The following is a 68,700-nucleotide window of genomic DNA, read 5'->3' on the forward strand; positions in this document are numbered from 1 at the left end:
AATTCATTCTTTTACATATGGATATCTAGTAGTCCCATCACCATTTAGTTAAAGGACTGTTTCCTCACTGACTGATCTTAGTGCCTATGTAAAAAACCAGTTGACAACAGACCTACGTGCTTATCTCTGGATTCTCAATTACATTCTATTAATCTATATCTCTCTCATGCTCATACCACCCTGTTTTTATTACCATAGCTATTTGGTGGGGTTTGAAATTGGAAGTGTGCGATCTCTAGATTTGTTCTTCTTTTTCTAAATTGTTTTAGCTATTCTGGGTCCCTTGCCTAGTCCACATGAATTTCAGCATCAGCCATTAGAGCTTTAATAGGGATTGATATTGAATCTGTAGATTGTGGAAGCCCTCTTAACAATATTAATCTTTCAGTGCATGAAATGGGATGTTTTCCCACTTATTTAGAAATTCAATTTATTCCAGGAATGTCTTATAGTTTTAAATACGGAAGTCTTAGCTGAACCTAGTGGCATGTTCCTCTGGTTGCAGTTACTCAGGAGGCCAGAGTTTGAGTCCAGCCTGGGCAACATAGTGAGACCCTATCTGAAAACAAAAACAAAGGAGACTCTTGTATGTCCTTGGTTACCGTTTTATCCTTTTTTTTGTTTTTGTTTTTTTCCCGGCATTGGGGATTGAACCCAGGGGCACTTCACCACTGAGCAACACCCCCAGTCCTTTTATTTTTAATTTTGAGACAGGGCCTCACTTAGTTTTTCAGGATCTCACTGAGTTGCTGAGACTGGCCTCAAATTTATGATCACCCTTAGCCTTAGCCTCCCGAGTTGCTGGGATGAGAAATGTACACCTCTATGCCTGGCTGCTCTTTTTTATTGCTAGTGAAGTTGATTTCATTCCTTTTGGGGGTTAGTCATTGCTACATAGAAATACAACTGATTTTCTATGCTGATCTTGTATCGTACCATCTTGCTGAACTCATTTATTAGTTCTAGTAGCTTCATACATCTGTATTCTTTCAGGGTTTTCTATGTATGAGCTAATAGAGGTAATTTTACTTCTTCCTTTCTAAGAAAGAATGCCTTGTATTTCCTTTCTTGCCTAAACTGCCCTGGCCAGAACCTCCAGTATAAATCAGCATAGGAAGGATGAGGGCAATCATCCTTGTTTTATTCTTGATTTTGAGGAGAAAGTTTGTCCTTGACCATTAAGTTACAATGTTAGCTGTGGGGTTTTTATAGGTGGCCTTTATTGGGTTGAGGAAATTCCTTTCTATTCCTAGTTTTTGAGTTTTTTTTTTTTTTTTTATCATGAAAGCACACTGAATTTTGTCAGATGATTTTTCTGTATCTATTGAAATAATCACATGGTTTCTCCTTTATTTTATTAATCAACCAATTTATTTATGTTGGTGGTACTGGAGATTGCACTCAAGAGTACTCTGTCACTGAACTATGTCCCCAGACCCTTTTATGTTTTGAGACAGGTCTCCCTAATTTGCTGAGGCTGGCCTTGAACTTGTGAGTTATTAGGATTGCAGCATGGGGCACTGCGCCCAGCTATTTATTTTATTAATATGATGTATTACATTTTCATATGTTGAACCAATTTTAAAATCCTATGATAAATCCCACCTGATCATGATATATAAGCCTTTTTTTATATGTTGATATTTTTAGGTTTGGCATCTGTATTCATACTGCTATGTAGTTTTCTCATGATGTCCTTTTCTGGTTTTGGTATTGGGGCAATACTGGCCTCATATGATGATTTAGGAAATGTTCCCTTCTATTGTTTTGGAAGTATTTGTGAAGGAATGGGTTAATTATTCTCTAAATGCTGGGTAGAAGCCAAGCACATTGGTGAACTCATAATCCCAACTACTCAGAGCCTCTCCAGTTGCTGGGATTGTAGGCGTGCGCCACGGAGCCGGCCTGCTTTCGTCTCCTTAGCAGTGGAATCGCTGGGCCACCCATTTAATCACTTATCATTTGAGGAACTGCCAGACCATGTTCCACAGCAGCTGCCCCATTTCATATTCCCAGCAGAGTCTAGATGGTTCCAATTTCTCCACATTTTCTCCAACACTTACCTATTAATTCTAGCTACCTTTTTGTGTGCGTGGTGGTATCTCACTGTGGGTTCAATTTGCATTTCCCTGATGGCTGGTGATGTTGAGCATTTCCTCAGTTGAACACTGTCCATTTGCATGGCTTCCCTTGAGGAAGATCTGTTCAGATCCTTTGCCCAGCCCCTGCCTTTTACTTCCCCAATGCTGGGAATTGAACCCAGGGCCTTGTGCTTACAAGGTAGGCACTCCACCAACTGAGCTGTACTCCCAGCCCCTAGAAACATCCACTTAAAAAAAAAAAAAAATTTAATTGTAAATGAACACAGTGGCTTTATTGTATTTTTATGTGGTGCTGAGGATCAAACCCAGGGCCTCACACATGCCAGGCAGGCAGTCTTCCACTAGAGCTACAGCCCCAGCCCTACAGCCATGTTTTGATGCATTCTTCTAGTATGTTTATACTCATTTTTATACATCTTCAATTTTTACATTTTCTAATTTCCCTTACATTTTTGCTTCAATTCATTTGTTATTTGGGAATGTTGTTCAATTTCCACACATTTGTGAATTCCTAAAATTTCTTTCTATCATTGATCTCTAATTTCCTCCAATTGTGGTGAATGAACACATTGGTATGATTTGTCTTCTAAAATATACTGATTCTTATTTTATGATCTAACATATGGTCTGTCGTGGAGAATGTTCCACATGCACTTGAGAAGTTAGTGTATTCTGCTCTTGTTGGGTGGATGTTATGTAGGTGTCTGCTAGGGCGAGTTGATTTAGTGTTGTTAGGTCTTCTCATGCTGAACTTCTAATTCTAGTCATTATTGAAAACAGTGTGGCTTCTAACAATTATTGTGGTTTTTTGGAAGTATTTAAGCTTATTTTAACTGACACATAAAGACATAAAAATTGTACATACTGTGAGATACCACATGATGTTTTGATACATGTATACATTGTGTAACATTTAAATCAGATTAAACATATCTCTTCTAAACATTCAAAATTCTTTCTTCTGGCTCTGTGAGTACACAATACTTTATCATCATCTCTAGTCATAACTACTGTGCAATAGCACACCAGAACTTCTTTTTAAAATTATTTTTGAAAAATTTTTTTAGTTATAGGAGAACACAATACCTTTATTTTATGTATTTATTTTTATTTCCGTGTGGTGCTGAGGATCAAGCGCAGTGCCTCACACATGCTAGGCAAGCGCTCTACGCCTGAGCTGCAGCCCAGCCCCCACCAGAACTTCTTACTCCTTCCTCACAATGACTTAGTACGCACTGACCAACCTCCCCTGTCCTTTCAGCCCCCTTCTCTCCCAGCCCCTGGTACCCACCATTTCACTCTCAACTTCTGTAAGAGCAACGTTTTGTGTTCCACAGATGAGTGAGACTTTGCTTACTTCATTTAACATAAAGGCCTCCAATTCCATGCATGTCACAAATGACAGAATTTCCTGTTTTTTTTCCTTTATCCATTCATTAGTTGATGGACACTTAAGTTTGCTTCTGTTTCTTAGCTGTTCTGAATAGTGTTTCAGTGGCTGTGGGAGAGCTAATGTCTCTTCAACATGTTGATCTTATTTCCTTTGGATAAATACCCAGTAGTGGGATTGATGAATTATATGGTAGCTCTATTTTTAATTTTTCGAGCAACAGCCACCCTGATTTCCCTAATGGCTGGGCTGATTTATATTCCCACCAACAGTGTACACGTTGCCCTTTTCTCCACATTTCTACCAACACTTTATCTTTTGCTTTTTGATAACTGCCGTTCTTACTGGTGATATAGCATTGTGGGTTCAACTTGCAAGTTTCTGATTAGTGACGGTATTTTTTCATATACCTGTTGATTATTTATGTCTTCTTTTGGGAAATCTCTGTTGCCCACTTTTTAATTGGTTCTTGGCTATTGAGTTTTTGAGTTTCTCATGTGTTCTGGATGGACACTGACTCCGGTCAGGTGTACAGTTTGGAAACGTTTCCTGCCATTCTGTAGGTTGTCTCTTCACTTTGTTCCTTTGCTGTGCAGAAGATTTTAGTTTGATGCAATCCCATTTCTCTATTTCCATAAATATGTGTGTGTACATACATTTTTTCTTTTTTATTGCTTTAATTTCTTTGCTTTTGGGGGTTTTCTCAAATAAAATCCTTGTCCATTCCAATGTCTTGAAGGATTTGCCCTATGTTTTTTTCTTGTCATTTCATAATTTCTGGGGTTGTTTTGCTTGTTTGGGTTTTTGGTACCCGGATTGACCCCAGAGGCACTTTACCACTGAGATACATCCCAGCCCTTTTTATTTTTTATTTTGAGACAGGGTCTCACTAAGTTGCATCGGGCCTTGATAAATTACTAAGGCTGGGCTCAGACTTGTGATCCTCCTGTCTCAGCCTCCCAAACTACTGGGATTACAGGTGTGTGGCACCATACCCAGCTTACATATTAGTCTCTAATCCACTTTTATTTTTTGTAACTGGTAGGAGCGAGGGGCTGTTTCATTCTTCTGCATGTGAATATCCAGTTTCCCTAGCATCATTTATTGAAGTTTGTGTTCTTAGCACACTTATCAAAAATCAGTCAGTGGGAGGTATGTGGGTCTGTTCTGTTCCATAATAATTATTGTCGAATTATCCATTTTTCTCTTCAGTTCTCTCAGGTTTTGTTTATATATCTTTGGGTTATTTTGTTAGGGGCATCCATATTTATAATCATTATCTATATTTGATGGATTCACATTTTTAACATTAAAAAAATCTTTGTTTCTAATAATTTTTCTCTTAAAGTCCTTTTCTGACATTAATGTAGACCTTCTAGTTCTCTATATTCATGGTAATTTTCTTTCCATTCTTTAAAGTTTCAACTCTTTCATGTCTTTGGCTCTGTGTCTTTTTAGAAGACTGTATATTTAGGTTTTTAAATAATTTAATTTGTTCTTTTTAGTTACACATGACAGTAGAATGTATTTTGACATTATACATACATGGAATGCCACTTCCTGTTTTTCTGGTCATTCATGATGTGGAATACATTGGTCATGTATTCCTATATGAACATGGAAAGTGGTGTCCCACTCATTCTATCTTTCCTACTCCCATTCCCCCTCCCTTCCCCTTTGTCTAATCCAAAGTAATTCTATCCTTCCTTAAGACCCCCACACACCTGATACTTACTGTGAGTTAGTATCCACATATCAGAATATTTGGCCTTTGCTTTTTGGGGACTGGCTTATTTCACTTAGCATGATAGTCTCCAGTTCCATCCATTTACCTGCAGATGCCATAATTTCATTTCTTTTCTGGCAGAGTAATATTCCATTGTGTATATATATCACATTTTCTTTGCCCAGTCATCTGTCGAAGTACATCTAGGCTTGTTCCATAGTTAGAGCTGCTATAAATATTGATGTGGCAGCTATATGCTAATTTTAAGTCCTTTAAGTATATACCAAGAAGTGGGATAACTGGGTCAAATGGTGATTCTATTCCACGTTTTCTTAGGAAACTCCATTCTGCTTTCCAGAGCAATGTATACTCCCACCAGTAATGTATGAGTGAACCTTTTCCCCCACATCCTTGCCAACATTTACTGTTATTTATATTTTTGATAATTGCCATTCTGACTAGAGTAAAATAAAATCTCAATGTAGTTTTAATTTGCATTTCTCTAATTGCTAGAGATGTTGAACATTTTTTTCATATATTTGTTAACTGTATTTAGAAGACTGTATATTTGGACTGTGTGTGTATGAGAGAAAATCCTTTAAACATATTCTTTTTTTAAAAATATTTTTTAGTTGTAGGGCTGGGAATATGGCTCAGTTGGTAGAGTGCTTGCATACATGCACAAGGTCCTGGGCTCAATACCCAGCACCACACACAAAAAAATTTAGTTATTGATGGTCTTTTATTTATTTTTATGTGGTGCTGAGGATCAAACCCAGTGCCTCACACATACTAGGCAAGCGATCTACCACTGAGCTACAGGCCCAGCCCTAAATACTCTTTTTTAATCTGTTTGCTCTATTTACATGTAATTATAGATAAGGTAGGATTTACCTCTGCCATTTTATTTCCTTTTATTATCTTATTTCCCCCCTTATTTCCTGCATTACTGCCTTCTTTTTAATCTGTCATTTTTTTGAACCCATGGGCACTCTACCACTGAGCTACATCCCCAGCCCTTTTTATTTTTTGAAACAGAGGCTTGCTAAGTTGCTCAGGCTGGCCTTGAACCTAATCCTCCTGCTTCAGCCTCCAGGCAGTTGGGCTGTGGAAGGCACTGCCTCAGCCAGCCCCTCCCTTTCTCTTTTCACGTGTGCACTTGTACACTTGATGGCCTCCCAAAGGACTCTGAGGCTTCCTTCATTGTTCATTAGTATTTCTGTTCCTTGCGTTAATTTCAACATGCCTATTTTCAAATTTGCTGATTCTTTTTCTTTTTAAAAAAATATTTTCAGTTGTTGATGGACCTTTATTTTATTCATTTTTTTGTATGTGGTGCTGAGAATCGAACCCAGTGCTTCACACATGCGAGGCAGGCACTGTACCACCGAGCCACCACCCCAGGCCCTGCTGACTCTTTTCCTGTGCACTCAAATCTGCTATTGAGTCTCAGTAGTGGATTTTTCATCTCAGATATTATACTTGCCAACTTGAAAATTCATACTTGGTTCCTTTGTATAATTTCTGTATCTTCTTTCTTACTATTTGTTGAAGCATTTGCTTTATTCTTTGCTTTAATTCTTCAGACATAGTTTATCTTGGCTTTTGGAACATGTTTAAAGTAACTTAAAATCTAGCACTAAGGAAGGGCTGGGGATATAGCTCAGTTGGTAGAGTGCTTGCCTTAAAAGCACGAGGCCCTGGGTTCAATCGCCAGCACTGAAAAAAAAAAAAAAAAAAAAAAAAACTAGTACTAAGGAAAGAAGGAAAGTTAAAATGCCATAAAGCTTTCTGTTCTTACTGAAACTCAACTGGGTTGCTGCAAGTCTTTGTATAATTTCCAGAATTCTGCAAGCTGATTCTGATAATATGTGGCAGGTTTTCATGACTTTTATGGAGAACACAAACTTTCAGTGGTTCTGACTGGACCATTTTTGCTGACTCTTTTTTTGAATTTTGATTCAAACAAACTAAAAAAAGATATTTTGATACAACTGGTAAAAACCGGACATAGATTACTATTTTAAAATTTTGCTTTCTTAGATAGGAAAATTGTTATTAAAGTCATATATATATTTCAAAGACCCTGTTAGAGTTACACAGTGGTACTTAGGTTTCTGAGATTTGCTTTCAGTATTCCAGTGCACACGCCAGAAAAGTATATATGGGGAGAAATGAAATATTGGCACAAGTTCTTGGAAGTGATGGGTACATTTTTGTGTTTGAAAATTTCTAAAATACAGTTTTTTAAAGAAAAGGGTTACCCTTGGGTCCAAATAAGGCTACCTTAAACTAGGAAAAAGTAACAGTTCCTAACTGACCTTGGGTAGAAGAGAGTAGAGCAAGGTCACATGGGCCGAGAAGGAGGAATAAGGAGAACCACTCAGGCGCCCCCAGGATGAAGGGACACGTTCTAAAGCAAGCACAGACCTGTTACCACGTCTGAGTCTGAAAGCCAAGGGTGCTGATTCGTCAAGTTCAGCTCAACCCTGGTCCAGCCCCCGTCTGTGGTCTCAGTCCCTATATGCTACCACATCCCATCTCCAGCTTCTTTCCTAGAGGTGGCAAGAGATGTCCCACCAACACCTTTTCATTTGTCTTGAACAGCACTTTGGCCATGACCCAAGGATGGAACTATGCACAGAGCAATGGGCCTTCAAGGACGGAGGAGGCCCGGATAGGGTAGGCTCTGTCCTCCTCAGTGACTCCACAGCCTCAAGACATCAACTGGGGACAGGGAACCTTCTCTGGGGACTCAACTATCAGATCTGGTAACTTAATCAGCAACACTCCAGTAATATTAAATCATATAAAATGTGTACTTGTAAATTCTTTATACCATACTCTAGATACAAGGACTTCAAGATCCCGAGGCAGGGAGTATGGAAGACCTACCCAGCAGGGGACCTATAAGGTAGGACAGTGCAGGCCCTGCAGCTCCTGATTTAAGGCCCAAGGAGGACCTTGCCAGCCTGCTCTGCCATTGGCTTTCCAAATGGGAAAGAGAGCCACCAGGGGAGACAGGCACCCTGTGGTCTGAGCATAAGAAGGAGGGTTTGGGCAGGCAGGTGAGAACCTGCCATTCTTTGCTTAGACTACAGAAAACAGATTTTTTGTAAAAAATAGAAATAGCTGAGAAATTTGAACTTCCTCTGTAGCCAGGTTGGGAGAGAAATAATGGAGAGAGAGAAGTCAGGGTGAGGTGTGGTCACCAAAGGAGAGCAGGCTGAGGAGCTGAGCTAAGCAGAACCTACAGGACCTGGGAACAACACTGCTGTGGCTTATTTTATTGCCACGATGGCTACCACAGTGTCATGCAGACCAGAGAGGGAGCCCTGCAGTGAGGAGAGCCTGGCATTTCTAGGAAGTATCTGTAGGTTACTTTGGAAAATGAGGGGCCAGAAGATGCCACAACCTTACACGAGGGGAGACTGAAACCATCCTGTGTATTACCACCCAGCATCCCCAGCTGAAGGTGTCCATGCCCTACCCCAAGTCCACATTACAACCACTTGACTAAAGAAAAGCTTTATTGGTGACTTAAGGGAGCCAAGGTCTCCTCTGACCCCACTTCCAGGCAGTTTTAGCCTGCAAGGCCTTCTTAGGATAGGAAAGCCAGTCATACGATTCATGAGCATTCCCAGCAAGAGGTCAGATCTCTGTTTCTCATGAGAAAAATTCCAAACCCTGATTTCATAGTCAACAACAAGGCCAGAGGCTAGAGTCCTGATGGGCATGAGTGCCCCTGCCCATGGGCTCAGGAGGCTGACTGAATTGTTCAGCAACATCTGTGGGGCTGCAGAGGTGAGATGGAGGCCAGGAAGGCCACAAGAAATTGCCCCAAGAGGAGTTTCCAGCAGGGTCCACACTTGGGTAGGACATGGAACCTGACCCTGCAATTGCACTTTGGGTATGTTGGGGTCAGACTTCTAAGTGGGCCTGGAGAGGAGAGAGCCCCACCTGCTGGCACTTGGCACACCAAGGCTCCATGGTCTAGGCTCAGTGGGGCCACCACAGCCCGTCAGAATTTCCGGATCTTCATCAATGGGACCTGGGACTTCTGTGCAGTTATCTGCATCTTCTGGATGGGATACAGGTACCACATCACCACCCCTGAGGGGTTGATGATCACTGTGAAGCTGGTATCATCCCGGAGGCCACTGATAATATCACCCGAGAAGACATCCTGGGCCTGCAGTGGGGACGGACGTCATCAATGGCCATGTAAGGGTGGCACAGAAAGGCCCTCAGTGTGGACAAGCACCCGGACCTTGGCTTGTGCGTGCAGGCCTCCAGGGTGCCTACGGCAGGGGGAGCCCTAACCTCCCTTCCCTTTTCCACCAGCAAAGCCGACAGATGTCCAAACACGGTAGCAGAGAAAGCGAGCCGGAGAGACACCTCGAGGGCTGTGGCATGGGGCTGACTAGTGAGCAAGAAGCAACCCAAGAGGTTCAGGGGCTCATCTGTACACGTGCTCTGTCTGCACTGCTTGAAACCAGCGCAGAGAACAGCCCCAGCCACAGCCCTCAATGCCCGCAGCAGCTGCACAAGCACCTGCCAGAGGCCTGAAGCCATGGCACAGGGGCGGCCACGGGTGAGTGAGGGTCAGCCCCAGGAGGCTTCCCAGAAGGCCGGCGGGGGCTGCAGGGCAGGGCACTCACCTCATAGATTCTGGAGCTGGAGTAGTTAAGCTTTGCCAGGGAGGAGTGGTAGCGGAAAGGCATGTCTGTCCTGCGGCTGAAGAAGACCAGGACACTGGTGTCCCCCGACAGGGGCCGCTTGAACACCTCAATGAAGGATTTTTCCTGGGCATAAAAAATGGCTACTAGCTGAGGTCTCTGCTCAGGGAGGTTTTGGAATTCCCTTCCTGGCCCTCCTGTAAGCTCTGAGCCCCACAGACCACAGCTCTGTGTCATATAGAGGCTTGGGGGAAAAGCCACAGCCCTCCGGCACCAGAACTTACCTTAGCCCTACCTTCCCTCCCTGACTTAGCAGACGCTCACCAACATCGACTGTGCCAGGCCCCGTGCTTGGGCACAGGCGAACACTGCAAGAGGCCCCACCCCAGAAGCTCACAGGATCACGCATCTTATTTGTACCAATTACATAGCCTGGGATAAAAAGTTGCTTAGAGTATGGAAGCTTCAGTTTTCTCATTTGTAAAATAGGGAAAGAGTATCCACCTTGCCAAGAAAATGTATCTAAAACATATTGAGCCACAGTAGGTGCTCAGTAAATACTAGAAACTAGTAGTAGGTCTTGGCTAAAACAATTTCTTAAACTCCAGACTAGGGAAGCCCTCGCTCTCTGGAGAACATCACTTGTGTGCTGCCGCCCGTGTCTCACTGCCCCTAGGCAGCGAGTTGTCCTCCAGCTTGGCAGCCTTGCTCTCAGGACAGCCCAGTCCTCAGCCCTCCCGGCCCTCCTCCCACACCCTAGTACCTTGAGAATCATGCGTCCCTGGATGCCTAAGGGATCCTGGTTGATCTTAATCATGAGTGGATTCTGCAGAATGTTCACATTCTGGGGGGAAATGGTACGCAGGTCTGTGGACATGAAGAGGGGAGCTGCCAGCACTGTCCACAGGGCCATCTGGGCCCGGGCTTGCTCAAAGCTGAGGCCAAAGTTCCCAATGAGCAGCTGGTAACAGAAGAAAGGAACAGTCAGCTTGTACTCCCCAGGGAGGTGGCACAGACTAGGGCTGGGGAAAGAGTGTCACGTGTGGACCTGGCAGCACAGCTGTGTGGCTGTGGGGTCTTAAGTCACCTTCTATCTGCACATCAGTTTTGGGGCTTTTTTTCTCATAAAGAGAATGAGATGATGATATTCTCTGGCTGTGTCCCAGGGGCCCACGCACAAGCTAGTTAAGCGCTCCACCCCTGAGCCACCCCCAGCCCTGTTTTGTTTTGAGGGCAGTCTAGGTGCTGGGAATGGCAAGACAGCGGGGCACAGCCATCCTCTTCACCCTGCAGAGGAATAACCTCACTGGAGGGCTGGCTGCTGCCCACTGGAGTTCTAGAAACAATGGGCATTCCTGCAACCAGCCCCTGGACGTTCTGATGCAAAGGTGGGGGAGGGCCGTGGGCTGGCACTGTAAACAAGCTTTGAAGGCCAGTTGGACACACTATGTCACACCAGTTCAGGGGCACATTCAGAAAAGCTGCCCTAAAACCTGGCAGTGAGCACCAGGGAAGTAAGAGAGAGCAGGGCAGCAGGGCGCAGGGCCTTCATGGACAGCGGGTCTAAGGACATTCCCCACCATGCTGGTACCATGTCTGGGTCATTCCAGTGCCCAGGGCCGGCCACTGGCTGCAGGATGTCCTGGTGTTTCACAAACCAGTCCAGGATGGAAAGCACACTCCTCCAGGAGTCCTGGATGTCGTCATAGTTGCGCCAGAGGTTGCAGATGCTAGCCAGCAGAGTGTAGTTCACCTGGATGCCGGGGAGACAGAGTCTGCTCGAGCCACGGCCTGCTGCCTGCAGCCATCCGGGGACTGGGGAGGCGCAGCAGGCGGCAGGGTGGAAGGGCAAGAGGACAGGTCCACAAGCTTACTCAGCACCAGGAAGCCCTCTGAAAGGGCTTCCCCCATATAGGTTGGTGCCAGTAGGCTGATGCCAACCCTACCCACCCATGCCCACCACAGCCACGCCCAGGTGGGCCTGGGCTGGTGCACCCATAGCCCTCCCCACTGACGCATTCCCAAACCACACATACACTAGCTCCACTAGCTGCCGCCACCTCCCTCAGGGCTGGAGGTCTGAGCCATCCTTCCTAGTGTCAGATGTCGGTGGGGGTCTAGCAGGGTGCCCATGGGCCCTTGTGAGGCTTGGCTCACAGCCTTCCGGACCTCCTAGCCTACTCAGCCCCACCCAGTACACTGACCACCTGCTGGAGGCCATGTGCTGGCACAGGCCTTGGATACCAACCCCATCAGCCCAGCTGATGAGGGCCTGGCTGTGGCCCCCCTTTAAGATGCCATGGCCCTCTCTCCAGACACCCACAAATAAGCACGTGGGCAACTGTGGTGAGAGCAGCCCTGGCTCTGGTGGACACTTCCCTGTGGCCTGGCACCTAGAGGGCAAGGGAGGTCTAGGCGTGGGAGCCTTGGCAGGTGGGCACATAGAATGGCTTACCTCAGGGGGTAGGCCCCCTTCGTAAGCTGGCCAGCTGCAGGAGAAGGCGATGGGACGGCCTGTGGCATTCAGGGCGGCAGCCATCTTGGGGTACCCTAAAGAAAAGCACCCTCTGGAGGACTGAGCAGGTGCAGACGTGGTCTGGGGCCTCGGCTCAACTTTCTTCCAACCAAACTGAGGAAACCAAGGCTCCAGACAGGAAGTATCTCCCACACACCAACGACTTCAAGCACTTCCTAAAGTCTCTAGGAGGTGGTTACTGTGCTTCCCCATCTTTAGGGAACCTGGGAGAGGGGAACTGGGACTCCACCCCTCGGGGCTGCACGCAGACCGAGCCCCTCTGGCCACTTCGCCCTCTCTACCTGATGGTCCTGGGCAGCTGTGGAACTTACCCTCCTCCCGTTCCTCGCGGGTGGAGAAGCAGCCGTCCAGCTTCAGCATGTCCACCTTCCACTCAGCAAAGGTTTGCGCATCCAGCTCCACCTTGTCGAGCGTGGTGCCAGGGTAGCCCATGCAGGTTAAGTTACCCATGTCCTCGTAGATGCCCAGCTTCAGGCCCAGGGAGTGAGCCTGTGGGGGGTTGAGGACACGGAGGGACCCTCAGGGACCCTCAGGGAGCCTCCTCATTGGCATACCTGACTAGGGCCCATTCAAACCTTCACTGGCTCCTGCTGACCAGAGGAGAGGTGCCAGCTTGCCGGCTGGCCTCTGCCAGCTCTGGTCTTTCCTCCCTCAACACATACTTGTGGCTGTTTCTTGCCTCAAGGCCTCTGTCTGCCTCCAAGGCCATCTCCCCGGCGCTGCTAGAGAACTAACTCGCCTCCTCCAACGGTCTTCCTAGGGTCCCAGGCTGCGTCGGGGGCCCCTTCTGCCTCACCACAGTGGTGATCATACTCCAGCAGGTGGGCTGAGAGGAGTGGAACAGCCCTCAGGCCGGCAAGGTTTGGGGCGGAACTCACGTAGTCAGCCAAGAAAGCGATGCCATGGGGGAAGCGCTTGGAATCGGGCACCAGGCGGCCGGTGTCATCTCGCTCACCAATCCAGCAGTCATCGATGTTGAGGTAGACGTAGCCCAGGTCCCGCCATCCATCCTGTGCCATCAGGTCAGCCATCTCCATGAAGAGCCGCTCACTAGCAAGGCGCATGGGGCTGCTGGATCGCCCAGCCTGACCCTCATCCCACCCCTCCTCAGCTCTGGGTGTGCATCTGGGCAGTAGAGATCATGACTCCACTTTCAGCTGAGTGTATCAGGAGCAGCAAACTAGGTGGGGTGGGATGAGTGATCTGGCTCCCAAGCCAAGGGGCCGGGTTGGGCCCAGGAGCTATGTGGAGGCCTGCCTGGCCTGCCACGTTGTCCCCTTTGAATCATCTCAGGGGCCAATGTCCCGGCCCAGAGAGGCCCCAAGCAGGTCATGAGGCTAAACGTCAGATATCCTCTAGGCCACCTCTACTGCAGTCCTGCTGGGTCAGGCGCTCTGACTTTGCCCTTTTGACTAGCTGGCCCTCCTCTGCCTGCTGCCCTCGGCAGGCCCTGGGCAGGCTTGTCTGGTGACTGTGGACCTCACTCACCTGATGCAGTTCTTCGGGTCCTCATCACAGTCAATGTTGCAGCGGAAGCGCTCCCAGGCCAGCCAGCCCATGGGTGGTGTTCGAAGGAGCCCGTTCTCTAACACCAGCACCTGGGCCACCAGGACCAGCAAAAGCACTGGGGGAGGGGATGAGGAATGGCGACTGTGAATGGCTCCCACAGTCCCGGCCCTCATCCCACCCCATCCACATGCTGCTCAGGCTGCCTGCACACTAGGGGAACCAGACTCCTGGACTTAGGGGAGAACTGGCTCTTCCTGCAAAAGTCAGCTAGGGGAGGTTCTTGGGGCAGGACAACAGGTTTGAAGCCGGGCTCCCCACTTGCTGTTGCCACAGCGGGCAGGACTTGGCAAAACTGACACTTTTAAACCACGTCCTTCCGGTACCCCCCGACCAGCTCTCCCCACCTCATCCACAGTACGTGAGAGCACAGTGTGGCCAGAGGCCGGGTCTCTTAAGTCCCAGCCCAGAACTGCTCTCAGCCACGGGCACTCCAGAGGTTTCCGAGAGGTCGAAGAGCTTGGCTAGGAAGGGCCTGCGCCCAGCCCCTCGCCTCGGCGAGCCCTGTCCTCCCAGGCCCGTCCTCTGTGAAGAGGGCGGCGCGGTCCCACTTCACAGCCCTGTCCCAGCAATGCCCGCACACAGACAGGACCTCTGCACTTGGGAAAGGGCCTCTCTGGAGAGCTCCAGAATGAGAGGAACGCACTCCCCACACACCCCATCAGGAAGAAGGGCAGGGACCAGAGGCGGGCACTCTCCACGGCCCTGCCCGCCCTGCCCGGCTGCCGGCTCGGGTCGGTACCTGTCTTCAGCAGCATGGCTTCGGACTCGGCGTCTCAGGGCCACCGACTCTCGGCTCTTACCAGCGTTATACTTCGGGCTCTGAAAGACGAGGCGGCAGAAAAGCACTGGTTCACGACGACCTCCCCTTCCCCGTCATCTTCTCAACCCCGCTCTCGGTCCCCGCGCCCGTCTCCAGCCTTTACTCCCCGCTCGGACCTCAGCCCTCACCCACCCGCGGTGCTGGGACTCCCGGCGCCTAAGGGCAGCCCTAGGCCAGGCTGGGGCCAGAAAATGGCAGCGACGGGCTCGGGACGCCCAGGAAGAACGGAGGCGCTGAGCCCCGTCCGGGCTCCCGACTCCCGTCCCCGGGTCCCGCCTGCGGCTCGCAAGGTCCCCGCGGCCTCACTCACTGCTCCTGCGCGCTCAGACCCAGGGCCGGCCTCGGCCTCCCCTCCCAAGCCTCTGGCAGCTCCACTCACCTGATTCGCTCGCCGCGTTCCACTGGGGCGGGGCCCTGCGCGGCTACCCTTCCGCGCAACCTATCAGAATCCCCCTAGCAACGCCGTGCCCCGCCCTCCGCGGGCCCCACCCTCCCGACGCCCCGCCCCCGCGAACTCCCCGTTGAGTTCCAGCTCTGCGCGCTTCTGAGGCGGCCAGGGCGGGATCCGGCTTAAGGTCCGAGTGCCTGCGTGATCCAGTTCCCCGCGACGCTAGTTCTGTCACCTCTGCGGGGCCCATGAGGGCGCAGAGTGTCCTCCACACTGTAGGCTCTCAAGGTGCAGCGAATACCCTCTGAGAGCGTCGTGTAGAGGAAATGAGGAAATGTCCCGAAGCATGACTGGTACTAAGCCACTTAAAAATAGTGACAATGAATAGGCTCTACTATGGGGAGGATGGGTGAGAGAGAGCAAAGGAGGTGGAGGACACGGCGCTTGTAATCAGAAGACTCTCAGGGACTGCTCACCAGATACTCTGGATTCCTTGTCTCCAAGTATGTATTGAGCAACTACTTGGTGCCAAACACTATTCTGGACACCTTCACTTGGATGGCCACTGGATCTCAAATATTATGGGCCCCTGTAAGGAGCAAAATTAAATGTGTGACATTCTGTGTGTAACTTGCAAAAAGTAACTTGAGTGCTCTGTGCTGTATGAGGTAATGATGTGGTGTTGCCCCAAGGTAAGATTGACATTGCCCCAAGCTGGATACATGTGCAACTGACCCCGAGTAAGATAACTGACTTCCCCCTGACCAAGACTCGCTGGCAGGGTCTGATAAAAAGGATTTAAAAGGACTCATGTTGAGCCTAGCTCCAGTCCCCGTTTTACACCAATGACGCCAGTGCTGTGCCAAGCCTGGAGGAGACTCATCGACTTGCTCGTTGCTTGCTAGCACATCCATCGTCCTGAGGGTGACCGAGACGTTCCTGTGGAAGTGACAGGGAGCTGCCCGTGTGCATCCTGTCTGAGACATCTCGGCCCAGCCTGCCTGCCGAGACCGCCGCCCTCCTTCGCCTTCCAACCGTCCTCGCCATCAGGACTGCTCAGCCAGAGCGAGCTCCCCAGCACGATCTCCTGAGCCGTCTTCCTGACTGACCTCTGGGAGACGCTGCCCTTCGACTCAAGACACGTCACACAGGAGTGGACCTTAGGAACAGGTCTCAGTAAGGAGTGAGTCTTGTTTATTCGGGGCTTATAATAATTTAGTGATTAAGTTATGTGTGATATTGGTGTGACAAGGTTAGAATAACTATAATAATTGTGTGATCAGCATCAAATAAAAGCTAATTGATTTTGGACCAAATTTACTCTCATAGACTCCTTGCTGCTAGTGACAGCCCCACCCACGCCTGCCACCTTCCCCATCTCAAGTAGGGGCAACTCCACCTCTGGGTACTGGAGCCCAAACCTGGAGCTCTCCTTGCAGCCTTATCTCCTTGCCCCTCATTCAATTTCTTGGCAGTCCAGTCTGCACCCTCTACCTTTAAAATCCATCCCGCACCGGGCCACTCTCACCACATCTCACCTGGAGTATTTCAGCAGCCTCCTGCTTCCACCTGCCAGCAACCAGGGCAATCCTGAAAACCAGTCAGCCTTCCCTCAAACCCCTGTGCGCTACTCACCTCGTGTGGAGGCAGGGTCCTCCCAGGCTTGCAGAGGCCTGCTGCCCCCTTCCTCAAGGCCTCCCAATCACACTGGCCTCCTTGCAGCTCCTCCAGCACTACAGAGGGCAGGGCCCTTGCCCTGGGGGTACTGCTGCCCAGAAAGCTCTCCCGCAGATGTTGGCCTAGCTAGCGTCCTCATTTCCTTCAACGTTTGTCAAATGGCACCTTCTGGGGAGGCCTGCCCTGCCTTCTGTTTAAAAGGAGAACTTCCTCACCCCAGCTCCCACCTCCCTTACTCCGCTCTACCTTTTCCACACAATTATTACCTTCTTACACCTTGATTATAGTTTACACTATCGATTCAATCGAACTTATTAAGGAAGACACTGTAAACAAGAAACAAAAGCACAGCCTAGGGCCGTTCATCCTGGCGGCTGGTGCAATAATGAGGCACCCAGGGCCAACCGCCACCTCCACACCTCCAGGCAGGCTACTGTGTGGTAAGTGGTCAGGGAGGGGCCGTCTGACCTGAGATCTGAGTGCTGTGAAGGGGCCTGAGGCCTGGGCGCGGGTGAGCAGAGAGGGCAGCCTAGGCTGCAGGAACTGCACAGGCTTTGAGGTAGGAACCCGCAAGTTCGTGGTCAGGGGTTTGAGTACACGGGCCTCCCCTCTGGGTGTTCAAGCGGTCTCCACTGCAGGCCTAGGCGCGCCCACTCCGGGTGGAGTTAGGGGCCAGGGACCCTGGAGGGCTGCAGAAGCAGAAATGGATCATCTGCAGAGGCAGAGGGCGCGCAGCCCCCTGGGGCCTGGTTGGGTGCCCGACGGGGCTTGGCAGGCTGTGTAGGAGTTCGCCTTCAGCAGACACCCAGCCGGAGGCCAGGCGGGCTCGGCCCGGGGACAAGAGGACAGAGCGGGACCTTGCGGGAAAGCGGGTTCCGAATTCTCCCAGGGGGCACGGGGCGGGAGGCCCCCGGACAGCCTGAGGAGCAGCCCTGGCTTGGCGGCCACTGTTCCACTGACCAGCTCTATGGTTCCGCGGTCCCCACCCTCGGGGACCTCAGTTTCCCGCCGGAGTGGATCCCGAGGCCACCCGGCGGATCCCGCAGCCGGGTGCGTTGGGGCAGGGAGGGGCGAGGGCGGTAACCCGAGCCGCCCGGGCGGGGTCCCCGGCTCCCGCGGCCACGTTCGCAGCCCGGCGGAGGCGCGGGGCCGGCCGCAGCCCACCGAGCGGGCCGCGCTCCTGGCCGCGCGCGGGAGGTGAGAGCGGGCGCCGCGGGCGCGGGGGTGGCGGCCGGGGAGGGGCGGCCGCGGGACGTGGCGGCAGCGGCGGCGCGTCGGGAAACGCGGGCTGCGGCCGCGCGGGGGCCCCCGGCTCCCGGCTCCCGGGACCGAGAGTCCGGAAGACGCGGCGCGCCCGCGAGAGCCGGCGCGCGGGTCGGTCCCGCCGCCGAGCGAGCGGCGGGGAGCAGGGGACCTGCAGGCGCGCGGCGGGGAGGGTCTGCGTGCGGGTGCTGGGCCTGGACGGGCGCGGAGGCCACTCCTCGGGCGAACATCTGGGATGTCCTCCCGTTTCCTGGGCCACCGGACTGGAACGGCCCCTCCCCGAGCCCGGCCTGCCTTTTTCTCTCCATAGCCCACATCATGCGGCCCTTGATTATTAGTCCATTAATTATGATTTAATTAACTGCTGTTATTTATTTTTGGTGCTGCAGTGTATCTCCCCCTGGAATGTGGCTCCAGGAAGGCGGGGGGCTTGGCTTGCCCACTGCTGTATTCCCCTGAAATTGAACCCAGAGGGCTTTACCACTGAGCTACAGCCCCGACTTTTAAATTTTATTCTTCTATTTTGAGAAAGCGTCTCACTCAGTCGCTGAGGGTCTCACTAAATTGCATTCCTTCCGCTTCAACCTCCCCAGTTGTTGGATGACAGGATCACAGGCGTGTGCTGCCCCGCCTGGAAAAAACCCACGTCTAGAGGGTCTCCAAGCCAGGCATTGGGCTCATGGGTACAGCCAAGCTGATTACAGACCTGGACGCTCTGGGGTTGGGGACAGTGCTGAAAATGCAAATGGGATCTTCATGGGATGAAGGAAACCTTCAGTCAGCCACCTTGGTGATCAGGGCCACCCTGGGTATGGTGATCCAGCAAGGCTTCCCTGATTAGGTGACAGAAATTAAAGCCCACAAACTGTGTGTCAGAAGGGAAAGTAGGAGGCTATGGGGCGCTTTCCTCTGACCTAGCCTCAGAGGGCAGGGGGTTGAGGTCTGAAGAGTGAAGGTCAAGACTGTGGGACCCAGAGCCTGGAGCTGCTCACCAGGGATCACCAAGGGTCAGGGAGGGCTTCCTGGTAGATGTGGCCATGTTGCTTTGCCTCGTTTCAGAGGAGGAATTCTCATCATTTGAGAATTGTTTTGCAGGCTCCCGGGGAACCAGGTGGCTGAGCTGTGTGGCCAGAGGAGAGGCGACTGCCCTCCCCCTGTGAGTTCTTTTGGTAAGTGCATCACCACGGACAGAAGGTGTGAGAGAACAGCAGAGCAAGTGCTGCTTCTCACTGGCCATGTGACCTTGGGCTGTTCCTGCTGCGTGCCACAGTTTTCCATGAATAAGGAGGACACGGGATTGGGTGCCTATATGACCCCTGGGCACTAGCACCAGTGGTTGTGGCGGGCCCTTCTCAGCCACACCCCGAGTTTGGGCCACGCTCTTGCTCACAGAGTAGATCCCTTCTGAGCCTCACTGCGAGGCAGGCCTGCCTCCCCACCCGATGTTCCTAGCTGGCCCTGAAGGCCGAAGATTCTCCATGAAGGACAACTGTGCACACACCACTGAGAGGCCAGTAGGGCCCAGGAGGGTCATGGAAACCCTGGAGGATGATGCACAGAACTGGAGTCAAGAGGCCAGCCAATTAGGGGATGGTTGAAGCAGAGTGGTTTCTATGGGCCTGTTCTGTGGGCGCAGCTGAGGCCTGTTTCTTTGGATTTGAAGAAACCACGTCAATGTCCTGCTGCGCCTCCTAGTCTACAATCCCAACATCCTTTCCCCGAGTCACCCCACATCCAGTTTTTGGCATGACCTTCACAACATCCCTTCGAGAGAGTCAGGGAAGACTGGCCCATGTCTTACGAGGCGCCTCAGGGATGCAGCCAGTGCGGAGGGGCCAGAGGGCAGGACCCAGGTCTCGTCCAGAGCCAGGGCCCTTCCAGCACGGGCTGCCTCCCTCTCTAATCTGCAGCATCTCTCTCTCCTCAGTTTCTGTGGGAGCCATGAAGCTTAACAAGAGGAGTGTGGCCCACTACGCACTGAGCGATTCTCCGGCAGACCACACAGGCTTCTTGCGCATTTGGGGGGGTCCAGGGACCCCAACCACTCCCAGTGGCACCGGCCGAAGATGTTGGTTTGTCCTTAAGGGCAATCTGCTGTTCTCCTTTGAGAGTCCCGAGGGCCGGGCCCCGCTGAGCCTGGTTGTGCTGGAGGGCTGCACCGTGGAACTGGCCGAGGCTCCCATACCGGAGGAGTTTGCCTTCACCATCCGCTTTGATGCACCAGGAGTGCGCCCACACCTGCTGGCGGCAGATGGGCAGGCAGCACAGGAGGCCTGGGTGAAGGCGCTGTCCCGGGCCAGCTTTGGCTACATGCGCTTGGTGGTCCGTGAACTGGAAGGCCAGTTGCAGGAAGCCCGCCAGAGCCTGGCCTCACATCGTTGTGCAACCCGGAAGGCCATTGCCAGCCGCTGTAAGCCACAGGCTCCCAACCACTTGTCTCCAAGTCCAGAGAACGGCCACTTTCTCCCCAGCAACTGTAGCTCCATGGGTTCCACTGAAGAAGGGGGCAGCAGGCCAGCAGGGCGGGATTTGGCTGAGTGGGAGTGGCAGGGCCCTGCCAGCTTCCTCCTAAGCAAGGGGCAGAGCCCTGTGTCCCCTGAGACCTCCTGCTTCTCTACCCTCCATGACTGGTATGGTCAGGAGATTGTGGAGCTGAGGCGTGGGTGGCAGCAGAGAGCCCTGGGGGGCCAACCCGAATGCGAACCATAGGATAGGCCCTTGGCCTGGGCCCTTGAGCTCTGGCCCTGCCCTGCTGGTCAGGACACTGGAGCCAGTGCTTTTCAAGGAGTTAAATGTTTACTCATTTCCAAGGTTGCTTTTGGGTGGGTGGGGGTGGGGAGGAGTCCTTTCCTCCTGATTTTTGAGGCCTTCTCCAGGTTCCATATCCTCCCTTGTGCCTAGAAGGGGTGGAGGAATCATCCTATTTTCTGAGACCCGAGAGGAAAGGTGGTTTGCACTGCACCACAGAGCAAACCTGTCTCCTGACTGCTCAGGACTGCCCCTCTCTCGGGGGATACTTGTGAAATGCAGGAAGAGAAGCTGCCCTACCTTTGACCTACCCGCCAGACTCCAGCCATAATTTCCAACACAGGGAGTCTTGTGTACATTTAAATACCGGAGGCTGGCTGCAGTATTGGCTTGGGGCTCACATTGTCAGTGAAAATGGATTTATTGTTACAGGGATTTCTGGGCCAGGCTTTTGTTGAGACAGGTAAGATGAGTGGGCATGGGACCCCTTCCCCCCACAGTTTGGGTAGGGTCCTTTGGAGAAGACAGCTTTCACCTAACAGAGGAATTTCTTATTCCCTGGCTACCCATCAACAGATAGTGCTGGACATTGCCCTGGGAGGGGCTTTTGTGTCAGCAAAAAACCTTCCTGTGCTTGGTCCTCAGCAGCCAGCTCCTGGTACTGCCAAGCAGAAAGTGAAGAAGAGGCAGGGAGGCAGAGTGGCCCCTTGGGGAAGGTCAGTTGTTTCTTTGGTCCTCAGTCCTGGGCATTAGGATTTGCGGTACCCTGTGATAAATCCTACTCTCCTGGCTGGGTTCCCATTAAGGTATTCCTCCTCAGAAGCCACTGGGGAACTCTGCCAGGTCCCCTGAGTTCACCTTCAAGAACCCTCATTGCTGCTCTCCCTAGCAGTTGTGCAAAATGTTTTTCTATTTGACTGGAAGGCAAAACAGCAGGGCCTACAGAGCCAAAGGCCGGCCTGCCTGTCAATCTAAAAATGCGGCGGCAGTGGCTGTGGCTGGTGGGAAGATGCACAGCCGGTCAGACACCCACTTCCTTGCCTCCCTCTTCCTTATTGGGGCTTTTGGCGGCTGGACTGAGATCCAAATGGGCAAGGCTGAGACTCCAGGAGGCTGCGATGCTGCCCGAGGCCCAGGACCCGCTCCTGCCTTGCTTTGTTCCCAGCTCTGTATGGAAGCCCTACAGCCCCCTGCACTTTATTTTATACCGATACCACAGGCCTTTGTTATCTTTGTTACTGTTTCAGGGTTTTTTATACAATTAAAACACTAAGTTTTTTTTTTAAATGTTATTACTCATTTCCGTTATTACAATTAGTTTTTAGAAATGAAGAATCGGGGCCTGGAGTTGCGAAGCCCGTATCTGATGGCAGCAGCCGAGTTAGGCCCGGGACCCTCAAACTGCTTGCTGGCATAACTCCCCAGGTCCGTTTCTGCCCCGCCTGTTTCCCAGCCCTGTGTCCCAGCCCCTCAGCCCATTCACCAGCTGTTAGTGTTTTTATAAGATTCAATCAGTAAAGCTTTTTCATTATTACTCATTTTGGTTCGTTAAGCTTATTTCAACAGTCTCCCGACGGACCCGTCCGGGAACAAAGAGACAGACACAGAACTGCCTCACCGACCGGGGCCCGCAGGAGGGGCAAGTGGGACGTCCGTATCGTTCTCGTGGCGTCACCACGTCGGGCGGGTGACAAACGCCTCTTTGCACCGCAACAGGAACTGGGGCACTGCGCAAGTGTCAGGGCTGAGCTGCTGGCGAGCTCCCTGAAGTCTCGCGAGGCTTGGGTTCGCATTCTTGGCGAGAGCGGCTTCTAGTCCTGGCGGTGGGGTGCCGGTGCCCGGGCGAGGGGCGGAGCCGGGAAATGGCGTCCGGAGCGGCGCGCTGGCTGGTCTTAGCACCCGTCCGGTGCGGGGCTCTCCGGAGTGGGCCGAGCTTGGGGAAAGGTAGTGATGTCTCCGCCACACGGGGCAGCTCAGGTCGGAACCTGGTACCGTCGAGGTCAGTCATCGTTACCCGCAGCGGCGCCATTTTGCCCAAACCGGTGAAAGTGAGTGTCTGCTTGGAGGCGGGGCGAAGGGGCCGAAGCCAATCATTGTGGGGAGTGCGTGCGGGCCGACGCTGATCGGCAGGAGCGGAGGCCAATCATAGGATGGATATAGACTGGAAGGCGGACCAGCTTCGTTTGGGGCAGGGGCGAGCCGGGGTTTTGGAGACTGAAGTTGAAGGGCAGAGGCTGTCTTTTGCACCAGTTTGCTGTGAGGAGTGCGGTGCCCGTTCCTCTGGGACCAAAAGACGGCTTTGTGCATCGAGTTGAGGCCAGTCAGGCAGCCTCTGCGCGCAGCGATGGGATGAGAACGAATCGTGAAAGGAGCTCGTAAAGCAGGGCGACGCGGGCAGGACCTGATCGTTTAGTCGTGACCTAGTATTTAGTTCCTGTGACTTTAGTCCTGAGAGGTGTGCAGGCAATCACTGCCATCAGTTTTCAGATGAACCACCAGGTGGTGGCCAGTGTCCGCGGCTGACGGCCGAGGGAGGTCCCCGCATGCGGGTGTTTTGCTTAGTACTGCCTCGACTAGGTCCTGCTCTTTTTTCCCCACCGCTGAGTGCTGTAGTTAGTAGTACCCTTGGGTCTTTTTTTTTTTTTTTTTTTAACTTACTATTCCTTTTGTTTTCTTTTTTCTTTTAATTTTTTTAAAAATATTTTTATTAGTGTATTATTGTTATACATAATAGCTGGGTTCATTTTAACATAACCCTTGGGTCTTTCTAAGCGTAATAGAAACAGCCTCTTATACCAAACAGAGGTTTGCTTTTAGACTGCAGGGCTGTGTGAGTTAAAAACCAAGAATTCTTGAAAGCTGGTCTGGCCCATGCCAACTCACGCAATTAACCGTAGGCTGCTTTCACAGGCTGCAGCACCAGGAAGAAAGGTGCTGCTCACTTAACAAAGAGGCACAGTCACCCAGCACCCCACCCCCTTTGAGGATCAAACCCAGGGCCTCTGGCCTACAGGGCAAGCGCTCTACCACTGGGCACACCTCCACCCCGTCACCCCACCCCACCCCAGTACAGGGGATTGATCCCAGGGGGACGTTACCGCGGACCTACATTTTTTATTTTGAGACAGGGTCTGTGTTGCCTGGGCTGGCCTTGAATTTGCCGTCCTCCCGCCTTAGCCTCCTGAGTAGCTGGGTTTACAGGTGCATGCAACAGCTCCCAGCTTCTCAAAGATTGTTTTTAACTCCAGGAAAATAGAGGAAATGTTGGTGAGATTTTTCTGACTTTATTGTAAAGACTGCCCACTTTTCAAACATAGCTGTTTCTAAAATTTTATGTGGTGGAATCAATTTTGTCCGACATCAGGGAGCCTAGCTTGTTACTTGAACTGTGTGGACCATCCCGTGAATTTTCACGTGTGTGGTGTCTTCTTCAAGAAGAGTTGCCCACAGTCCAGCCCTTTCAGTACTTTTTCACCTGATTGTAGAGTATCTACAGATATTTAGCAGGTTGTGCCTAATTTTTAAATGTTGACTGCCTGGTACTTTTCTTCCTATATCTTTTTTTATAGCCATAATAATCACTTTTTTTTTAAAATCTCCTCTTCTAATTATTTTTCTTGCTCTGAATTTTTTCCAAGGACTTAAATCAAATTGCTTAGGATGGGGTTTGGGGTCCACAGGAGCAAATGTTCCTGAGGGCCTGGCCTGTGGTTCTGCCAAAGTGGGCCCTGAGCTCACAGCCTCCATTCTGACCTTCTGCAGATGTCCTTTGGCCTTCTCCGTGTGTTCTCCATTGTGATCCCCTTTCTCTATGTTGGGACACTCATTAGCAAGAACTTTGCTGCTCTACTTGAGGAGCATGACATTTTTGTCCCAGAGGATGATGACGACGATGACTAACAGGTAAGATTTGCTTTTCTCCTAACAGTAACAGGAAGTGGGTGGAGCATCTGATCTGATCTGTGATGCAGTCTGACCTGGTAGCACCTTTTGGACATTCAGGGCAGAAGCACCTATGAATTACTCCACTTGGTGATTAGTGTTTTTATTTTGCCTTTTTCCTGTGTTGGACAGGAGTAACAATTGATTTACAAATTCGCTGGTGTCTCTTCCAACTAGTTCCAGGTATTAGCCATCTATTCAGTTACCCTTAATCAACTCATACATTTTCCTGACAATTTAATATGCCTTACACACCTACCACCAGTAGCTTCATTTCAGCAGCTCCATACTGAAATTTGGAAACTGGCACGTCCTCACCACTGTCAGCTCTGCACCAGTACAATGTGTCCATGGGCGGAACTGCCTGGTCCGTACTCTGTTCACGAACCCTCCCCCAGCTGTGCCAGCCCTCCTTTCATTCAGCATTCTTGTGTGGATTTCCTTGTTGTGATATGTGCTGTCTGATGGCACTGCCATTATAGTTAAGGACACTCCTGACTCAGCCTGGCATTCAAGATTTGCCATCTATCTCGTCACACCTCTTATCCCTCTCTCATCTTCCATATTCCCAACCACAAGAGGAAAAGCCCTGAGGACCGGGCCTTCTGTTGTCTTGCCCTTGTGGGCTCTCCTCAGTGTCCTCATTTCACCAAGTACCTTCTTAGCCCCAAGCATTGGCTTGTCACTCTCAGACTACTCTTTTTCTTAGTTCTACCCATTCTTCAGTGTCTTTGATGAAGTCTCCCTTTATCCCTTCATTTGACAATGACTTCTTTGTCTGAGTGACCCTTACCTCTCATAACATTCAGTATTTCAGTGTGGTGGCACATGCCTGTAATCCCAGAAAACTTGGGAGGCTGAGGCTAGAAGATGGCAAGTTTGAGACCAGCCTCAGCAACTTAGTGAGACACCCTGGGTTGAGAACTCGGGATATACCTCAGTGGTAAAGCACCCTTTGGTTCAGTCCCTAGTATCAAAAAAATAAAAACAAATTTAAAAATTTTTAATATTATGTGCTTAAACATCCACATCTACACCAGAATTCTACCAGAGCCCAAGTTTCTTACTGGAGGGAACATGTTTGTTATACCTGGTGCCTGGCCTGTGGTGAACACCCAATAAATATGTGAACAATTAATCGAAGATCCTAAGGACTGCCTTTCTCCTGCATGCTTGGCGGAGGCATCTGTGGAGTCCTCTTTCAGTGTGTGGAGGACTGGGCCCACCTCCTGTTGCTCTTCTTTCTTACAGGGCACGGAGGAGGTACGGAAAGGACAACTGAAGCTGAAGGAATGGCGATGCGCTCAGCCCTCCTCCCTACCAGCAGAAGGGCTCAGGGGAAGCCCCCAGTTCTGCCTCCTGCATGGTCTGTGACCACAGCCCAGATCCTCACATTCTGGGAGGGTCCCCCAGTTGTGCCATCCACTGAACACTGGAAAAAGGAAGCAGTCAAATTGTGAATAACATTAATAAACATCAGCAGTGTGTGACTGAAAGCAGGCTCTAGTTGTTGCAGTGTTTTGGTCTTTGCTGTTCTTTATCAGAGGAGTATACAGGCCTTTGATTTACAGCCCAGGATAGCCAGGCCTCTGTGGATCCACAAAGGTAATTAAGACCTATTTTTTAAATTTACAGAAGCTCAATAGAAAGAATTTTCCCTAAAAGCTGCATAGGCTAACTGAAGCCTCAAGCTTTCTTCGTCTGTGGTTAGTAATACTTGCTAGTTTCGTGCCTTACTAGGAGCTTTAGTATTTTACAGCTACCTTAGTGTCATAAGAATAATCTTTTAAAACTTGGGTTCCTTAGGCAAAAATAAAGGAATCCTCTGAGTGATTATACCTGTAGATACCGAACCCCTTCCTCCAGGGAATGACTTCTCCAGAGAAGACTACCATCCAAAGCAAATAGGGATCACTTCTTTAACCTCCACTGATGTTTATCCTCCTTGCATTTAGAGCTACACCAGTATACAAAACACTGGCACTACCTGTTCTGTGTATGCATCCAATAGGCAGGTCACTAGCAGCCTTTCTGAAGAGTAGAAAGTGAACTTCACTGTGGGGACGAGTGCTTATGGAAAGGTAAGGGCTCAGCCTCTGCCATTTTCTTCAGAACCAGGCAGGAAAATGGCCCATCTTGTCAGCTCTATTCCCATGCCTGTTAGTGCTGTTCTGATCCCTGTCTGACAGCCGAGATGCCTAATTTTGGATTATCTGGTGCCCCATCACCAAGGCATCCAATGGTGTAGGCTATGGAAACATGACTAAATTTTAACAAAGCCATCTGGCCTCATATCCAGTGTGAGTTTCCGAAGAGATGGTTTCATCTCTGTCTACTAACGTTCAGCTCTGAGGAAGAATCCAGTCTAATTTACAGCACACTAGACACTTCAAGCAAAGGGAATGACAGGTGGTATGTGCACCAACACCCCACTTCAGGCCTGGTAAGAGAGACTGCAGGAAATTGGTTCACCAAGAGAATCCTATCATGAAGCAACCATCATATGGGTTTATTTGTATATAATAAATATCAACATGCACCTTTCCATTGCGTAGCTTCATGGGTCGTGGCCAACATAAAACTTGGACAGGAAATCCTTTGGCCTAGGTGCTTCTGTTTCATGGAAGAACCGCATAACATGTGTCCGCTGCTTCCACACTTTTATTGTTTCTTCCAATTCCATCTTTCCCTGCACAAGTGAGGGGAGAGGTGGTTAAGATGAAGGAGTACAATACTGAAGTCCAGGATTGTGTTCTGTGCTTGGCATTGACCTGCTGAATGACCTTGGATGAATACATACCCTATAGAGCAAGTTTTTGCATCTGGAAAATGAAGTGGGTCTAAATCATCTTGGAGGTCTTTCAGATATTCAGCTCTACAACTGCTTTATGTTTCTGCTTAACATCTCTTGTGTGTTATTTATTGGTCCACACTGACGCTCCCACTGATGCTAATGTAGTTGACCAGGAAGACAGAATCAGGCCCAGAATTTTACTCCATTTACACAGGACTCACACCCAGACTGTCTGCCTTGTCCAGCTGTTAACCTGGCATCCGGGTAAAGCAGTAATTTCCAGGAGTGGTGGTTAAGAAGAGCTCACCTTCTTCCTTATATTGTTTTTTAGTTTTTTTTTTTTTTTGTTGGTTTTTGCAGTCTTGGAGAGTGAACCTAGGGGTGCTCTACCACTAAGCTGCATCCCCAACACTTTAAAAATTTTGAGACAGGGTCTCACTAATTTGCCCAGGCTGGCCTTAAACTTATAAACCTCCTGCTTCAGCCTCCCAAATTGGTGTTTCCTGGTTATAAAATGCAAGCCCCAGTAGGTTTTCCCTTCAACAGTCTTACAGTCCAAGGAGTTCAAGTACCCCTCTGAACACGGCAGTAGTGGCTGAACCTGTAGTTATTTATCACACTTGGAGATAAAATGTTTATCTAGGGAAAATGAAAGGCCTGGGATAAGCTGGCCAGTCCTTTAAGCTGGTCTGGAAGGGTCAAGTTACCTTAATAACCAGAAGATCAACCACCCTGGGGTCTGTGACGTGGGCATTCTTCATAAACAATTCTCGGACTTTATCCCGTCCCTGTTTCACAGTGATGTCTAGCTGGAATAAGTGCACTAAAGAGAAAACAAGATTTGGGATAGAAATTACACAGCTAAAACATGATTTTAAAATGTAAGTCAGTGGATTTCACTGAACATGTACAGACTGCATTCATTCCATGCACCAAATATCAGCCTGACCCTAAGTTGTATGAGACATGGCTGGGTATGGTGGCATGTGCCTCCAGTCCCAACTCAGAAGGCTGAGGAAGTGAGACGTGGCTTATCAAGCTTACGTTTTGTTTCAGAGACAGGACCACAGCATTCAAAGAAACAGGATATAGCCCAGTTGAAGACAGTGATCAACCTGGGTTCAAATCCCAGCTGTTATCATCAGCTATGCGGTTCTGTGTAAGTTAAGAGCTTTGTGCCCAAGTCTGTTCATCAGTGAAGTGAGACAATAAGATGGTGACTCCACAGAGTTGTGACGATGCCGATACAAAATGCTTATAGCAGTGCCTAGCATGGAATAAGCTCTCCATAAATGTTCACATAATTACTAACACAGGGTGTCACTAAATTGTGCAGGCTGGCCTGAAACCCGTGAGCCTCTTGCCTCTGCCTTCTGAGTAGCTGGGACTAGTGGCGTAAGCCACTAAACCTAGCTTTTCCTTTTCTTTTTTGTGGTGCAAGTGCTCTACTACTGAGCCACACCCCGAGAAATAGCATTTTTATATGGAACCATCTGCACAATATGGTGACAGGGTTGAAATTTATATAAAATAATGTGGCATGGGCTGTAGTACCACATGAACGTGGGAGCTGAGAGATTGCTTAAGGGTTTATGCGGGTAGGGAAGGCTTTTTTTTTTTTTTTTTTCCCCTCATTACCGGGGATTGAACTCAGGGGCACTCGACCACTGAGCCACATCTCCAGCCCTATTTTGTATCTTATTTAGAAACAGTCTTGCTGAGTTGCTTAGCACCTCAATTTTGCTGAGGCTGGCTTTGAACTTTTTCTTTTGCCTCAGCCTCCCAAGCCTGGGATTCCAGGCGTGGACCGCTGCGCCCAGCAGGGAAGGCTTTAATCCAACAAGCAGGTTTCCTGGGGGAAGGACAGAGGATATAGTTCCAATTCTCTAGGTATTAAATTCTTATTGGAGAAACAGTCATCCGTGACTGCAAACACAGAATCATAATATTCACCAATCCCTTAAGTTAGCACTTAAAATAGTGACAATGACTTTGAAATTTGTACAGCATACAGGCATGTGGATGTCCTTTGAAAATTAGGTTTCACTTATATTCTCAAGCCCTGGCACTCAGCCATCAGTGGATTTGCTGATGGAATACAGACAGGGTGAGAGGCCCACTAGGCTAGGGGACAACACAACAAGACTTACAGGCTAGAACTAGTACTGTGGTTAAGGAGACCAGTGTACTCACTGGGTGAGGACACCCTGTGTTGAGGCCAATGCTGGGACTTGTCCACTCTGATCTACAGAACTAAAACCACTGGCTCTGAAAGTGATGAGGGCTATTTGAATCTCATCACACTTATAACTTAGTGACAGCCATGGAGTGATAAAGCTTCTGCCAAGGACACAGCATGCCATGTTGTAAAGAAAACAAGGTCTCTGATTTGACCAGGAAATAAACAATAGCAGGTATTTAAGAGAACTGGCCTCCCGACTTGACAGGTAAATAAATGCTGATGACAGAGATGACCACTCGCTAGAAGTATCTGGTGTTGTCCTGGAGCAGGTCCTCAAGGACAGCCAATTATGTAATCACTTCCCAAATCTGCCTTCAGTTTGGTAGCTTATAATCAACCATGGTGGGAATATTTGTACCAAAGGAAATGGCAAACTGTAGTGTGTATAAATTTAGGTTCCCTCCACCAGAAAGCTGGTCATTACTTTATCACATTAGGGATTTCACAAAAAAAGCACAGAAAGGGACGGATGACAGAGATGCAAAAACAAATGAAAACAAATATGGGACCTGGAATTCGGAATCTTCCCTCTTAGGAAAAATCAGGCATGAGCACTGTGCGAATCATATACATTGTTCCTGGCAAATATAGGCCTAGAATTCAAATGGCTCATTGTTTTGTTTTGTATGTTCATTTACAATCTTGTGCTCGTTTAAGAGGAGAAATACGAGGTGTCTTCCTCTGCTATCAGTGCTCGCCTTGCCTACATTTTTATATGGAATTCCTGCCAACCTTAAGAGGCAGTGTGCTTCTAGAGATACTGATGGGAGCTGGTACCCAGCAGCTCCCTTCCTCAGTGCCCATCCTTATCAAAAGATAAGGAGGTGTCCCTTGGGATGAAAGGTGATTTTTTCATCTGCTTTCCTGAGTCGGCAGGGCTCTTGGCGATCAGGAAGGATGACACAGTTGTCACCTTTGCTCCAGTTCATTCTGGTAGCATTCACACCAGGCGGTCCTTTGGTGGGAGGCAGCAAGGCAGTAAAGGAAAAGAACACAGGGCAGGGGTCAAACAAGCTGGGTAAAACACTCACGGGGTAAAGCTTTCTTGCCTATGTTCTCTACAGGAAAGGAAACAACCTCTAACCTAACTGCTGTATAGTAAGATGGTAGAAAATTAAGTAACAACACTTTGTAAAGCATGAAACAAATGTTGGCTGTTAACAATTTCAGCATTCCTCCTGCCACTTCCGTGATATACCAGGTAATTATGAAGCCAGAATTAAGGACAGATAGTTAGTGTAGAAATAGGGGATCGGGTCAATTAGAGGAAATGAAGCCATGAAGCTATCTGCCTCTGGAAGTTGGAGACTGCCCCTGGGAGAATGGAATGTCAAGGATCTCCGGAGCCCATTGATTACCAAACTTACCTGCCTTTATCAAGGACTGCAGGCATGGAGCTGCTAATTAATGCCCCTTGGGCCCTTATCTGCCTGAATCACCTTGGCCCTCCCCCTGCCCAGGGCTTCTCACTTAATGCAAAACCAGGCCTAGTCAGGTAGGCAGAGGGGAGAGAACTGGAGAACAAAAGAGACTTTAACCTATAAAAGATGTAGGTTGCACTCACTTCTTGGGACTTTAGAACATCAGCCATGGCCCCCTTCTTCCTGCCGGGAGAAGTCTCTATTATTACCTTTAAATAAAACCTGCTTAATATGCTTGCCTTGGCGTGCTTCTCTAGTATTCAATCTTCAACATTAGAAGGAGCAGAACTCGTCACCAGTAAACGGCGGTATCTGGTTAGGTGCCTACCTTCTTCACTTGACCACAAGATCCCTGAAGGCCTTGTGGGTGAATAAAAAGTGTTTTATCACTTTTGTATCATTCTAGGAATCTAGTACTGACCATACAGTACAAATGAATGAACTTTCTGTAGAAAGTCTCCTGTTATCTTCTGGCTAACAAGCAGCAGGTAGTTTTTTTTTTTTTTTTTTCCAAGGAGGGATTCAAAGGCAGTTCTGTCCTTTTGCTCCCATGCCAAAGTGGATCCCAGAAGCATTAGAGAAACTACAGTAGGCGTTAAGAGCCAATTTTTTTTTTTTTTTTTTTTTTTTTTTTTTTTTTTGCGGTGCTGGGGATTGAACCCAGGGCCTTGCACTTGTGAGGCAAGCACTCTACCAACTGAGCTATATCCCCAGTCCTAGAGCCAATTTTTGTTTGGTTGCTTTTTTGGTGCTGGGGATTGAACCCAGGGCCTCATACACATTAAGCACACACTTGACCACTGAGCTACACCCCAAGCTCCAAGAGCCAGATATTAGAGTTGAATAATCAGGGTCTGAAATCTGGCTTTTCTACTCATTGAAGTGTGACCTGAGACAAGTCTGTGTGCCTCAGTTTTCTCACCTGTGAGGCAGGAAACAAAGTCCACCTCAAAATAATAAGGCAATGTAAAGTCTTTAGCATAGTTCTGGGCCATTAAACATTTCAATAAATGTTAATCATCATCAATTCTATCACTTATTCTCAATCCTTGATTTGATTCTTTAGCTGGAGTTCCAGTGATGTATATAAGTAACTGACCAGCTACAGATCACTGATCTTCCCTGTAGGTCTGACCTTTGCTCCCTTGACCATCCCTGCCCCCCATTCTTCCCTGCTTTCTAGGCTCCTGTAACCCTCTACCTTCTTTTCCCACTTCTCAGGCTCTTTCTGACTCTGGGATTCTCTCTCCAATCAGTATTTGAAGGAAGGTCCTGGGAAGGGATGATTTAAAAAGAACTGGGTCCTGAGACTTGCAATACATGGGTTCCAGCTTCAACTCAGACACGTAATATCTTCCTTAGTCCTCCCTCTCTAGTATCAGGTGGGTTTAAGTTGAGGTCACTGGCAATCTCTCAAAAAGTCATTTTGAGGACAGGGACTGTGAAGCACAGTTTGCCCATCAAAGAATGGGTTCTGCATGAAAGCTCTTCCTAGGGTAAGCCCTATAAGCAGCCATAATAACAAAAACAATGGCAGTAGCCAATGTTTAATGAGTGTTAACCAAGTGTCCGGTCCTGTTCTCAGCACTTTAGATATATTAACCTCTTTAATACAGTAACTCTCTGAAGAAACTATCAGTATCCCCAGTTTACAGATGAGAAAACTGAGGTGCAGATGAACTGACTTGCCCAAAGTCACATAGCTACTAAAGGGCAGAGCCTGGAGCAGGGTGCAGGCTTATTCTAATACCGCATTCTGCTGCTTCTCAGGGAAGGGGCAGCACCGAGGGGTCTACAGTGCTCCACTCATCAAACACGCCTTGGCCCTCGGACTACGCAGGGAGGGTCCAAGTTAAAACACGCTAAGTCATATCAACAAGACAACAAATCACGGACAGTGTCACATTTGTGACACTGACAGTTTAGGTGGGATTCTCCGCAGTCTTTCTTTTATCCAATACAGAGGCAGCCCTCGGGGATATCAGGAAAACAAGCTCAGCACACAGCTCTAAACACACGCTAAACGCACTGAATCTGCCACCTGGGCGAAGGAAGGGGTTCTGCGGTAGAAGTGGGCAGACCAGCAAGGCTTGGGAGGCTGGAGGGCAGGGAAGCCATCTCGCCCTTCTCTGGTTCAGGTACTGGTTCTGGTGATGGGAACTGGATGACTGCCCGAATCCTGCTGCCGCTTTGGTTATAAAACTCAACGGGTGTCCGGAAATGCCTTCGGGAACTCTAAAGTGGACTCTGGGTTCCAAGTCACGAACGCTTCGCTTCGCCTCTCGGTACCCTCAGGCGCCTCACCTGCATAATGAGTAGGTCCCCAGTCCCTGCGCTCCCTCCCGGGCCTCCGCAAGAACTAGGAGACCAAGGACACCAGGGCGCCCAGTGCGCCAGGAACCCTGTAGGATGCTAGGCACGACCGGTCTGACCTCGGCGCTGCCGTCAGGTCGGGTCCACCTCAGCTCGGGCGACCCTCTTTCCCTGAAGCACCCGCAGTCGCCTCTGCCCAAACTGGTGACCTCGGCTCGGTCGTGAGACCTTGGGCAGCTGCTTCCGGGGCCCCGCCTGCGCCGCTGCCTCTCACCAGTGTTTGGCACCTCCCGGTACCAGGCGCGGTAGAGCTCGCGCACTCTCCGCTTGGCCTCGTTCATGTCCCGACTGAAAATGGGCTTCACAGAGGTGCTGGCCGCAGCAGCAGCCCCGCGTAGGCTGCTCGCCGCCATCTTGCTGAGGCTCCGCCCCTCGCGCGCGCATGCGCCCGGAAGGGAGTCGTCCTAGTTACAAAGGGACGCCACGCCCCCTACTCCTCCGGTAGGCGGGGGGTGGGGAGACGGCTCTGGGGCTCTCCGATTGGCTGGGAGCCTCTGTGAGGAGACTGCGCATGATTATCTGCAGAAACTCGGCTCAGTAGTTGGGCTGCTGAACTGTCGTTCTGAGGTCCGGGCAGGCGCCTGGAAACTGTGCTTCCAGCCCAGTTGCAGCGTCTCTGGGCGCTGTTTCTCTGTCTACCCTTGGGCCAGGGTCTCAGGACCGTGAGGTGACTGCCGAGATAGATAATGTCACCTGGGCTGCAGTGACACTGACCTGGCACATGGTGTCTGCAGCAACAGGTTGTTTGCTGATTTATTTTCCTAAGCTCAGTTCTTCCGGAGCGCGGTATAGACGTTAGAGCGCCTTTTGGCTTTAGCTTCTGGGCACTTCCGAGCACCGGGAGGTAGCTTACAGCATCACCCCATTTCAGACAAGGACTTGACATCCCAAACCGTGGATCTCGCTCAAAAGCAGCCCAGGAGTTTGAACCTGGGCAAAACAACCTGGAAAGAACCTTGGATCATCCTTTTGGAGAAGCTCTCTGCTGGCATTTAATCGCTGACGTTATCTCAGAACATCTAGGAGAACCTTGAATTGTCATGGAAAAAGTAACAGCTAACAACATGGCAGGCGGTGCGCTGACTTTTTTGGGTAGTTTAACCTCATAGGCCAGGTAGGTGCTGTTAGTATCCCCGTTTTACAGGTGAGAAAACAGATGGTGCACATCCCACCTGCCACATTAAGTCACCTCCTTGCCAGACTCCTGGGTAGGGGTCGCGCTGTCTTTCTGAAAATGCAGTTAACGGGCACCTTGGAAATGCTGGGGAAGGAAAAAAGGACAGGGCTGAGTTTAGCTGTGGGACTCCAGCTGGCTCGGGTATCGCCCCGCATCGCCCAATCTTTTTCGTTTATTATTATTATTATTATTATTATTATTATTAATTATTATTATACTGGGAATCGAGGGATACTTTACCCCTGAACTATATCCTCAGCCCTTTTTTATTCTGAGACAGGGTCTTGCCAAGTTGCTGAGAATCTTGCTAAATTGCTGACACTGGTCTTGAACTTGGAATCCGCCTGCCTCAGCCTCCCAAGATGCTGGGGTTACTGGCTGCACCACTGTCCTGGCTTGCAAATATCCTATTTCTTGTTTGTCTTCAGTTTATGGTTTTGTCTTATAGAAATGTGTTTATTTATGAGACAGAATCCCAGGCTGGACTCGAACTTCTGATTCTTCCGTCCCAGCCCTCTCAGTAGCAGGGATTACAGGAGTGAACCACTGCACTTAGCTATACATAGAAATTTATATATTAATATATGTGACTGGGGGTGTAACTCAGTGATAGAGTGCTTACCTAGTGAATGCTAGGTACCAGGTTTGATCCCCAGCCCTGCAAAAGAAAATAATTAATAATAATAATATATTAAGTATTTTACATCTTACTGAAGATCTTTCCTACCTCAAGATTGCAAATATTTTTTAATTAATACTTAAGGTTTTTTAAAAATTACCATTTTATATTAATCACTGAGAATCTTTTTTATCACACAATCAAAATGATATGCGTTTATCACATTCAAGGCGCTGTAAACACAGGGATCAATTTGTTACATTGAGTTGTCTCCTTTAGTTAATACCAACAATTTTAATTGCTCAAGATTTAAGTATGTTTTGATATTCCTACAACAAGTCTTTTTTTTTTTTTTCAAATATTTTTAACAATTTCTTTTATTTTTTGGTGCTAGGGATCAAACCCAGGGCCTTGCACAGGCTAAGCACATGCTCTACCAGGAGCTGTATCTCCAGCCTCCATTCATTATTTATTTATTTATTAATGCAATACTGAGTCTCTCACCAAAGTCCTTGCTCACACCAGGCAGGCGCTCTACCATTGAGCTCCATTCATTCCCAGCCTCTCCATTCTTTTTTTTTTTTTTTTTGTCACTTTTTAAAAAGTAATTTCATAAAGATTTTTATTTGAGATTGCATTGAATAAGAAATGACATCTTTAAGAGAGCCTACAGAATAGGAGAAAATCTTTGCCATCTACTCTTCTGACAGATTACTATCCAGAATATATAAAGAACTCAAAAAACGCCAACCCCCCCCCCAATAACCCAGTCAATAAATGGCAAAACAACTAAATAGACACTTCTCAAAAGAAGAAAAACAAATGGCCAACAAATATATGAAAAATGTTCAGCATCTCTAGCCATCAGGGAAATGCAGATCAAAACTGCACTTAAGATTTCATCTCACTCCAGTCAGAATGGCAATTATCAAAAATACAAATAATAATAAATGCTGGTGAAGATGTGGGGGAAAAGTTACACTCATACATTGTTGGTGGAACTGCAAATGAGTACAACTGCAAATTGGTGGAAAGCAGTATGGGAATTCCTCAAAAGGATTGGAATGGAATCACTGTATGACCCAGCTTCTTGGTATTTATCCAAAGAACTATAATATTGCATACTATAGCTTTACAAGCCACATTAGTGTTTACAGCAACACAATTCACAATAGCCAAATAATGGAACCAACCCAGATCCCATCAATAGGTCATAGATGAACAAATTAAGAAAATGTTATATATATATAGACAGATAAATAGATATGTACATGTATGCACTTATATACATACATACAGTGTCATATACATACATATAATTGAGTTTTACTCAGCTATAAAGAATGAAAAAAAAAAGAATGAAATTATGGCATTTGCTGGTAAGTGGATGGAAATGGATAACATCATGCTAAGTGAAATAAGCCAGACTCAAACAAGGATCAGATGTTTCCTCTCACGTGTGGAAGCTAGAGAAAAATAAGGGGAAAGTTGGGGGGATTAGATATCATAAAGATAAAGGAAAGATCAGTGGAGCAGAAGGAGATGGAGAGAGGGAGAAGGAACTGGAAAGGGGAGGAAATGCAGAATGAATTTAACAAAATCATGTTATGAACATATATGAATATACCACAGGGAATTCCACCTTTATAAGAAGAAAGCACCAATCAAAAATAAATGCACAAAAGAAAGATCAGTAGAGTAGAGGAAGGAGAGTGGGGGAGGGTGGAGGACAGGAAAAGGGGGACACAGACTGAAATGGAATAAATCAAAGTCCAAGCATGTGTGATTTTGTCAAAATGAACCCAACTACTACATATAACTATAATGTGCTAATAAAAAATATAAAGACCCAGCTATCCCACTCCTTGGCCTATACCCAAAGGACTTAAAATCAGCATACTACAGAGATGCAGCCACATCAATGTTCATAGCTGCTCAATTCACAATAGCCAGACTGTGGAACCAACCTAGATGTCCTTCAATTGATGAATGGATAAAGAAACTGTGGTGTATATATACAATGGAATATTACTCAGCTATAAAGAATGATAAAATTATGGCATTTGCAGGCAAATGGATGAAATTGGAGAATATCATGCTAAGAGATAAGCCAATCTCAAAAAAGCTAAGAATGAATGATCTCGCTGATAAGTGGATGGTGACACATAATGGGGGGTGGGAGGGGTGCAAGAATGGAGGAAGGAGGGACTGTATAGAGGGAAAAGAGGGGTGGGAAGGGTGTGGGGGGAAAATAACAGAATGAATCAAACATCATTACCCTATGTAAATGTATGCTTACACAAGTGGTATGCTGTTACTCCATGTACAAACAGAAACAACATGTGTCCCATTTGTTTACAATAAAAATAATATATATATAAAAGAAGTGACATCTTTATTCTTTTGAGTCTTCCAAACGTTCTTCCAAGCTAGTGTATTTCGCGCATGGTGTGTGTCTGTTTGTAAGAATACTAGCAGAATCACAAGAAGACTTGGCTATGAGGGAAAAGTACTCACTATCGCCATAGCATCTTCTACCTGTTCCTCACATTATTTCCCTCTCCTGCTGTGTCCATTCTGCTGTTAAACCCACCTAATGAGTTCACATCAGATATTGTACCTTGTGTCCTGGAATGTCTATATTACCCATGTCTTTAAATAAATAACCTCAGAATTGGGTTAAAAACATTATGGGGGCTGGGTTGTGGCTCAGTGGTGGACGCTCGCCTACCACGTGTGAGGCACTGGGTTTGATCCCCAGCACCACATAGAAATAATAAAATACAGCTATTGCGTCCATCTACAACTAAAGCATAAATGTCAAAAACAAATGTCTCACTGTTTCTGTCCAGAAACCCAGGTGAGGCTTAACTGGGTTCCCCTGGCCCAAGGTCCCTCATGAGGTTGCAGCCAGCTGGTACCGTGGTTTCACTGAAGGATCCACCATGGTGGGGATGGAAAATGTGTGCCAGACTGGTGACGGTGTCCTCCTCTGAGCTCAGCCACATCACTGTCAGCAGGTCTTGCCGCTCAGCACGTGGGTCTCCACAGATTACCCCATGACATGGCACCTCTTTTACTCAATGACAAGCATTCAGAGGTAAGCATGAGCACCCAAGATGGAAACACAGTCTTGATCTTAACTTTTTGTAGCATTTTTAGTTCTTGATGGGCCTTTTTTATCTATGTACTTATATTTGGTACTGAGAATCAGACCCAGTGCCTCACAAATGCTAGGCACAGCGCTCCACACTCAGTCCCAGCAGCAGCCCTCCATCTTATTTTGGAAGTGGCGTCTCACTTCTACCACATTTTATGCTGAAGGGAATCAGTCAGTGCAGACCACACTCAGAAGGTGGGGATTCCACAAGGGCATCAAACAGGAAGTAGGGATCACCAGGGGCCGCAGCAGAGGTTGCCTATCAGACTATTTAATTTTTTAAAGATTAAAATTCTCTGTTGAGTCACTTTCTTTCTGCCTCTCTTTTCAATGTTTTCTTTAGCAAATAATTCATAGTTGTGTTAAAGTCCTTATCCGCTGACTCTGGATCATTCCTGGGTCTTCTGTTCCTGTTGGTAATTTCTTGTCATTTGCCTTTTCCTACTTCTTTTCAGATTTATGAGCTTTTAGTTATAACTAGACAACATGGAAAACAAGTCGCAGATTATTATTTTCTCTAAAGGAATGTTGACTTTTAGTAGGCGTCAAGGCTGAATTTAGTCTTCGGTCACTTGAACTACTTTAGTTCTGTTCGTACTCCTTGATAGTCCTTGTTCCTGGCATGATGCTTCTCTGGAGTCTTCACTGAATAACCCGAGAGTGCATCAAGATTCCTCCCCTCTGGCCAGGCCCCATGTCTCGCCTCCCCAGAACTTGCAACTGAATCTGTCAGCTCCCGCTTCTAGAAGCTGGTATCTGCTAGGACATCTTAGCAGATGGTACCTGCTGCTCACCGAGAGCCTCGCGGTTGGCCGAACACTCGGGGAGCAGCCTTATGGAGACATTCCGGCTCCTGGCCTATGACTTTCTCTATTTTGGTTCCTTGCTCCTCAAATTCCAGTCCCACTGGCTACTGTGCCCTTCAGCTTCCCATAATCATTAAGAATGCTGATCCCTGCCTTGGTTTCTCTCTCCAGACCATACTTTTGAAAATACCCTCGGAAAAACACCGAGGGTAAATGTAGAGACCGTCTCTCAAGAACCTGCATCCGGCTGAGTACGGTGGCCCACGCACGCCTGTAATCCCAGTGGTTTGGGAGGCTGAGGCAGGAGGATGGCAAGTTCAAAGCCAGCCTCAGCAACTAAGCAAGGCCCTAAGCAACCAAGTAAGACCCTGTCTCTAAATAAAATATAAAAAACGGGCTGGTGTGCGGTTCAGTGGTTGAGGACCCTGGGTTCAATCCCTAGTACCTAGTTACCGTTTTATGTATTTTGTCCTGCTTTTATGTTGGTGTGTTGTGAGAGAAGATAAATCTAGTACAAGCCACTCCCTCAAGACTGAAACTTAGGTCCTCAAGGGGCCTAAGTGGAGCTCAAATTTCATCAACCATATTTTCATCTAACCCTAATGGCCAACTCATACTTCACAGGTGCCATATCCTCTTATCTTTTGGGTAATATCAATGATATTTATTTAAAGCCTCCTTTTTTTTCTGAATAAAATTTTTATTTTAAAATAGCACAAGTGGGCTGGGGTGGTGACTCAGTGGTACAGTGCTTGCCTAGCACGTGTAGGTTCCATCCTCAGCACCACATGTAAATCAACCAATAAAAAGAAATAAAGGTCCATCAACAACTAAAAAAAAAAAAAATTTAAATAGCACAACTAATTACAAAAGTAAATGTCAGCTATACAAGCTGCTTTATACATGTGTGTACATGTCTATTTTATACATATACGTAAACACCCACACATATTTAAACTTGCTTCATCTTTCATCTCTTAATTTGAGTAAAAAGAACACTTTCCTCATTCGGGAGATTTTTGATGTTGTAATAATTACCTGAAGGAACATAGAAAGAGTCCCCTTATGTAAGTATTCCTGCTTCGTTATTATTTTGTAATACTATACTTGTACAGTGAAGTAATGTTCTAGAGTTTTGGGAGAAAGTCATTGTGACTCAAGAATTCTAAGCTGAGCCAAGCCAGCAGCAGCGTCAGGACACCAGAAAGGTTCTCAGGAGCCACTGAGTCCAGATATCAGTGTACCCGGTCTCCCACTCCTACCCAAACCAGACATATGTAAGTCACGTTCCGTAAGGTGATTCATATAAAGTACACCAGGGGTCACCGACATCAATATGGAAGACTAATCTGTCCTGGCTAACACACTGTAAAGCCTCCTTTCATTTGCCCTGTTAATTCTTTTCCTTAGTCATTAGCTCTTTTGTTTATAGAGTTTGTGGTTTAGATATGAAACATCCCCCCAAAAGCTCGTGTCTGAGACAGTGTAAGAATGTTCAGAGGTGAAACGGTTAGATTGTGAGAGGTGCAAGCATGATCAGTGGATTACCTGGGCCACTCCTGTAGGTCGGCAGGGTGTGGCTAGAGGAAGGAGGTCGCTGGGCCATGCCTCTGGGGGTTCTCTTCCCAGATCTGTCACCCTGGGGAGTAGTCAGAGACTCTGCCCTTCTCAGCGAGGCCCTCCCGTGCCTGGTTTTGTACTTTGGTTTCCTCTGTCAACCTTGTCCTGTTTGCACTTCCATTTTTTGAGATTCCTTGAACTTCTTGTCCAACAAGGGCACCACTTCTTGTTTACTGCACATCATAGATTTATTATTTAAGACCTGCTTCCTTGTATCTCTGGTTTGGGTAGGAGTGGGAGACCGAGTACACTGATATCTGGACTCAGTGGCTCCTGAGAACCTTTCTGGTGTCCTGACACTGCTGCTGGCTTGGCTCAGCATAGAATTCTTGAGTCACAATGACTTTCTCCCAAAACTCTAGAACATTACTTCACTGTACTAGTATAGTATTACAAAATAATAACGAAGCAGGAATACTTAATGTCAGAGGAGATTTAGTGACATTTTTTTTTTCCTGCCTTAATGCTTTCTTCTTAAAATTCAAAAATCTTTCCAGGACATACATACATATGATACACATGAGACCCTTTGTGTTACTTTTGTCTCATTATGTTAATTTAAAAGCGTGTGATCTAGGGTCTGGGTGTTCTCAGCAGTAGAGTGCTTGTTTAGCATGTGCAAGGACCTGGGTTCACAAAATAACAAAAAAATGTGATCTAAAGAGTCACAGTTTTCTTCTCTTCAAGGAATCAAGGACTATTTCTTTTATTACTTCTTGACTTTCCGTCAATATTCATATTATATGATTATTCAGCTTCCAAGGTTTATCCTCCATATTTTTTATCATTTTCATTCCTTTCTTTTTTCCAGCAGCACCAGGGATTGAACCCGGGAGCCTTTTACCACTTAGCTACATCCCTAGCCCTTTTTATTTTTTGTTTTGAGATGGGGTCTTGCTAAGTTGCCCAGGCTGATCTTGAACTTGCAAACCTCATCACAAGAGAATGAACATATCACCCCCGAAAGTTTCCTTGGGCCCCTTTATCATCTCTCCCTATCTGCATCCCCAGCCCCAGGCAAGCACTGATGAGCTATCAGTTACCAAAGGTATTTGCATTTTGTAATATTTCATATAAATGGAATCATACAGTATGTATTCTTCATTTGGCTTCTTTCCATCAGCAAAATTATTTTGAAATTGATCCATATTGTTGTGCAAAACAGTTTATTCCTTTTATTGAGTATATCTCACTATATGAGTGTACCATAATTTGTTTATTAACCCTCTTGCTGATGGACATTTATGCTGTTTCCAGTTTCTGGCTATTACACTGAAGTTGTTATGTATATTTGTGTCCAAGTGTTTGTATGAAACATACTTTCATTACTCAGGAGTGGAATGGCCTGGGGTGGACGGGCCAGGTAATAGGGTAGCTCTATGGTATTTTAAGGAAACTTCCCAGCTCTAACAAGTGGCCGTTTTATCATCTTCTACTCCCTCCATCAGGAGCGGCCTTTTCGTTGCTCCACTTCTCATCAGTGCTTGCTGCAGTCAGGGTTTTTTTGGGGGGGTTTGAGTACTGGGAATCGAACTCATGAATCTTTACTACCCAGCTACCTTCCCAGCCCTTTTTATCTTTAATTTTGAGGCAGAGTCTCACTAGGTTGCCAAGGCTGCCCTTGGAGTTACAATCCTCCTCAGCCTCCCAAATTGCTGGGATTAATAGGCATGCACCACGGGGCCAGGCCTTTTATTTTGAGACAGTCTAATACTGAGATCTTATAGTTTTAATCTGCATCTCACTAGTGACCAGTGATGTCAAGCATATTTTCATGTGTTTATTTGCCATCTGTTTATCTTCTTCACTGAGGATATGTTCAAATAAAATGTCCATTTTAAAAATTAGAGTGTTGGCTAGGCACAGTGCACACACTTGTAATCGCAGCTGCTTGAGAGGCTGAGGCAGGAGGATCAAAAGTTCAAAGCCAGTCTCAGCAATGACAAGACCCTAAGCAACTCAGTGAGACCCTGTCTCTAAATAAAATACAAAATAGGGCTGGGGATATAGCTCAGTGGTTGAGTTCAATACCCAGTACTAAAAAAAAAAAAAAAAAAAAAAAAAAAAAAAATTAGGGTTTTTGCTTTCTTATTGAGTTTGAGAGTTCTTTAATTTTCTGGATGACAGTTATTAGGTATGCAGCCTGAATTTCTTCTAGCCTGAGGCTTTTCTTTTCATTATCAGTGTCTTTAAAAGAGCAGAAGATTTTTATTTTTATTATATTCAGTTTATCAATACCAGATATTAGGGCTCATGATTTAGGTGATATATCTGAAATACGGTTGCCTAATTCATGGTCACAAAGATTTTTTTCCTGTTTTCTTCTTTCTTTCTTTCTTCCTTTTTTTCAGTGCCAGAAATTGAACCCAGGAGTACTTACCACTGAGCCACATCCCCAACCCTTTTTATATTTTATTTAGAGACAGGATCTCAAGTTGCTTGGGGTCTCACTACGTTGCTGAGGCTGGCTTTGAACTTGCAATCCTCCTGCCTCAGCCTCCTGAGCCTCTAGGATTATAGGTGTGCGCCACCGAACGCAGCTCTTCTTTTCTTTTGTCGTACTGGGGATCAAATCCAGAGCCTTGCACGTGGTACACAAGTGTTATACTTTTTTTGAAAATCGAACCCAGGGCCTAGCCTATGCTAAGCAAGTGCTCTACCACTGTCCACATCCCCAGCACCCAACTATGTTTTCTTCTAGAAGTTTTATATTTTACTTTTAGGTCTGTGATCAGATTTGAGTTAATTTTTGTATGTGCCTTGTAGTTTGAATCCAAGTCCATTGTCCATAGAATAGACAATTGTTCCAGGTCCATCCATTCTTCCTGGACTCTACTTCCTCCACTCCATCATATTGGCACCTTTGTCTGAAGTCTGGCTTACAACATCAGGGTCTGTGTCTGGACTTTGCTCTCTTCCATTGCTCTATTTGTCTGACTTGACATCAACAGTCTCATACTATCTTGACTACTGTCCTGAATTATTCTGTTTCAAAATAATTTGGCTATCTAGGTCTTTGGCATGTCTGTATAAATTTAAGAAACTGCATAAAAAAGTGTGCTGGAATTTTCCCTGCAGTTACACTGAACTTCTATATTAATTGGGATGGAACTGACATCTTGGCAATGTTGAGTCTTCTGATTCATTCTGATACCATAGTGTATCTCCTTTGTTTTCTTTCCACATTTTTGTTGGTGTGTTATAGTTGTACATAATGATGGGATTTTATTTTGAATATTTGTACATGCACACAGTATAACAATATAATTTGGCCAATATCACTCCACAGCATAGTATATCCCTTCATATATTTAATTCTTCTTTAATTTCCCTTAGCAATGTTTTGTAGTTTTTATTGTATGATTTTGCACACCTTTTGTCAGACTTTTTCCCTAATTATTATATATTTTAGATGCTTTTAAATTGTTGTGTTTTTTTGTTGTTGTTGTTGTTGTTTCCAATTGTTCATTGCTATATATAGAAATGTGATTATTTTTGTACTGGGGATTGAACCCAGGGGCACTTAACCACTGAGCCACATCCCCAACCCTCTTTTATATTTTATTTAGAGACAAGGTCTCATTGAGTTGAGTTGCTTAGGGCCTCATTTATTTGCTGAGGCTGGCTTTGAACTTGTGATCCTCTTGTCTCAGCCTCCAGAGTCACTGAGATTAGAGACCTGCGCCACCACACCCAATTTATCCTTCAAACTTGCCAAATACTAGCAACATTTTGGATGATACCATAGGATTTTGTGCATTATCATGTGGCCTGAAATACAGTTTTATTTCTTCCTTTCCACTTTGGTTGCCATTTACTTCTCTCTTCACAGGCTGTTGGAGAGAGCTCCAGTGTGACATTCTACAGGAGTGACGAGGGTAGACATCCTCTCCTCATTCCTCAACTTAGGTGGGAAGCAGTGGGTGCTTTACCGTTGAGTGTGTTGTTAGCCAAAGGTTTTCCTAGATACCCAGCATCAGGTGGAGGACACTACTATCTACTCCTGGGTTGTAGGGAGGTTTTGTTTTGGTTGGTTGTTTTTTTCCAGGAATAGATACTGATTTTGTCAAATGTATTTGTGCACCTGTTGAGATGATCATTCATTCTTTTTCACTCTATTAATGTGGTGAATTTCAATGATTGAGTTTTGAATGTTGAACTGACCTTGCATTCCTGGGGGTAAACTCCATTGATAATGTGCATTGTCCTTTCATATGTTGTTGTTTTCAATTTGATAAGGTTTTGTTAATAATATTTGTGCCCATGTTTCTGAGGGATGTTGTAGTTTTCTTTTATTAACCATATTTCACAGCATAATTGTTACAGATTTTGTCTTTTTTTTTTTTTTTTTTTTTTTGCAAAAAAATATAGGGTGCAACCATTATGCAGAACTTTAAAAAAAAAAATCTGCCAGGGGGCTGGGGTTGTGGCTCAGTGGTAGAGCACTTGCTTGGCATATGTGAGACACTGGGTTCAATCCTCAAAACCACATAAAAATAAAAGAAAGATTGCATCTGTCTACAACTAAAAAATATTTTTTAATAAATCTGCCAGTGTTACTCAAAATCATTTATTACTAAACTGTCTTTGAGGCAAGATTAGGATGCACTAATGAGAATACTCATTAATGTGTGTTAAAATTGCAGAGTTCAAATTGGTGCATTTCATTAGTTGACCGTTTAGCAAACATTTTCCTGGACTGAAAAAAAAAATACATTAGTTGTTACTGATGTGTGCATTATAGTCAAAATAGCATCCTAGAGAAAATCCGCGCGGTGTCGCGAAGCACGGACGGAGGCCGTTGGATGTTGCTGTCTGAAGACTGCGCTGCCCAGCCCGCCCGCTCCGAGCCAGCCGCCCGCGCTCCGCAGGCGCTGGCCTTCCCTGCGCACCCGAGAGCAGCGAGGAGAGCCCTGGACAGCGACGATTAGGAGGACAAGCAGGAACCTGGTCCGGCTTGGTGTCAGCGCATTGCTGGTCCCATAGAATGGGTGGTGAGGTGTTCCCTCCTCTTTCTAGAACAGTCTATAAGATTGGTATTAGTTCTTCCTTCAAAGTTTGGTAGAACTCACTAGTGAAGTCGTGGAGCTGGAAGGTTTCTTTGTGAGAAAGCTGAAGGAATTCCACGTCTGCAGTGGGCAGACAGCTCTGCAGGTGATGGATTTCCCGCGCATGGCCTTTGGGACTGGAGTCTGAGGGGTTTGCCCACCTCGTCTGCGTTGTCAAACTCACAGGCATAACGTTCGTGATATTTCCTTATCACTTTAGTATCTGTAGAATATGCATTGGAGTTATTTTATCACTCTTGATACTGATTATTTGTGTCTTATTTCTTTTTCCCTGATCCATTCTACCTGCAGATTTGTACATTTTGTTGAGTTCATAAAACTCTAGGCTGGGTGTGGTGGCACACACCTGTAATCCCAGTCATCTGGGAGGCTGAGGCAGGAGGATTACGAGTTCAAAGCCAGCCTCAGCAATTTAGTGAGGCCCTAAGCAACTCGGTGAGACTTTGTCTTAAATAAAATACAAAAAAGGGCTGGGAGTGTGGCTCAGTGATTGAGTGCCCCTGGGTTCAATCCTTACCAAAACAAAACAAAATAACAAAAGAACTCTGTCTTGGTTTTAGTGATTTTCTCTGTTGTTTTTGTTTTGTATTTCATTTTTTCCACTATGGGATTTTTTGTTTCCCTTTTTGTGTTTACTTTGGGTTCTACTTGTAATTTTATTTCTAGTTTCTTAAAGGACAAAACGAGATCATCTATTTGAGGTCATTCTTATTTCTCAATCTAGGTATTTAGTGCTGTAATTTTCTACGTACTATGTTAGCTTCAGCCTATAAATTTTTATTTTTAAAATTTCATTCAGTTCAAAATAGTTTCTAACTTTCCTTTTGTCTTCTTATTTCACTTCTCTGTAATTTTCAAGATATTTGGGGATTTCCTTTTTTGTAATTTCTTTTAATTTGTTCTTTGTAGATACACATGATAGTAGAGTGTATTTTGACATATTATACACACATGGCGCATAATTTATTCTAATTAAGTGGGGATTTTCAAAGAACTTTTCCGTATATGGTTTTTTTTTGGGGGGGGGGGTGCTGGGGATCGAACCCAGGGCCTTGTGCTTACAAGGCAAGCACTCTATCGACTGAGCTATCTCCCCAGCCCCCCATATATGATTTTTAATGTTTAATTTCACTGTGATCAAAAAACATTCTTGAAATGAATTTTTGTGTGTGTGTTTTGTTTTTTGTTTTTTGTTTTTTTTTTTGGTGCTGGGGATCGAACCCAGGGCCTTGTGCTTACAAGGCAAGCACTCTACCCACTGAGCTATCTCCCCAGCCCTTGAAATGAATTTAATCTTCTAAAAAATTCATTGGGACTTAAAGTCCAAAATATGGTCTATCTTGGTAAACATCTCATGCATGTGAAACTAAGGCATCCTCGGTTCTAACCATCCATAGATATGTAGTTAGTATTTAGTTACCTTAAGAGTAACTGGAGGAAGTAGAAGTTACTGTCTTGAATTGTGTTCATGCGATGTCTGGGCTACTCAAGGGCAGGCTGTGTCTGTTTACCTTTCTGTCCCCTTGGCATCTTGCCAGGCCCCAAATGGAAGCCTCACAGTGGTGGAATGAATGGTGAACGAGAGGCCTGGGAAGTTGTCAGGCTGTGTCTTGTTCGATTCGAAACCCATGCTTCCTGGGTTGCCGGCCAAGGTGGAGTCTTACTCACTGTGTCTGTTGCTCTCCAGGACTTCACAGCTTGCTACGCCATAGTTTGTTCAGCACTGATGATGCAGAACTGAACCAGAGATACCTTCGAAGGTGCTGCCTCTGACTTGTGAGAATTTAAAGCCACCCCAGGGCAACAGACAGGCTGCTGTGGCCAAGGACGGAGAGGCTGTCCTGTCACAAAGCGCCCCCAGACATGATGTCACACACAGACACCTCTCTCCCTGCAGAAGGAGGGGCCTGTGCACTGAGCTCCCAGACGTAGCTGGGCCCCGGTGCTTTTCTCAGGCGTGACCAGAGGCTGAGAGGTGGTGGGCCTGGACACGGATATGGTCAGAGGATTCTCTGCGTATCACTAACACCACCAAGGTTGCTGTGTTTGGTAAGTAAGCCTGAAAGGTTGCCCTCAGTATATTAAGCACCTGCAAGCAGCGAAAAATGTCTTTATAATGCCCAGCCTGACCTTTTGTGTGTCCCCTCCTGCTTGGCATGCCCCTTCTGCGGTCTCCCCTTCCTTAGGACTCCTCCCTCCTTTCCTCTGAACCTCAAAGGAGCCTGGTGCCTTTATTCACAGCCGAGTTACAAACGACTAGCAAAGCTCTCTGCTGAGTCCGAGGCCAGCAGTATTCTCAGTAAGACAGGGGGTCTGTTCCCAACTCCCCTCAGGGCTCCACGGGACAGGGATGAGCCCCAGAATCATGTGGTCCTCACTCTGAAGTCACTGAGCTCTTGCTGTGTCCCCGGCTTGAGGCCACTTACTCGGGGTTTGACAATGGCAGGCCTAATATGGTCTCTCTGAGAGCCCCCTTGTTGGGGTCAGTACAGTGCCCCAAGAACACTAAGCCAGCCGCCCACCTGACTCAGGTAGTCAGGGAAGCTCTCCTGAAGCAGCAGAGAAGCGCATTCTAGATGGAGAATAGCACGTGCAAAGGCCCAGAACTGAGAGTCTGAGGTGGAAGTTCAGTCTCTGTCATTGCCGGCTCTGAGGAGTGGGTGTGCATGAGTGCCCTGGGAGAGGCTTCTCCAGAAGACAGGGGTGCCCAGAAGGACCAGGAGCAGCACAGACACGTAGGCCAGGCAGAGGGAGAGGAGCGCAGGAGGGGGAGAAAGGCCAGAGAGGTGACTCGAGAAGGAGGCACAGCAGCGCCTGGCAGAGAAGAGGAGAGCTGAAGCCTGGACGGGCAGACTTGGAGCACCCTGGTGACCTGGTGAGAGGGGTTCAGAGGCAAACAGGGCCAGAAATGATGGGTTGTGGATCGAGGGCACGGTGGAGAGTGTGGAAGGCGTCCACGGAGGCAGCTCTGCAGAGGCTGGTGTGAAGGGCAGGGGACAGTTAGGACTCTGGCTGAGGAGGGAGGTGGGTTCAAGGAAGAAAGCCTTTTTTCCTGGAAGAGATGGGTAATGTGTTCAAATGCTGATGGGAAGGATGCAGGAAAAATGGGAGGCAGCATATAAATGTAAGGGAGGAGGCCCCGAATGCCCAGGCTGCGGGAAGACCAGATGGACTGGAGCACGGGAAGTGGGGCCGCGGCAGAGAGGAGGCCTGTGGGAAGCAGAGGGTGGCAGGGTGGGGGTGCTCTCCGCTCAGAAGGGGAGCAAGCGCAGGGGGGGCTGGAGGTTTAAGGAGAGCCTGGGACAACTGCTGCGGCCGCCCCAAGGGCCTCCCACCAGACCTCCACTGTGCTGGGTGTTACTCTGAGTGGACTTCTGACGTGAGTGGTGGGCTCTCAAGCAAAAAGCTATCTTGAGGAAGTTAGGCAATCTCCCTTGCCACTCCCCAAATTGTTTTAAAATGCTGCATAGTAGTGTTTAACCATTTTACTTATTATTATAATTAGCTACCTATGCCTGGGGCCTTTTTTTTTTTTTGGCACTGGGGGCTTAACCACTGAACCTTATCCGGCCCTTTTTGGTTTTTATTTTGAGACAGGGTCTCATCAAGTTGTTTGGAGCCTTGCTAATTTGCAAGACTGGTCTCAGACTCGGCAATCCTCCCTCAGACTCCCTAGCTGCTGGGATTATGGGTGTGTGCCACTGTGCCCAGACACCTGGGGTGGTTTTACACCAGCTGTTCAAGAGAGCTGTGCCTTTTTTCTTAATCCTCTCCCAGTCCCATTTCCCCATCCTGATCCACTGGGATCTGTGTCTCCAGCTCCGAAGGCATTGAAACCAGCTTCACTTGGGGGCTCTAAAGTCTTAGGAGAAATTCCTGAGCATGTTTCAAGTGCCTCGTGACTTTGGTCCCCCTCCATGACTGGCTGGCCATCCCCTGGCTAAGCCCTGTGGGTGGAGTGCCTGCTCTGGCCCCAGCTTCCTGGCTTTGCCGTCCCTGCTGGCAGTAGGTTGGAGAATCTGGGGCCCATGGGTGCATTGACTCTTGCCCATTTTTTCTTCCTAGATTGAAAATGGTGTTTGGTCTATGCTGCCAGAGAGAGGGGTAAAGTTTCTGCGGGCCCTGTCACCTTTCCCCAGATGACCAAAGATGGGACCCCTTGGACCTCAGAGGAAGGGGGAATAGGGTCTTCCACACCCCGCCCCTGCCTACTGCAGTGTCTCTGGGATTCCAGGTGGGAACGGAGCAGCAGCTCGGGTGGAGGGCCTGGACCTGGCAGGGAGGACGAGCCTGCATGTGCACACGTGCCGGTGCCAGCCAGGCAGGGAGCCGCCATCCCAGAGTGCCAAGATGCTCTCCTTGTCGCAGGGGAAGGGTCTCAGGAGGGGAAGCTAGGCCTGGAATATTACTGCATGTCCAGGGCAGGGAGGGCTGTGGGGAGAGGAGCTCATCCAGCACCCAGTGAGCAAGGTGACCACACAGCAGGCCAGAGGTCTGTCACCTGTCTCCTGGTTGGGCTTACCACTCAGACCCCCCATAAACAACTGTGGAAAGAAGGGAGGGAGGGTGCGAGGGCTTCATGTGCGCTCCTGGCTGAGCCCTGCTGCAGTTGAGGCTGTCCCTCTGCAAGCTGCCTGGACATGCTCTGGTGGGGTCAGTTCCAGGGCCCAGAATGGGGGGAAAGTAGCGCCCCCTGGTGAGGGCCGGGGAGACCACAGCCTCTCACCCGGCAACGCTCTCTTTCAGACTCTACAAGTCCCTCTACATAGTACACATCTTCATTCTTGTAGGTAAGGACCTGCGTGCTGGCACAGGTTAGGGATCTGGGAGGCAGGATCTGGGAGACCGAGTCCCACCCCAGGGCTCCCTGTCCCCAGGTGCCCACCAAGCTCCCACATACCTTCCCCAAGGCTGCGGCATTCCTGGCTCCCACAAGGGACGGGCCACATTGTCATGCCCCCACCCCCCTCAGCTGACAGTACCCCAGCAATGCTCTTCAGATCTTCGCCTGCATACCTTTGGAAAAACTCTGTGTCCCTGCATACACTTTAAGTCGATACTTAGTATCTTTCACAAGCTCAAATGAATTAAAAGGATATGGTTTCTGGCAATGTAATAAATGAGGACATTCAAAGTTAAGCAATCACATCCACATCGCCCTCAAATGCTTTAACTAGGCTTTTCTCACCAACCTGCAGGAGTGATGTACTACTATTTCCAGAAATCTGTGGGGAAGACAGTCCCTGACCATGAGCTTGCTGGGGAGTCATCACAGGTAGGAGCCGCTGGACGTTGTGAACTGGAGGCTGAGACATCTCACGTGAACCTGAACAGAGGTCACGCTCCCTGGCCACGAACAGTCCATGGCCTGTGTGTACAAGATAATGTGAATGTGCAGCCCTGGAGATATTCCTTGTGGCTGGCAGAGTGCCAGAGAAGAGCCTTATTCCCTCACCCAGTCATGTGCTGGTTGTATGGTCCCCTTAGGTCTCATGGTGGTGGCTCAGTCAAACCTAACAAAACAGATGACCTCCCACTAGTATGTATGAGTGGCCCTTGTGTGAATGGGCAACCAGAGCCTCCTCCACGTCCCGAGTCCAAGAACCTGTGGCAGAAGCCCCTGCGTCCAGCCCGGCGTGAGAATACAAATGGATCCTGTCCGTCCACTGAAGGACATGCGGTGGCTCGGCTGCCCAACCCAGCACTCCCACCTTACAGACCAGGAGACAGGAGAGTAACTAGACCTGGGCCAACCAGGGCGGCAGGGAAGACCACATACTGGTCTCTGGAGGCCTCCTGATACCTGTCCAGTGCTCCTGAGAACTTGGTGGTTCAGGCCCATAATTCCAGCAGCTAGGGAGGTGGAGGCAGGAGGATCCTAATGCAGAGGTAGCCTCAGCAACCGAGCAAGACCCTGTCTCAAAATCAAAATAAGGACCAGGGATGTGGCTCAGTGGTGAAGTGCTCCTGGGTTCAATCCCTCGTACCAAAAAATAAAGAAAAAAAATGGGGGGCTCTCATGAGAACGAGGTCATCGGTGATCTAGCAACACTAAGGGTCACATCTTTTGGGAGTGACAGAGATTGGGGGAGCCTCTATAAATGCCCGTGATGACAAGTGCCTTGGAGATCATTCCAGCGTTGCTTTTTAAAAAACAAAAACAAATCAGTCCCCAGCACCACAAAAAAAAAAAAAAAAAAAAAATGAAACTCCAAATTTTCATATTGATTGTCATTAAATATATGCATGTTCAGTGTGAAGAGTTAAAAGTCGAAAGACAAACCGAAACAAAGCGAGTCGCCTTTGGCCCCGTCCTTCCTCACCCGTGGTACCTGAAACTCAGGTGGGACCTCAGCTTCTATTCTTTCCAGTTGTGATGCAGTCTCCATGTTTGGGATAGGATAAATCCTGCTTTATCTTTTCAAAAACTATTTTTAGTTGTAGACGGACCCAACACCTTTATTTACTTCTATGTGGTGCTGAGGATCGAGCCCAGTGCCTCCTGCGCTAGGCAAGTGCACTGCCACTGAGCCCCAGCCCGCGCCCTAGTTCCCACACTGAATGAATTACACCACGGAAGATGGGCATCTCGTGCTCCTAACTGCTGCCACTTCCTGCTGCCTCCAGCACGCATTTCGCCTCCGACTTTCCAATTGAAGGATGCCTCTTGGCGTTGTAAATCTTTGACTAATGACTTTGATCGCTAAACAATTTTAAATATGATTTTTGTTTTTATGATTTTCATATAATTTGACTTTAAAGTTCCTCTCCGTAGCTCTCTCCCACCATTGTGGGGCTCTTTTTCTTTTTATTATTATTATTATCAGAACCTTTATTCTTTTTTTTTTAATTTATTTTTATTGTAAACAAATGGGATACATTTCTGTTTGTACATGGAGTAACAGCATACCATTTGCATAATCATACATTTAAATAGGGTAATGAGGTTTGATTCATTGTTATTTTTTCTCCCCCCCACCCCTCCCACCCCTCTTTTCCCACTATACAGTCCCTCCTTCCTCCATTCTTGCACCCCTCCCACCCACCATTATGTGTCATCATCTGCTTATCAGTGAGATCATTCACCCTTTGGATTTTTGAGATTGGCTTATCTCACTTAGCATGATATTCTCCAATTTCATCCATTTGCCTGCAAATGCCATAATTTTATTATTCTTTATAGCTGAGTAATATTCCATTGTATATATATATATATACCACAGTTTCTTTATCCATTCATCAATTGAAGGACATCTAGGTTGGTTCCATAGTCTGGCTATTGTGAATTCAGCAGCTATGAACATTGATGTGGCCATATCTCTGTAGTATGCTGATTTTAAGTCCTTTGGGTATAGGCCGAGGAGTGGGATAGCTGGGTCAAATGGTGGGTCCATTCCAAGTTTTCTAAGGAATCTCCACACTGCTTTCCAGAGTGGCTGCACTAATTTGCAGCCCCACCAGCAATGTATGAGTGTACCTTTTTCCCCACATCCTCTCCAACACCTATTGTTGCTTGTGTTCTTGATAATCGCCATTTTAATTGAGGTGAGATGGAATCTTAGTGTAGTTTTGATTTGCATTTCTCTTATTACTAAAGATGGTGAACACTTTTTCATGTTTGTTGATTGCTTGTAGATCTTCTGTGAAGCATCTGTTCATTTCCTTAGCCCATTTGTTGATTGGGTTATTTGTATTCTTTGTGTAGAGTTTTTTAAGTTCTTTATATATTCTGGAAATTAGTGCTCTATCTGAAGTATGAGTGGCAAAGATTTTCTCCCACTCTGTAGGCTCTCTCTTCGCATTGCTGATAGTTCCCTTTGCTGAGAGAAAGCTATTTAGTTTGAATCGGTCCCAGTTATTAATTCTTGCTTTTATTTCTTGTGCTATGGGAGTCCTGTTAAGGAAGTCTGATCCTAAGCCAACAAGGTGAAGATTTGGACCTACTTTTTCTTCTATAAGATGCAGGGTCTCTGGTCTGATTTCAAGGTCCTTGATCCATTGTGAGTTGATTTTTGTGCAGGGTGAGAGGAGATAGGGGTTTAGTTTCATTCTGTTACATGTGGATTTCCAGTTTTCTGTGGGGCTCTTTTTATCCTTTTTTTTTCTAAGTTATAATTTATATTTAAAAAGCCATCCTTTTTAGTGTACAGTTCTGAGTTTTGACAAACGTTTACAGTCACGTCACCACCACCACCATCAAGATGCAAGTAATTCCATCACTTCAAACCATTCCCCATCTAGCCAGGCATGGTGGCACATGCCTATCATCCCAGCTACTCTGGAGGCTGAGGCAGGAAGACCAAAAGTTGGAGGCCAGCCTGGGCAACTTAGACCCTGTCTCAAAATAGAAAGGGTTGGAAATGCAGCTCAGTGGGAGAGTGCTTGCCTAGCAGGAGGCCCTGAGTTCAGGCCCCAGTTCTGCAAAAAGAAAAGAAAAACCCCCTTATTCATTCGTGGTCAACACCCCCTACTCATAGGCAGCCTGTAGTTTTGTCTTTGCAAAACTGTCACATAAACGGAAATGTATCGCATATGTCACTTGGCACTATGCACTTGAAATTCACCCACGTGTGTGCATCAGCCTTGGGAGTCTGTTGCGTGAAGGTCACAGTTTGTTTATCCACTCCTCAGTTAAGAGACAAGGATTGTTTCCAGTTTTTGCTGATTACAGATAAAATAACTACACATTCAGTCCAAACTGTGGGCGCGTAAGTTCTCCTTTAACATGGATGAAGAGCAGTGGACCGTTGTGTCACATGGTAGGTATGAGTTTAAGAAGTTTAAGAAGCAGCCAAACTTCTCCAAAGTGGTTCTATTGTTTTGCCATCTCACGGGCAGTGGCCCAGAGGTTGCAGTTGTTCCAAGTCCTCTCTGGCGTTTATGGTTTTAAAAGCTATTCTAATGGGTGTTTATCAGTTTTTGTAAGATCAATGTTGTAGGTTTACATAGTAAGGAGCATGTAAACGGGCCGGGGTTATGGCTCGGGGGCAGAGTGCTTGCCTAGCATGGGTGAGGACCGGGGCCAGATCCCTGGAACCACATAAAAATAAATAAATAAAATTGAGGCTTTGTGTCCGTGCACAAATAAAAAAAGTATATAAAAATAGTATGTAAACAATAACCTCAGCCATCTTGTAGGCACTCTTCCTTGTGTGTAATTTTGGTTTTCTCTTTAATTTCTATTGTTTTCTCTGTATCTATAGTTGATTCATCTGAGTTTCCTGCCAAAAATGCACACCTCCATGCGGGGCATTTAGCTGAGTCAGATGACTCATCCATATGCTCACTTTCGCGCAGACATGTCCTGGGGCCCTGCATCTCCCTGCCTCCCTGGGCCGGGGTGTTCTAGGGGCCAGCTGCCCGCGCTTCTCCTGGGGCTCCACCTTCCTCTGGGGAGCTCATCCCTTCCCTGTTGTGTGGATCCCATGTTATCCTCTCTACCTGTCTCTTGATTTGCTGGAGTACAAACTCCGGTTGTCTCCTGAGTAGTCTTACACATTACTTATCTAAAAAATGTATTTCATACTTCACTGAGCAGTTAGCCAGGTGTAGAATTCTAGGTTGGAAATATTTTCTTCAGATTTTGAAGCTCTTCATTGTCTTCTAGTTTTAAATATCGGTGTTATAAAATCTGACTCAAGTTGCATTCCTAATGCTGACGTTGTAGGTTTTTCTTTGTCCTTAGTGTTCGGATATTATTGATGACAACCTCAGGGGTCGGCCCCTCTTTTGTCCATTGTCCTAGATGCTTGGTGATTCTTCCCCTCTGGAAATTTGTGTCCCTCATCTCTGGGAAATTGTCTTGATAAAAAGGAACTGACGTTCTTATTTGACATCTCTCCCTGCCAGTGCAGTCTGTTGTCTCCACTCCCTTTCAGAAGCATCTGTGACTTCGCATTAGGAGCTCCTGACATCTCTCCTTTTTCTGGAAAATATTATTTCGACTGTGTTTTCTCTACTGTTTGGATTTTTTCATTGCCATTATCTTATTTTTATTTTTCAAGGAAAAAAAGTGATGGTTTTAAGTGATGAGGTCTAACATTCTGCTTCATGAAACAAGTGTCTTTCTAAAAACTTCAGTTATAGTTTTTTTTAGAGGTGAAACACCCAATAGTCTTTTTAGATTTTTCTGTATGTTAGATTTTACATTTTAAATTCTTTTTAGATATACAGGACAGTAGAGTGTATTTTGACATACATACATGGAGTACGACTTATTTTAATTAGGGATCCCATTCTTGTGGTTGTACATGATGCAGTCTCACTGTTCACGCATTCACATATGAACATGGGAAAGTTGTGTCCGATTCATTCTCCTGTCTTTCTTGTTCCCATCCCGTCTCCCTTCCCTTCATTCCCCTTAGTCTAATCCAATGAACTTCTATGCTTCCCTCCCCGCTTTATTGAGTGTTAGTATCTACATTTCAGAGAAAATATTTGGCCTTTGGTTTTTTTGAGATTGGCTTACCTCACTTAGCATTGTAGTCTCCAGTTCCATCCATTTGCCTGCAAATGCCATAATTTTATTATTCTTTATAGCTGAGTAATATTCCATTGTGTGTGCGTGTATATATATATATATCACAGTTTCTTTATCCATTCATCAATTGAAGGACATCTAGGTTGGTTCCACAGTCTGGCTATTGTGAACTGAGCAGCAATGAACATTGATGTGGCTGTATCTCTGTAGTGTGCTGATTTTAAGTCCTTTGGGTATAGGCCGAGGAGTGGGATAGTTGGGTCAAATGGTGGGTCCATTCCAAGTTTTCTAAGGAAATCTCCACACTGCTTTCCAGAGTGGCTGCACTAATTTGCAGCCCCACCAGCAATGTATGAGTGTACCTTTTTCCCCACATCCTCTCCAACACCTATTGTTGCTTGTGTTCTTGATAATCGCCATTCTAATTGGGGTGAGATGGAATCTTAGGGTAGTTTTGATTTGCATTTCTCTTATTACTAAAGATGGTGAACATTTTTTCATATGTTTGTTGATTGCTTGTAGATCTTCTTCTGTGAAGTGTCTGTTCATTTCCTTAGCCCATTTGTTGACTGGATTATTTGTATTCTTTGTGTACAGTTTTTTGAGTTCTTTATAGATTCTGGAAATTAGTGCTCTATCTGAAGTATGAGTGGCAAAGATATTCTCCCACTCTGTAGGCTCTCTCTTCACATTACTGATAGTTTCCTTTGCTGAGAGAAAGCTATTTAGTTTGAATCTATCCCAGTTATTGATTCTTGCTTTTATTTCTTGTGCTATGGGAGTCCTGTTAAGGAAGTCTGATCCTAAGCCAACAAGGTGAAGATCTGGACCTACTTTTTCTTCTATAAAATGCAGAGTCTCTGGTCTGATTTCAAGGTCCTTGATCCATTGTGAGTTGATTTTTGTGCAGGGTGAGAGATAGGGGTTTAGTTTCATTCTGTTGCATATGGATCTCCAGTTTTCCCAGCACCATTTGTTGAAGAGGCTATCTTTTCTCCATTGCATATTTTTGGCACCTTTGTCTACTATGAGAAAATTCTATTTATTTGGGTTTGTGTCCGTGTCCTCTGTTCTGTACCATTGATCTACCTGTCTATTTTGGTGCCAATACCATGCTGTTTTTGTTACTATTGCTTTTAGTATAGTTGAAGTTCTGGTATTGCGATACCCCCTGTTTCATTCTTCCTGCTAAGGACTGCTTTAGCTATTCTGGGTTTCTTATTCTTCAGATGAATTTCATGATTGCTTGCTCTATTTCTGTGAGGTACATCATTGGGATTTTAACTGGAATTGCATTGAATCTGTATAGCACTTTTGGTAGTATGGCCATTTTGACAATATTAATTCTTCCTATCCAAGAACATGGGAGACCTTTCCATCTTCTAAGGTCTTCCTTAATTTCTTTCTTCAGTGTTTTGTAGTTTTCATTGTAGAGATCTTTTACCTCTTTGGTTAGATTGATGCCCAAGTATTTTTTTTTTTTTTTGAGGCTATTGCAAATGGAGTTGTTTTCCTCATTTCCCTTTCAGCTGTTTCGTCGCTTGCATATAAAAATGCTTTAGATTTATGCATATTGATTTTATAGCCTGCTTTTTTGCTGAATTCATTGATGAGGTCTAGAAGTTTTCTGGAGGAGGTTTTTGGATCCTCTAAATATAGAATCATGTCATCAGCAAATAGGGACAGCTTAAGTTCCTCTTTTCCTGTTCATATCCCTTTAATTTCTTTAGTCTGCCTAATTGCTCTGGCTAGAGTTTCAAGGACAATTTTGAATAGAAGTGGTGAAAGAGGACATCCCTGTCTTGTTCCCATTTTTAAAGTGAATGGTTTCAGTTTTTCTCCATTAAGAATGATGTTGGCCATGGGCTTAGCATAAATAGCCTTTACAATGCTCAGGTATGTTCCTACTATCCCTATTTTTTCTAGTGCTTTCAGCATGAAGGGGTGTTGTATTTTGTTGAATGCTTTTTCTGCATCAATTGAAATAACCATGATTCTTATCCTTAAGTCTATTGCCATGATGTTAAACCATCCTTTCATTCCAGGGATGAATACCCCTTGATTGTGGTGCACGATTTTCTTAATATGCTTTTGGATATGGTCTGCCAATATTTTGTTAAGGATCTTTGCATCTATATTCATCAAGGATATTGGTCTAAAATTTTCTTTCCTTGATGTGTCTTTGCCTGGTTTGGGTATGAGGGTGATATTAGCTTCATAGAATGAGTTTAGTAAGGTACCCTCTTTTCTATTTCCTGTAATACTTTGAGAAGTATTGGAATGAGTTCTTCTTTGAAGGTCTTGTAGAACTCGGCTGAGAATCCGTCTGGTCCTGGGCTTTTCTTGGATGGTAGGTTTTTAATGGCTTCTTCTATTTCATTGCTTGATATTGATCTGTTTAAAATTGTGTATGTCCTCCTGGTTCAGTTTGGGAGGAGCATATGTCTCTAGAAATTTGTCAATGTCTTTGGTAGTTTCTACTTGTTGGAATACAGATTTTCAGAGTAACTTCTCATTATGTTCTGTATTTCAGTGGTGTCTGTCGTGATATTTCCTTTTTCACCACGAATTTTAGTAATTTGAGTTTTCTCTCTCCTTCTCTTTGTTAGTGTGGCTAAGGATTTATCTATTTTGTTTACTTTCTCAAAGAACCAACTTTTTGTTTTGTCAATTTTTTGAATTGTTTCTTTTGTTTCAATTTTGTTGATTTCAGCTCTGATTTTAATTATTTCCTGTCTTCTACTACTTTTGCTGTTATTCTGTTCTTCTTTTTCTAGGGCTTTGAGCTGTAATGTTAGGTCATTTAATTGTTGACTTTTCATTCTTTTCTGGAATGCGCTCCATGCAATGAATTTTCCTCTTAGTACCACTTTCATAGTGTCCCAGAGTTTTGATATGTTGTATCATCATTCTCATTGACCTCTAAGAATTTTTTAATCTCCTCCCTGATGTTTTCTGTTATCCATGTTTCATTCAGTAGCATATTATTTAGTCTCCAGGTGTTGGAGTAATTTCTGTTTTTTATTTTGTCATTGATTTCTACTCAGTCCATTTTGATCTGATAGAACACAAGGCAGTATCTCTATTTTTTTGCATTTCCTAAGGGCTGCTTTGCGGCATAACATATGGTCTATTTTTGAGAAGGTTCCATGTGCTGCTGAGAAGTGAATCCGCTCATTGATGGATGGAATATTCTATATATGTCTATTAAGTCTAGGTTATTGATTGTGTTATTGAGTTCTATGGTTTCTTTGGTTGGTTTTTGTTTGGAAGATCTATCCAGTGGTGACAGCGGTGCGTTAGAGTCACCCAGAATTATTGTGTTGTAGTCTATGTGATTCCTGAAATTGAGAAGGATTTGTTTGATGTACAGGGATGCACCATTGTTTGGGGCATAAATATTTACTATCGTTATGTCTTCCTGATTTACAGTTCCCTTAAGCAGTAGGAAATGTTCTCCTTTATCCCTTCTGACTAACTTTGGCTTGAAGTCCACTTTATCTGATATAAGGATGGAAACCCCTGCTTTTTTACTGGGTCCATGTGCGTGGTAGGTTTTTTTCTCATCCTTTCACCTTTAGTCTGTGGATGTCTTTTTCTATGAGATGAGTCTCTTGCAGGCAGCATATTGTTGGGTCTTTCTTTTTAATCCATTCTGCCAGTCTATGTCTTTTGATTGAGGAGTTTAGGCCATTAACGTTCAGGGTTATTGAGATATGATTTGTATTCCCAGTCATTTGGCTTATTTTTGGTTTTTAAGTTTGCTTGGTTTCTCCTTTGAGTGGTTTTTCTCTAAGGTAGTTCCTCCCTTTGCTGACTTACATTGTTGTTTTTCATTTCCTCCTCATGGAATATTTTGTTGAGAACATTCTGTAGTGTAGGCTTCCTATTTGTAAATTCTTTTAACTTTTGTTTATCATGGAAGGATTTTATTTCATCTTCAAATCTGAAGGTTAGTTTTGCTGGGTATAGGATTCTTGGTTGGCAACCATGTTCTTTCAGAGCTTGAAATATGTTGTTCCAGGCCCTTCTAGCTTTTAGAGTCTGGGTTGAGAAGTCGGCTGCTATCCGTATTGGTCTCCCCCTATATGTAATCTGATGCTTTTCTCTCACGGCCTTCAAAATCCTATCTTTATTTTGAATGTTAGGCATTTTCATTATAACGTGCCTTGGTGTGGATCTGTTGTGATTTTGTGCATTTGGTATTCTGTAAGCCTCTTGTATTTGATTTTCCATTTCATTCTTCAGGTTTGGGAAATTTTCTGATATTATTTCATTGATGCATTTCTCTAATTGTTAGAGATGTTGAACATTTTTTCATATATTTGTTGACCAGTCATATTTCTTCTTCTGTGAAGTGTCTCTTCAGTTCCTTCGCCCATTTATGGATTGTTGGTTTTTTTTGTTTTGGTTTGTTTTGTGTTTATATCCTGGAGATTAATGTTCTATTTGAGGTGAAGATGGCAAAGATTTTCTCCCTTTCTGTCGGCTCTCTCTTCACATTCTTAATTGTTTCTTTTGCTGTGAAGAAGCTTTTTGGTTTGATGCCATCCCGTTTATTGATTCTTGATTTTACTTCTTGTGCTTTAGGAGTCTTGTTGAGGATTGGTTCCTAAACTGACATGATGGAGATTTGGGACTACATTTTCTTCTAGTAGGTGCAGGGTCTCTGGTCTAATGCTGGCTCCTGATCCACTGAGTTTTGTGCAGAGTGAGGGATAGGCTTTCAATTTAATTCTGCTACATGTGGATTTCTAGTTTTCCCAGCACCATTTGTTGAAGAAGCTATCATTTCTACAATGTATGTTTATGGCACCTTTGTCTAGTATTTATGTGGTTCATCTCTGCCTTCTATTCTGTGCCATTGGTCTTCCCGTTTGTTTTGGTGCCAACACTGTGTCGTTTTTGTTACTATAGTTCTGTAGTGTAACTTAAGCTCTGGTATTGTGATACCTCCTGCTTCACTTTCCTCGCCAAGGATTGTTTTGGCTAGTCTGGGCCTCATTTCTCCAAATGAATTTCATGACTGCTTTTTCTATTTCTATGAAGAATGACATTGGGATTTAATAGGAATTGCACTGAATCTATATAGTGCTTTGGAAGTATGGCCATTTTGATAGTATTAATTCTGCCTAGCCAAGAATATGGGAGATCTTTCCGTTTTCTAAGGTCTTCTTTAATTTCTTTCTTTAGTGTTCTGTAGTTTTCATTGTAGAGGTCTTTCACCTCTTTTCTTGGGTTGATTCCCAACTATTTTTTTTTTTTTATTTCTTTCAAGGCTGTTGTGAATGGGGTAGTTCTCCTCATTTCTCTTTCAGCTGATTCATCACTGACTGGAGACCTGTAATCTTCAGGTGCCTGCACAGGTGACAGATCCCACCTCAGCCTTCCCTCTCTCCTTGTCATGCAGCCCGTAGGGGAGACCTTGAGGCCAGTGTGGGGGCGGATGGATAAGTGCTACCCAGTGACCACTCAGGTGGGTAAGGGCCGAGGACACCTCTTCCCCCGGGGGGGTAGCTGTCCTGGGGCACTCTGCAGGCACAGCAAGGGGGACTGCACCGGAGAGGATGGTTCAGGGCATTCACGGGTAGCTGTGTGTCACCTCTTCTGTCTCCTTCTGCAGAGACGTAGAGTCAACACTGGAAAGAAGCCAGCCTCTGGGGTAAGTTAGGCTCCCTTGGAAGGAACGGGATGTGGCTCTCTTCCTGTGAGCCCATTAAACTCAGGGACATTCTAGCTTATGGTGGGGAGTCCCAGGGGTAATGGCAGGCCCCTCAGAAAAAATTACCAACTTATCAAAGCTCAGCTGAAAAGAGGATGTCTCAGGAGAAACAAAGGGCTTTAACACCCCAAGTTGAGAACAGGAGGTGGAAGGAGGTGTTCTCAGATCCTTGTTGCCCATATTCTGCCCTCTTGACTCTCCCTGCAGACCATGACCCCCAGGTCAGAGGCAGGACAGAATGATGCTGCCTTCATGGAGGAGAGTGACATCTTGCCTCAGGAGGAAGGGCAGGTGAGGTCCCCAGGAGAGGAAGGAGGTGGCAGGAACCCTGAGTGAGAGGTAATGATGGCCTGGGCCTCAACTAGAACAGCCCCAGTGTGGGTGGTCCTGAGAAGCTGTGGACCCTGCAGGATGGGGAGGCGGTGGCTGGCTTCAACGCCGCCGGGCCACATTGCCGTCCTAGTGGAACACGGAGCTGTGTGAGCTGAGGGCGCGAGCTGGTGTGAGCGTGGCGTGGCTCTGGCTCCTGGCCTCCCTGACTTCTGACGGTGCAGGCGTCGGTCTCCACTCCCCACAACACAGACCGTCCTGCCCAACCTCATCCCACTACTTTGTCCCCCTTCTTCCATCCCAGGCAAAGAAAAGGTACCAACAGGGAGCTGCGTCCTGTCCATCTGGTAAGACTGTTGGCCCAACCCTGCTGCAGAGACCAGTGAGGGGCACAGGCTGTCCCCGCTCAACCTTCCTGACCTGGGGAGGAGAGGGAGAAAAACCAGGCGGCCAGACACCTTGACCTTCCTGATTGAGCCTCCCCTGCCCTACTCGAGGAGGGGCAGGACCTCCAGGCCACTCAGCAGGGCTGGCTGAGCGCCTACCCTTTATCACGGCCTGGAGCCCCAGGCCAAGAGGGGACCTGACCTGGGTGAAGGTTTCTCCCAGCAAGGGACCCACAGGGCCCACCTGTTTGTGCCTTTTAGAGGTGGAGAACAAGGAAGCAAGGCCGGGGAGCTGGGGCCCCCAGCTCCTGAGAAAGTTCTGGTCTAGCTGGTTCCCAACCATCGACACCCCCAAGATGCAGAACCATGAATGAGGAAAGATCCAATAAATCCTCAAGTTCCTGCTTGTATAAGGCCCAGCTGCCTCATTTCAAGGCCCCAAGGCTGCTTACACAAACCCACTCTGGCTGCATCCACACTGTCCTGAAAGCTGCAGGGATGCTGCTTCCTGCCCCCAAGCTGTCACCATAGTACATACTCTCTGGTGGCCTAAGGTGGCCCTGGCTGGCCTTCTGACTCAGTGGGGTCACTGAGTAAAGAGGCCTCAGAGTGGGCTCTGCTCTGCACGTCTGGTGTTCTCTATCCTAGGTTGTTCCCCAAGTATACCGAAGACTCAGGGAAGCAGATGGTCCTTGGACATCTTTGGGTGCTGGACCAGGCCCAGTTCAGAGCCCTCCCGCCCCAGCTGGGGAGTAAGTGAGGGGTTGATGCCCTTTCTAGCAGGACATGGCATAGAACTGGTAGGGAGATGGGGTCAGCAGGAAAGTAAAGACACCATGGTCACCGGGCCAGGGCTGTCCAGCACCGAGAAGGTGAAGCGCTGCAGGAGGCAGGTGAAGAGGAGGAAGAGCTCCATGCAGGCCAGGGGCTCCCTGAGGCACACGCGGCGGCCTGTGGGTGGGTGCAGCTCAGTTGGCCTCTCCCTGGCCTCTGCTCTCCCAAGGTGCCCTGGGGAAGGACAGGGAGGGCCCCCCACAAGCACCTGCTGAAAAAGACATGAAGGCTCCTGCTTTACAGAGAAGCCCTGGGCGTCCAGGAAGTGTCCACAGTGGAAGTGGAAGGGATCCTCCCAGAGGGTCTCATCCTTCAGCCCAAATGACAGGCTGGTGATGAGCATCGTCCCCTGGAGGAGACGGCTGGCATGAGCAGGCACTGGGACGGGACACCAGGACTCTTCCACTGAGCCAGCCTGGGCAGACTAGCTGGCCTACACCTGACCCTTGGAAGTGACCCTCAGTTCCAGATTCTTGCTGTGCTATGGAGGGGCCAGCTGTCATGTCATGTGCCATGGAGAAGGCCTCCATGGGCGCTGCCCACACTGCCGCCTGTCCCTGCCTGTAGTGGCTCTCCCAATACCCGGGGGCGACTTCTGCTTCGTTGCCTGTTGTTGAAGGGGCTCTGTGTGGACAGGGTTCGACTTGTCCTGCTTTTCATCTCACACAAAATCGACCTAGGATAGTCGGTGCCTTTGGCGTTGAACAGGTGGACCTGGCAGTGTCCACGCTGGGGCCACTGACCGAGTTGGGCGGAGGGTCCCAGGACTACTGCAGGGTGAGGAAGCCCTACACGCCAACATCATGGAATGTCTCATGGGGAACTCACAGGATGAAGTTCCTCGACCCGTGTTCGTGAACCACAAGGTGGTGAAGGGCACGCGGACCTGTTCCCTCATCTCTCTTACCTCACCTGCCCCATCACTTCGCTGATACTCTGCCTGGACCCACAGCATCTTCACAGTTCCAGAACCTAGGGGGCTGTACCCTGACCCTCTCCTACCCCTGCACTAAGGGCTGGGCCACATGAGGCCGTCACTCATAGCAGCCAGGACAAGTCTGCACTTGGAGCCGCAGCTGTCCCAGCCCAGCTCACGGAAGCCAAGCAGCACCTTGTCTCCCCGTCACAAGCTGCGTGCTCCTGTGTGAGCTCACATTGCGTGTCGATACCGGGTGTTAAGCAGCAGGACTGGCGTGGTCCAAGGGTCACCGTCCCCACAGTGATACATCAGCAGCACCTGCCACCATTTCTCAGTGAAGCTGCTCCTGGGGTTCCCCTTGGCCTGTGTCAGGCAGAGTGGGCTCAGGGCGCTAAGGAAGGAACCTCTTGTTCTGCACCCATCAGCCCAGGTGCTGGATCACTGGGTGGCGCACAGGTCCCACCTTCCGGATCCTCAGCCTGTATCACCTGGCCCTGTGTCTGGCAGCCACCCTCACCTTTTCCACCTCAGTCAGGAAGGCATCAGTCAGGTCTTGGGTGGCTGGGCGGGGTCCCAGGTCATCCTGTGCTCTGTCAAAAGCCTCCAACAGGGCCATGAAGGCCTTCTGTGTGGGGAAGACCCTGCTGCGCAGCCCCAGGATGAGCAAGAGCGTAGGACCCCACTTGGCTCGTGCGCTCACCTGGACCAGATGCAGGTCCCAGCCTCCTCCAGGGTGGACCCAGAACCTACCGTTCCTGCCAGCGACCTGCTCCTTCCTAAATGCCAGACTCTGCACTCTCTTCTGACCCTGGGCTGCCAGAAGGAGTATAGTACTGTGGGGATCTGTGCTTATGGGACTCCAGCGGGGGTGGAGGCAGAGTCCCTCACCCTGGGAGTCCCCTGCCTGTCCCATGACTTTATGTGAGCTCTGCCCGCCTCAAGGCCTTTCCTTCTGCATAGCCGCTCCTGGAACGAATGCCTTCACCCCGTCACCCCGTCACCCCGCATACCACAGGCCGCGCTGCAGGGAGCTCACCCTGTCTGGAACTCCTTTGTGCCGGCCCGCAGTAGATCCACACTTAAAGCGGCTTCTGTGGGTGACGGAAATGGTCCTGTTGAACAGGCTGTGTTCGGGCAGCGCTGGGGGAGAAGGGATGTCCTGGAAGCAGTGTGGTTCAGGGTGGCCCTTCCTCCCCACATTGTGCCTGTTAGCCTATCACACACTGGCAAAGGTGGCACAGAGGCAGGAAGCCTCCTCTGTCACCCACTGCCCCAGGAAACTTCTGCCGGGTCTACGTTGCATGAGGTGGACACAGAAACATGCTGCCTTTGCCAGGTGAGTCCCTAGGACACCACGATCATCCCTGGGAGAGGAGTGGGCACATGGACATGGCCAAATGTTCTCTAGCCCTAGCTTCTGCACTGCCACCAAACCTTGTTCCCACCCACAACAGGCCTGGCTGGCTCTCTGTCCACTCCACACCCCTGTACTCCCCCCAGAACCCCTCCGCTCTTGCCCCTGTGGATAGGTCCGTCTCCGAAGACACTGCTTTCCTGCAGTCCCTGGCTTTGCCCGCCATGACCACCTTCCCACTCAAGGAAACCCCCTTTACACGGGCTGCACTGAGCAGTACTGCCACCCTGATCCCGCCTTCCAAGTCAAATGGCTCCAGCCCTGCCCTGGGCCTTGCCCCCTCACCCTGACTCCTGGGACTTCCCTGCCTTTGGTCCACAACCACGTGCTACATGGGCCCACTTGGTCTCCAGACTCTGTCCCTGTCTCCACTTTGCCTTGAGATCATGGCCCAAAGTGAAGGTGCTCCTCAATGGGACAGTGGTCTGGCAGGATGTCCCCAGCCCAGCTCACCAGCACCACGTGCACAGCCACAGGCCACCGAGCACCACCAACAGACCAGGACGGCTATGGGCTGAACAATTCCTACAGGGGCAGCACAGCAGGAGGAGGGTCAGTGCGCACCCCAAGTCAGGGTCCCCTCATGTTCCAGTTCACTTCCACTGTGCAAGCCTCAGGGACCCCAAGGCTGCCAGCAGTATGTCTATGCAAGGACAAGATCTGGTCTCTTGATTTTGGTGGAGTAACTCATTCTGGATCCAACCACCCAGCTATGATCTTGCTGGAGTCAGGAAACGGTCAATGGGAACCATTAGTGTCCCACTTTACAGAGAGGTTCACAGAGGTGAGCAGCGAGGTGCAAGCCCCACAGCTGCCAAAGACCCGAAGTGGTTACCATGGTGCTCTCAACCTCGAGTTCCTGACTGACATGCTGCTCAGGACCCTAGCCCCCAAGACCTTTCCCTCGGACATAGAAGGGATGGGGATACATAATTCATGCCCTGCCAGGCCTGAGATGCCAGAGCTGTGAAGGCAGAGCAGGTCTCTCAGCAGATGCCCTGAAGGCAGAAGGAAGTCAATGGAGAATTCCATTATGGTAAATTCAAATTACCACTATGAATCCAAGGATTAAGTTAAATACAGTGATTGTCCAAAAGATTGTCCAACTGACTGGTTCCAAGAATTAAGTAAATCTCTGACCAGTCATTAGATGAACATTGATGTGGGTAAAGACTTCGTTGGTCATGCATTTCAAGGACAGAGGTTTACAAAATTAGTTTAGAAAAAAGTCACTATGCAAAGAAGCAACTATAACAAGCAACAATAACAAACTGCAGAAGGAAAATAACCTGATTTACACAAGTGCCACAGAAGAGTATTCGAAATGTCCAATTTCCGACAAAAAATCATGAATCATGCAAAGAACAAAGGATAGTATGGCCTATATACAGGAAAACAAACCACTAATGATATGCCATTCTTTTATGGCTGAGTAATATTCCATTGTTTACCACATTTTCATCATCTACCCATTGACAGTCATCTAGGCTGATTCTGTATTGTAGCTGTTGTGGAAGTGCAGTAATAAATCTGAGTGTGCAGGTATCTCTTCACCATATCGTAGGCCTACTTTTAGATTTTTGAGGACCCACCATACTGTTCTCCAGAACAGCTATACTAAATTTATGTTGCCACCAATAGCCTTCCCCTTTCTTCATTCACATCCTTGCCAGTATTCATCTTTTGTGTTTTGGATAACAGACATTCTGATTGGGTTGAGATCACATGTCACTATGGTACTGATTTGCATGTCCCTGACAGAGTTTTGAGCATTTTTCCATAAATGAATGAACCATTTGGATATTTTTTGGTTTTGAGGGTTACAATATCATTTGCCTATATTTAATTGGATTTTGTGTTTCCTATTCTGGGTGTCCTTTGTCAGATGAGTGGGTTCTAGGATTTTTTTTTTTTTTTTTTTTTTTTTTTTCTTTCTCAACTTTGTAGGTTGGCTCTTCACCCTGTTGTTTCCTTGGCTATGCAAAAGCTGCTCGGTTTGATGGAATCTCGTCGTTATATTCTCCGCCTTCCGCTTTCTGGGTGCCAACGCGGGTCCCCCCACCCCCACCCCACCCGGCTCAGGCAGCAAACAGGGGACCCGGCCGCCGCCTCCCGCTCTCACCAGCGCCCCTGGCCAGCTGGGCCGCACCCAGGAGGAGGACACCAGGGCCACTGCGGGCGAAGCTCAAGGCCCGACCAGGGGGAGCGCCCAGTGCCACCGCCGACTGCCGACAGCACAGCCCATAGGGGCAGGAGCACCGGGCCGGCCGCCCGTCGCAGCCTGCAACCCCGACACCGAGCACCCCGGGACCGCTGCTCCGCGCCTCGCAGCGTCTGGGGGAGGCAGGTCCGCTGCGCCACCCGGGAGCAGCTCCCCGGTACCTGGAGAAGACTGGTGGCCAGAGCCAGCAGGGTGGATATGGGTCCTGCGTGGCTGTGAGGAGCCGCCCCGAGCGCTGGAAGGTGCACGGAGACCTCCGCCTGCACAGGGAAC

At 47.4% G+C, this 68,700-nt stretch overlaps 5 protein-coding genes and 1 long non-coding RNA gene across 17 annotated transcripts; 3 read left to right on the top strand and 3 right to left on the bottom strand.

The window, feature by feature from the left end:
* Positions 1–8,730: 8,730 nt before the first annotated feature.
* NAGA (alpha-N-acetylgalactosaminidase) lies at positions 8,731–15,201 on the bottom strand. Of its 2 annotated transcripts, none has more exons than XM_079141227.1 (10): positions 15,133–15,201; positions 14,742–14,821; positions 13,922–14,057; positions 13,312–13,483; positions 12,745–12,922; positions 12,353–12,447; positions 11,489–11,650; positions 10,661–10,858; positions 9,880–10,023; positions 8,731–9,410 (listed from the first exon to the last, which is right to left on the bottom strand). In XM_079141227.1, the coding sequence occupies exons 2-10, from the start codon at positions 14,755–14,757 to the stop codon at positions 9,240–9,242; spliced, it is 1,272 nt and encodes a 423-aa protein (XP_078997353.1). In that variant the 5' UTR covers positions 14,758–14,821; positions 15,133–15,201; the 3' UTR covers positions 8,731–9,239. The 2 variants fall into 2 exon arrangements, with proteins under 2 accessions (XP_078997353.1, XP_078997354.1); XM_079141228.1 differs by having other exon boundaries at positions 14,939–15,165.
* Positions 15,202–15,327: 126 nt separating this feature from the next.
* LOC306661923 lies at positions 15,328–22,621 on the bottom strand. The gene is made up of 3 exons (XR_013764007.1): positions 22,512–22,621; positions 16,749–16,800; positions 15,328–16,369 (listed from the first exon to the last, which is right to left on the bottom strand). It is a non-coding gene; the product is annotated as an uncharacterized lncRNA (long non-coding RNA).
* Positions 16,375–22,432, top strand: PHETA2 (PH domain containing endocytic trafficking adaptor 2). Of its 10 annotated transcripts, none has more exons than XM_079141247.1 (4): positions 16,375–16,393; positions 19,246–19,319; positions 20,078–20,560; positions 21,475–22,432. In XM_079141247.1, the coding sequence occupies exons 3-4, from the start codon at positions 20,092–20,094 to the stop codon at positions 21,813–21,815; spliced, it is 810 nt and encodes a 269-aa protein (XP_078997373.1). In that variant the 5' UTR covers positions 16,375–16,393; positions 19,246–19,319; positions 20,078–20,091; the 3' UTR covers positions 21,816–22,432. The 10 variants fall into 10 exon arrangements, with proteins under 10 accessions (XP_078997373.1, XP_078997371.1, XP_078997372.1 ...); XM_079141245.1 differs by having other exon boundaries at positions 16,378–16,393; positions 19,246–20,560; positions 21,475–21,614; positions 22,217–22,432; XM_079141242.1 differs by lacking the exon at positions 16,375–16,393 and adding an exon at positions 17,300–17,937.
* A 47-nt stretch (positions 22,622–22,668) lies between the features above and the next one.
* SMDT1 (single-pass membrane protein with aspartate rich tail 1) lies at positions 22,669–26,336 on the top strand. Its single transcript, XM_079141254.1, has 3 exons — positions 22,669–22,946; positions 24,661–24,801; positions 26,092–26,336. Exons 1-2 carry the CDS (start codon positions 22,761–22,763, stop codon positions 24,796–24,798), a joined length of 324 nt encoding a protein of 107 aa, XP_078997380.1. The 5' UTR covers positions 22,669–22,760; the 3' UTR covers positions 24,799–24,801; positions 26,092–26,336.
* Positions 26,337–27,325: 989 nt separating this feature from the next.
* NDUFA6 (NADH:ubiquinone oxidoreductase subunit A6) lies at positions 27,326–34,060 on the bottom strand. The gene is made up of 3 exons (XM_079141253.1): positions 33,885–34,060; positions 28,342–28,457; positions 27,326–27,529 (listed from the first exon to the last, which is right to left on the bottom strand). Exons 1-3 carry the CDS (start codon positions 34,021–34,023, stop codon positions 27,398–27,400), a joined length of 387 nt encoding a protein of 128 aa, XP_078997379.1. The 5' UTR covers positions 34,024–34,060; the 3' UTR covers positions 27,326–27,397.
* A 15,595-nt stretch (positions 34,061–49,655) lies between these two features.
* LOC306661919 (uncharacterized protein) lies at positions 49,656–63,413 on the top strand (the record flags this gene model as incomplete). 2 transcript variants are annotated; one of them, XM_079141252.1, is made up of 6 exons in its annotated part: positions 49,656–50,911; positions 51,320–51,396; positions 62,012–62,263; positions 62,531–62,614; positions 62,958–63,000; positions 63,301–63,413. In XM_079141252.1, the coding sequence occupies exons 2-6, from the start codon at positions 51,325–51,327 to the stop codon at positions 63,411–63,413; spliced, it is 564 nt and encodes a 187-aa protein (XP_078997378.1). In that variant the 5' UTR covers positions 49,656–50,911; positions 51,320–51,324. The 2 variants fall into 2 exon arrangements, with proteins under 2 accessions (XP_078997378.1, XP_078997377.1); XM_079141251.1 differs by lacking the exon at positions 63,301–63,413 and having other exon boundaries at positions 62,958–63,116.
* Positions 63,414–68,700: the final 5,287 nt, after the last annotated feature.

The sequence above is a fragment of the Sciurus vulgaris genome, assembly GCF_902686455.1.
Source record: "Sciurus vulgaris genome assembly, chromosome: 5".
Classification (NCBI taxonomy): Eukaryota; Metazoa; Chordata; class Mammalia; order Rodentia; family Sciuridae; genus Sciurus; species Sciurus vulgaris.

What these genes read in the sequence shown, in the direction of transcription:
- NAGA (XM_079141227.1), bottom strand. An exon ending in TCGCTTTCTTGGCTGACTAC is followed by an intron (nt 12,923 to 13,311) that starts GTGAGTTCCGCC and finishes AACCCCCCACAG; the next exon opens with GCTCACTCCCTGGGCCTGAA. An exon ending in AGGGACGCATGATTCTCAAG is followed by an intron (nt 10,024 to 10,660) that starts GTACTAGGGTGT and finishes TTTTATGCCCAG; the next exon opens with GAAAAATCCTTCATTGAGGT.
- NDUFA6 (XM_079141253.1), bottom strand. Translation starts at nt 34,023, where the DNA reads ATGGCGGCGAGCAGCCTACGCGGGGCTGCTGCTGCGGCCAGCACCTCT. An exon ending in CCGGGAGGTGCCAAACACTG is followed by an intron (nt 28,458 to 33,884) that starts GTGAGAGGCAGC and finishes TTTTCTCTTTAG; the next exon opens with TGCACTTATTCCAGCTAGAC. An exon ending in TTGATCTTCTGGTTATTAAG is followed by an intron (nt 27,530 to 28,341) that starts GTAACTTGACCC and finishes TCACTTGTGCAG; the next exon opens with GGAAAGATGGAATTGGAAGA.
- PHETA2 (XM_079141241.1), top strand. Translation starts at nt 19,897, where the DNA reads ATGACCTTCACAACATCCCTTCGAGAGAGTCAGGGAAGACTGGCCCAT. An exon ending in GAAGGCCATTGCCAGCCGCT is followed by an intron (nt 20,561 to 21,474) that starts GTAAGCCACAGG and finishes ACCCATCAACAG; the next exon opens with ATAGTGCTGGACATTGCCCT.
- SMDT1 (XM_079141254.1), top strand. Translation starts at nt 22,761, where the DNA reads ATGGCGTCCGGAGCGGCGCGCTGGCTGGTCTTAGCACCCGTCCGGTGC. An exon ending in TTTTGCCCAAACCGGTGAAA is followed by an intron (nt 22,947 to 24,660) that starts GTGAGTGTCTGC and finishes GACCTTCTGCAG; the next exon opens with ATGTCCTTTGGCCTTCTCCG.